The sequence below is a fragment of the Microtus oregoni genome, unplaced genomic scaffold, assembly GCF_018167655.1.
Source record: "Microtus oregoni isolate MIOR12 unplaced genomic scaffold, Mior012 000018F_ref0000195, whole genome shotgun sequence".
NCBI lineage: Eukaryota > Metazoa > Chordata > Mammalia > Rodentia > Cricetidae > Microtus > Microtus oregoni.
In genome coordinates, this window is record NW_024543077.1 from 37,001,534 (window position 1) to 37,062,045 (window position 60,512).

At 43.2% G+C, this 60,512-nt stretch overlaps 1 protein-coding gene across 1 annotated transcript; it reads right to left on the bottom strand.

Annotated features, from left to right (window-relative positions):
* Positions 1-452: 452 nt before the first annotated feature.
* On the bottom strand, positions 453-48,588 carry Sf3b1 (splicing factor 3b subunit 1). Its single transcript, XM_041668189.1, has 25 exons — positions 48,375-48,588; positions 35,679-35,845; positions 33,885-33,989; positions 33,103-33,217; positions 31,224-31,303; positions 29,205-29,375; positions 23,561-23,798; positions 22,012-22,224; positions 21,553-21,674; positions 19,309-19,506; positions 19,084-19,185; positions 17,619-17,798; positions 16,220-16,306; positions 15,860-16,130; positions 15,432-15,577; positions 15,183-15,329; positions 14,966-15,091; positions 13,304-13,525; positions 12,695-12,877; positions 12,496-12,607; positions 11,082-11,202; positions 10,274-10,405; positions 7,225-7,497; positions 4,823-5,039; positions 453-2,588 (listed from the first exon to the last, which is right to left on the bottom strand). The coding sequence occupies exons 1-25, from the start codon at positions 48,571-48,573 to the stop codon at positions 2,430-2,432; spliced, it is 4,086 nt and encodes a 1,361-aa protein (XP_041524123.1). The 5' UTR covers positions 48,574-48,588; the 3' UTR covers positions 453-2,429.
* Between the last annotated feature and the right edge of the window lie 11,924 nt (positions 48,589-60,512).

The window sequence follows — 60,512 nt, forward strand, 5'->3', positions numbered from 1 at the left end:
GGCACCTAAGTCAGAAGTTGGGGGTGTATTTATAGAGCATCCCCCCGACAAAGGACTCATCATCTGTCCTGAAATGTTAGTGCAGAGTGATTCTGGGATTGCTGTATTACATCTTTATGGATCTGTGGCTGGAAACCTGAGCCAGACTACTTAACTGACAGAGCTGGAATCTTTTTTTTTTTTTGGGGGGGGGGGGTTGTTGTGTTGGCTTTTTGGCAGGGTCTTATACGTACCCCAAACAGGTAAACGTGCAACCCCAGCCACTACCTCAAGTGCTAGGCTTCTAGGCCTGTACCACCATGCCGACGTCAGTTTCTTAGTTCCTGAAGAAAACACATCCCCTAATATTTAGCTTCACTTAGAATGGCCAGCAACATAATGAATACGGCAAACAACAGAGCGTACATAGTACAGTACCGTACAGAGTCGACTAACATTAAGAACTGTTATAGTACGACTTTAAATATAATAAATTTTATTTATCTGGTGGTACATGATGCTCACAGGGCATCGTACAGCAAATTTTAAAAATACAATATAAAAAAATCAAACAGCCAAAGAAATTAACTCCAGAGGGCAATGGCCCATGGGGGGAGGGGGAGGGGGAGGAAGAACGGGAAAGGGCCAGAGTAAAGACCTGCCCCTAAAGAACATTAATTCTTCCCGCCTAAGCTTTGCCTTAAAAAACATCAAAGTGCGAACGGTCTTCGAGAAGTTCAAACATCACGTAAACATCTTTCACAAGGGTACATCACAGAATGTTTTCCTTACTAAGAGCATCAAACAACCCAAACACCTTTGAGGATCTATTTGGTCAAAATCTTGAGGTTACAGCCTTTAGCATTTCTTTCCCTTATCCATCCTGCAATCACCTCCATCAGCAAAATGTCACTCAAGCAGACGGTCTTCTGTCAGCTCTGTTTCTAACGCAAAGCTTATTTCCCATAAATAGCAAGGAGCTACATACACAAACTTCAGCTATATTAAGTATTTTAACTGATAATTAAATCTTAACTTTGAGAATTGTATCCAATTCCCAAGATTACTAATTCCCGAGGGTTATCTGAAATCAACTATACAAAACAGCGATATTTAAAAGTGCATAGGGCCTGGCTAGAAAATTTCTAAGAACAGGAAAGTGGTCTGGGAATTTGTGTTTGATAGAAGTCAGACTACACACAAGGAAAAACAAGAAGCTATGTGCCCTGCCCGGGAACATTTAATGCTCGGTATCAATTCTATAAAAGCAGAGCAGAAGCTGTTTCTTGGTGTCCAGTGGAGAGACTTCTTGGTTAGTCAAATCCGAGTTGTTCTGAAGAGCAAAGTCATACGCTAGTCCCACTGATGGCAGAATCATTTCCCTCTAGAATCAACAGAAATACAAACAGAGGAAGACAAAACAGTGATGGGGAAAAAAGGTTAAAAAAACAAGAAATTTGGGGTATAAAACTGATTTAAACATTGAGAGCCTGAATGCTTGGCTCTTCTAGAACCAAGGGGCATGTTGGCTCACGCTGCACATGTAAACTACTGTGTTATATCTGTCTGCTACAAACAAATCAAATCCAGGCGTTTTCTTTTAACTTTCTACTTCTCCCATACAGCATCCTGATCTGTAAGGACTCTGCATATGGCCCCTTCCATTATACTGGTTCCAAAGGCAAAGCCAGGTCAGATGCACCTGTGCATCCTCAGACAGCACTGTTCCCAACAGAGAGAAGAGTTCTGAAGGAAAGAGCGAGCGTTCCCACTGTCCGCACACGGCCCACCAGGAGCTGGACACGACCTAAAATACATCCTCTCTGCCCGTCACAAAGCATTGAGACATCACGAGGTGACAGGTGCTATGTAAGTACAAATAATATTCAAGACAGCTCGGCCAAAGTGCGACTCTTCTACGGTGGAGGATGCTCACGCCACACTGAGGGGAGCGCCCCAAAGGGACTCTTCTCATCAACAATGGACTTTGACAGGGGCCACCACTGTACAGTCTGTCCTGCTAACTACGTTCTGTAGTAAACCAGGTGACAGAAAATGAAGTTAAACCACTTATTCTACACAAACCAACTTTACCAAAGTTCTTCATTTTACAAGTATATTCAAAAAACACACACAAATTAGCATTTTGTACACGAATGTTTATTTCTCAATTTAACATTCCCTTTAAACACAAGGAATGAATTCTAAATCTTCATAAAGATGAATAAAAAATGACAATCCCTCCAGTATAGTGTGTAATCACTGCGTCCTTGGTCACTACTGGCGTTTACTGTTTAACATCAAAAACAAAGTTATTTCAAAATCATGCTACTGGATTTCTACCTTCCTCTATGACCAGCTCTACACTGATCTGCAATGTTTTACAAGTTTATATCAGACAGAAGCAAGTTTAAGGTGTGAAACAGCTGTGCATTAGACACAAGATAAAATTACAAGATATAGTCAAGTTCGTAACGAATATAGGTGTTCTTATCATCGTTGTAGATCCTCGGGTAATGTGCTATGAGAGCGTCCTGGGAGCCAATGTAGATGGAGTTGTAAATCTTCCAGTACACATCTCTGACTTTCCGAGCTGGGTGAAACAGACCCTAGAATAAGCAAAACGTAGTTAATTCTATTTTCAAGACCACATATATCTAACGCGACTGCGGACTGTGAAGACAGGATTAGAAATACTTTGTTTTACAGAGAATTCTCAATAGAGGAATCTAAAGTAGCTAAAAGCTACTTCAGGAAATGCTCAGCATCCTTAGCCATCAGAGAAATGCACATCAAAAGAACCTGAGATTCCATCTTACACCTGTAAGAATGGCCAGTCAAAAACACTGATGACAGCTTATGCTGGAGAGGATGTGGGGAAAAGGGAACACTTCTGCACTGCTGGTGGGAATTCAAGCTGGTACAGCCCCTTTGGATGTCAGTGTGGCGATTTCCCAGAAAATTGGGAATCAACCTTCCTCAAGACCCAAAGGAGGTTCAATCATACCACAAGGACATGTGCTCAACTATGTTCATAGCAGCTTTGTTTGTCATAGCCAGAACCTGGAAACAACCTAAATGCCCCTCGACCGAAGAATGGATAAGAAAAATGTGGTACATTTACACAATGGAGTACTACACAGCAGAAAAAATAACAACATCTTGAAATATGCAGGCAAATGGATGGAGCTAGAAAACATATTCAGTGAGGTAACCCAGACCCAGAAAGACAAATATAATATGCACTCACTCATACGTGGCTTTTAGACATACAGCAAACCAGCCTATAATTCAAAATCCCAAAAAACCTAGACAACAATGAGGTCCCTAAGAGAGACATACATGGATCTAATCTACATGGGAAGTGGAAAAAGACAAGATCTCCTGAGTAAATTGGGAGCATGGGGATCATGGGAAAGGGAAGAGGAAGGCTGGAGAGTGGAAAAAAATATATAGTTCAATAAAAACAATTTTAAAAATTTACCAAAAAAAAAAAATTCATTTTAGCTGGCATGGTGGGACACACCTTTAATCCTAGCACTCAGGAGGCAGGAGGTAAGCTATCTAGCAGTTCAAGGCTAGCCTGACCCACATAGTGAGTTCCAAGTCAACCAGGTTTGCACCTGTTGCAACCAGAACCAGGCCCTGTCTCAAAAAACTAAGTAGTTCCTTTGAAGTACTTTGAAGTGAAGGAAAAAACCTGGAAACTGCACAAAATTGTGATGGGTAAACACAAAATCTAATTTCTATCTCAACACAAAACTGTCTCCCACATGCTAATCAGTGAAGGACACTAGCCTAGGTTCTGGCAGGAAGGTCTTGCCCAAGTCCAGCACACAAAAGTCTCCCCCCCACAGCTCATCTAATTAACATACCCAATCAAAATACACCACCTGACCTAGCTCATTCTAGCACACACCTCCCTTTTTCTCTTCTTAAAAATTACACATGCATAGCCAGGTAGTGGTGGCACACACCAGGCAGATCTGTGTGAGCTCAAGGCCAGCCTGGTCTACAAGAGTGAGTTCCAGGACAGGCCCCAAAGCTACTGAGAAACTCTGTCTCGAAAACCAAAATCAAAAAACAAAAAACAAGTTACACATGCTGGGCTGGAAAGATGCTTCAGTGAAGAGTACTGGCTACTCTTCCAGAGTTCAGTTCCTAGCAGCCACATGTCAATTCACAACTGTCTATAATTCTGGTACCAGGGCTTCTGACACCCTTACACAGACATACATGCAGGAAAAACACCAGTGAACGTAGAATACAAATTATTTTTAAAAAATTACACCTGGTGCTGGGCAGTGGCACATGGCTTTAATCCCAGCACTCGGGAGGCAGAGGCAAGTGGATCTCTGAGTTCGAGGTCAGCCTGCTCTTCAGAGTGCGTTCCAGGACAGCCAAGGCTCCACAGAGAAATCTTGTCTCTAAAAACCAAATATCCAAAAACCCCTGCAGGCACTCGGGAGGCGGAGGCAGGCGGATCTCTGTGAGTTCGAGGCCAGCCTGGTCTACAAGAGCTAGTTCCAGGACAGGAACCAAAAGCTATGGAGAAACCCTGTCTTGAAAAATCCAAAAAAAAAAAAAAAAACCCTGCAGGATCATTTGCTGCTGTTTTTCTGCCTGAGTCACAAAGCGGCCACTTGAGCTGCTTAATAAAGGATCTCTGTGAAAACAGGCATCATTTGTACCTGGCCCAGGTTTGGGAGCAAACCCCACCCACTATGCAGGGGTCTCCTTCAATTGGGTAGTGACTGACTTCAACATAATAAACTAAATCACTTTTTTGAGTGATCCTGTATAAAAACAACGAACAAAAACAAAAACCACACATTTAGCCCACCTGTAAGCAGTACTGCAACATTCTGCAGGGTCCAATAGCAACTCTCAGGCCCTCCAGAGCTCCCATGACGGCCTGGATCACGTGGGGTGATGTCTCAAACACATTCGGCCATACATAGTTCAGTAAGTGATTCAGAGAGTCTTCACAGCCAAAGCCATAGACACCAAGTGACATGTGTTGTACCACTGCGCTAGCTGTCTGCCTGTGCACAAGGTCCCTGGAGTGGAGAGAAGAGGTCTCTTTAAGTTAATCTTAATTTGTAAGAAATATTCATTTGCATTATTAGGACCTGAATTACTATTCAACATTTGACTGTAAGTCGATATCAGCATATAAATCAAAAATTTTCATTCAAAAAAGTGCTCACAGTCTGGCAAGCTATTAACAACCTTTCAAAAGCATAATAAAAAACATGAACCATATAACACCTTTAATTTATTAACTATTTAACTTTCACTATAATGAAGGAGTTCTAAGTTTTTCAACCAAGTATTATTAGTAATTCTCAATTGAGTTACTACCTCAACCTGCAAAGATAAATCTTTGTAATTTCCATTAATTCCCTGAGAATTATGTATAATGTATCTTGAACATATCAATCCCCAAAGCACATTTAAAAAATAAAGACGCAACAAATATTATGAACTCTAAAATTAAAAACATGAAAAATTTAGCCAGGCAGTGGTGGCACACGCCTTTAAACCTAGCACTTAGGAGGCAGAGGCAGGTGGATTGCCAAGTTGGAGGCCAGCCTGGTTTACAAAGTGAGTTACAGAACAACCAGGGCTACTGTCTTGGGGGGGAAAAGAAAAGAAAAAAGAAAATTCTAAGAGTTGAAATCACAAAAAAGATTGTAAAAGGCACAGCAAATTATTTTGATGTTACATGAAAATTACAAAAAATACATCTGATAGAAATCTGAAATTTATTTCAAAATGAATTTGATATAATAACTGAGAATATAAAATTTAAATATATTTGCAGTGCAATATTCAAGTGTTTTTGTTATGAACAAACAACTTTACTTATAATCAATATTTGAAGAGAAAAGTAAGTCATGTTTATTTTTCAAAAACTTCCTCTAAAATCAGAAGACAACTTTAGCCTCAGGTCACACCTCTCAATGGTTGTAAATTTTCAGGCATGCCGCATGAGAAGCAATGTGAGAGAGAAGCAAGGTGATTTGCTGCTGTGCTGTTTTGTCCCCACAGCTTCTATCTATACTTTCTGGTACAACACTAGCTCTGTGTAAGTTGACCTGTACAAAGGTCGGAGCTTGCTTCCACTTAACTACAGCCCCAGTGACATGGGAGCCCCTCTGTATGCTGTGAACATGTTTTAGTGCCACTGGTTAAAAGACACTGCTGTGGTCCATGACAGGGCAGAACATACTAAACCGAATGCAGGGAGAAAGAAGGCGGAGTCAGAGAGAGGCCATGTAGCTGCCAAAGGAGGATGCCAGAACCTTACTAGGTAAGCCAGTCTTGTGGCGATACACAGATTAATAGAAATGGGTTAATTTAAGATATAAGAGGTAGGAATAGGCCTAAGCTGTTGGCCAAATAGTGCTGTAATTAATAGTTTTTATGTGATTATTCAGGTCTGGATGGCCAAGCAACAAAAAAGCATTTTCTGTTTATACCTCACCCAATTTTCAAAACTTTGTTTTGAAACAGGGCAGTCTTATTTTGTGCATGCTGCACGGAATTTCCAATCCTCCTGTATCAGCCTCTGTAGTAGTTGAGGTTAGAGGCTCAACGTGGCCAGTTTAGTGAATAACTTTAAGCTGTACACAAAAGTAACCAGCAGAAAACTTAGCAGTCACTGAAACTGTCTGAGCCCTCCTCCTGCTTAGTGTCAGGGACAGCAAGTTCTGTGAAATGTAGGCAAACTCTCATCAAGTAACTCAGATGGAGTACTGAACTAGCGGCTGCCACTGGATCATCGGAGGCTGCAAAGGAAAGCTGGCTCCGCCAATAAAAGAGGATCTGATCTGCTGAGGATGGAGCTCACCTGGTAGATGCTGGCTTAGCATGTGTGAAGTCCTGAGTCATACACAGCCCCCAATAAAGCAAGCACGGTGGTACATACATGTCTACAACCCCAGCACCCTGGAGGTGCCACTCAGCTGCCCTGAATGATCTGAGACACTGAGAACAAAACTACAGGTTTCTGTCATGCAGATCAACTCCTGTTCGTCTTCTACCCCCTAACTGTTTTAAAAACAAGAGTGAATCAAAATCTAGCTTAAAATATGAAGAGACTAAACCCATTACAACAAATATTAAAATAAGAAATTATATGAAATAATCCATAGTAATGTTTCTTCAACAAATAGGTCAGGTACCTTAATAAACTATAAAAACAAAACGCTGGTGCCTGCTTTGGTTGTAGTCACTCACCTGTCCATTAACGCGTCCTCGAGTAAAGGCGTTACCGCGTAGATGTAGTCTTTCCCCATTTCGCCGATGTACTCAAACAAGAAGGACAGGGATTTCAGCACTCCGTTTTGGACGTTAAGTTCAGGAACTCTGTACTCATTCATTAAGGCGGGGAGCACTGTGAAGGGGGAGCATGTCTCAGCAACAATGGCGATGGCCACAGTGGTGCAAACTCTGTTCTGCCTTTCCTGAACTTTGAGGTTGTTTAAAAGCGTAGCCAATACGTCATGAGGGCTGAAAAGAAAAAAGAAACGCATCAGCAAGTTATCACACCTATTGAACCTCTTCTCAGAGAAAAGAAACCTGCAATGGAATGCGGTTATTGGTGGATATTAATGATTTCTGATAAAATGCAGTATTTTTCTCATCACGAGGATTGTGGCTTTTGACTCAAGTGCTTCATACAGGGAAGAAGGAAATGATATAACCTCAAAAAATAAAATAAAAAAGCTCATACGAATTGTCAGATTTTTCTTAATGTTAATTCAAGTGGGTTCATTTTCAAATATAAGCTTAAACTTTTTGAAATATAAAGAAATTTAAATAAGACTCCAAAGCCAGGCAGAATATGCTCACACACACCATCTCTTCCTCATCTTCCCTGCTCCATCTTCAGCTGGGTCCCCCTAGTTGGTGGCTGTCCCCACACCAAGCTTTTACATACTTTCTTTGCTAAAGCTCAGAGACACTGGGCTAATCAATTCTGCACCGTGTCTACCATAAAAGCAGAACCACCGAAGTCTCACATCTTCCTGTTGTTCTAGTTTCCTCCCTGCTCCTGTGACAAAGCCCGATGACCAAGAGAAACTCAGGGAAGAAAGGGCTTGTTTCAGCTTCCACACCAGGTCGCAGTCAGGGGAAGTCAGGGCAGGAAGTGAAGCAGGAACCGAAGCACAAACTGCAGGAATGCTGCTTACTGGCTTGCACCTAGATCATGCTCAACTTACTTTCTTATACGGCCCAAGACCACATGCTCAAATAAAGTACTACCAACAGGGGAAAGAATGGGCCCTCCCCCATAAGTCAAGAATCAAAACAATCCCTCACAGACATGGTCACCGGCCACTCTCATCTGTGAAATTCCCTGTCTCCCTATGACGACTCTGGGCTGTGTCGAGCTTATAGCTTGGAAAATGACACATTCAGTTTCATTTTCGACAACTAACTGCTTCTCTCAGCTGGGTTCTGATGAAGAAGAAATGAACCATAAGTGAATTCATAAGGCAGATGAATCTGTGGATTACCCTTAGAACAATGTGTTCTTAAAAACACATAAAGTAGCCGGGCGATGGTGGCGCACGCCTTTAATCCCAGCACTCGGGAGGCAGAGGCAGGCGGATCTCTGTGAGTTCGAGGCCAGCCTGGTCTACAAGAGCTAGGTCCAGGACAAGAACCAAAAAGCTATGGAGAAACCCTGTCTCGAAAATAAAAAAAAAAAAAAAAACATAAAGTGAATATTAAGATATGAATTACATATAAATATTGTATGTTGGGAGACCTTTAATCTCACCCTTGGAAGACAGAACAGACTAATCTTTGGAGTTAAGACCAGTCAGGAGCACACAGTTAGACTCTGTACCCCTCCCCCCTAAAAACGGTGAAATAGAATAAAAAAGGAGCTGATGGGTGGCTCGGATCAGGGTTGAGAGCACTGGCTGCCCTTCAATCTCGGTATGAGCTCCAGCATCCACATGGCAGCTAACAACCTTCTCTAACTCAAGATGCCGTGAATCTACTACTGTCTTCTGGCCCCTTGAGGGTACCAGGCATACAAGTGGCACAGGCATGTGAGCAGGCAAAGCACTTATATACATCCATATAAGTTACAACAATAAAAGATTTAAAAAAACTCCCTTAATGTCAAGAGTTTCATACCTTAACGAGTCTTGGTCACACCCACCCCTTCTCCTGTTTTTCCAATGTCTCTCTCATCTCTCCCTCCACCATTAGTCCTCCCCCATCTTATGTGCTCTTTTTATATGCCCACTGAGTCAGGGCTAGAGTCAGCTCAGCAGTAAGGGCACTAGCTGCTCTCCCAGAGAATCCAAGTTTGATTCTCAGTCCTCAAACAGTGGCTCACAACCATCCACACCTTCAGTTCTAGGAGACCCAATACCCACTTATGACCTCCACGGGCACCAGGCATGTCCATGTGTACATACATGCATATACACATAAGCAAAACACTCAATAAAAATAAAATAAAGAAAACAATGAACTCCACTAAGCCCACAAAGTACTATAGTATGTGCATGCGTGCAGACATCCTACTGAAGCAGCCTCACAGGGGCCACATTCATACCACTGACTCCCCAGCCCTCATCAGTGCCCGACAGCTCCTCAGGCAGGGGAGAGACTTGACACCCTCCCCATTGACGCCAGTGCTTTGGCTGTGATCCTGTGGTGGTCATGTAAGCTCATGCGTGCAGTGCACTGTCATATCCACACGTGTGCTCCTGCTGCAAACTCTACCCCTCTGGCACTCACAGCCTTGACGCCCCAGCTTCTTTTTATTAGTAAGAGCAATTAAAACAGAGGTCCATAACAGAGCAATGTAGAGATTAAAAAACTGGAGTACTCATCCCTTAATATTTTAAGCAATATTCTAGCCAGGCATGGGGGCACATCCTCTTAATAGTAAGACCAGAGAGACGATCTGAGTTCGAGGCCAGCCTGGTCTACATGGTGAGTTCTAGGATAGCCAGGGCTACATAGAGACCCTGTCTCAAAAAAAAAAAAAAGGGTGGGGGGGAGGAAGCAATACCTAATCTCCTAAAAAGACCAACAAAAATGTGAATGTACTTTGAAAATGGAACTATTTCCCTCTCTGAAAATGTCTATACTACAGAAGGGGAAATTTTGAAAGCATTCCATCTATTTTAGCTCAATTTAAAAGTTAAAAAAATACTTAAAATAGACAGGGGCAGGTCAGTGATTAAATGAGGTTTTTCTTCAGATGATTAACACAATGGGTTTATTATAAGCTACTAGAAATAATGCAACTACTCACCCGATGGCCTTCGCAATGTACCCGAAAGTGTTGACAGTAGCTCTTCGAATGGCCTTTTTGTGTGCTTTTAGGAGCTCTAAAAGTTCAAAGCAAATCCTCATCCACTCTCTTGCAGATACATATTCTGCTCCCCTAATTAAACAAAAAAAATTAAAATATTAACTAAATGGTTATTACTGCTTTGCTATCAAGGTGCTTTGATTTTTTGTTTTTGCGGTGCTGGGGATGAAGTCCAGAGCCTCCGTCATGCCAAATAAGGTTGCTGATCTGCACCCCTTACTCGAAGGTTACAAAGTAAATGTGCATATTCAGTTCTGAAACCACCACTAACTCATCTTAACACTAAATGAAGACTAACCTGGCTTGTTAAGTGGTGGTGTACCTGATCTATGGAGTTCCAGGTCAGTCGGGGATATAGTCAGATCTTGCCTCAAAACAAAATAAAACAGAAAGTTTGGCTCAGTTTTAAAACTACGGGGTGGCGTACACCTTTAATCCCAGCAGAGGCAAGTGGATCTGAGTTCAAGGCCAGCCTAGTCTACAGAACAAGTTCCAGAACAGCCAGGGCTACACAGGGAAACCCTGTCTCAAACATCACTACTGCTTATTACCAGCCAAAGTGAAATTTGCCTGAAAATACTAATCTTGGATAAGCTGACCATATATACTTAGGTAAGCAGCTTCAAGGAAAACTTGCTTGCTGGATACAAATACGCTAAATCTGAGAAGAAATATTGCCTAAAAGAATCTACTTAAACTAAGTAAGAGGATGTCACTACCTACAAAAATGGCAGAGTAATCTGCTCACCTGTCAGCAATGCGTCCAACGAGATCGATACAATTCTCCTGTACTTTTTCATGCCTGTTCTTTAAGATGGGGGTGAGTCTAGGCAGCAGATCTTTAATTGGTGGTGTCATCTTGTGCATACCTAGTCGACAGAAATCAAGGAACCGTTAAACCCTGAACTGCAACCTCTGCTCATTTTTCCATCTACTGTGCAATTCAAAATATAAACAAGCCACCTATGGATAAAATCCCTAGATTCTAAGTAGACTCTCATTTTTTTAAAAATTATTAATAGCTTCTAATTACATGTAAAAGTGAAAGAAATTAGTGATTTAAAAAACAACATGAATTACTTAATAACAAAAAGATTTATTTGGTTTTGAAATGCTATATGTATTTAAATATGGGGACATGCTACATTCTGGCCAAATACAACAATATAAGCAAAAGTAGATTCATAACCAAATCAGAAAAGGCCCCACATCCTTTAACTGCAAAACAAAACAGATCTCCAGTCTCCCTGAAATTCGGAGCATGTCTGGATAGTATTTAAACCTAGGAAGGAAGAAACGGGGGTTTAAAAAAAGAGGCAGCTAGCAGGGGCTCTTGTTCTAACTAGAACTGCTGGCTCTGATTTTCTGTCATTTTTCTCATGTTTCACAGGTTTACAACTCTGACAAACCAGAAACCCACGAGACAAGAAGCTAAATGACTGCTGGCGAGTCAGTCTCTACAGTACACCCAGGCTGGGCTGACCTGGGGGTCACAGCCAATAGACCTTGGCGAGTCTGTCTCTTTACAGCACACCCAGGCTGGGCTGACCTTTCACAGATCCTCACTGAGCAGGGAAAACAGTGTTATCACTGGCCGGGAATTATGAACTCTTGGCCTTTTTTCCAACCCTTTCAGCCTTAGAGGAGTTACTTTCAACACTATGTTTAAATAAGACATTTTTGGGGGCTTTCCAGGACAGGGTTTCTCTGTGTATCCCTGGCTGTTCCAGTGTTGTAGACCAGGAAGGCCTCAAACTGCAGAGATCAACCTGCCCACCAAGTGCTAGGATTAAAGTTATGCCAGCACTGCCCAACTACAATGAGATCTTAAACACAGATATGCCTTTGTTTGCTTTATCATTACTTAAAACAGAAAAGTTCTCTCTCCATAAGTTCTGCCAGGGTCCTCTCTCCCAGTAACTCACAACATCTCGAGCTGTAACTGTTACAATGCCTCCAATGTCCTAATTTCCCTTTAACATACTTAAGTAAAATGTACACGGACAACAGGAAAAGAAGACTTTGGGACACTCTGACAACCCTGAAGTGCTCAAAGTAAGAAAAGAAAACCCAACAAACTCCCAACTAGGACTTTATACTCTGCTTTCCAAATACAAAGAAAATGACAAGGCCAACTCTCACATAAGCAGGCAATGACGTACCTATAACGTTAACAATAGCCTTCAGCGCTCCGAGAATGCTCCCCAATACTTCAGGGTATTCTTCACCCAAGTATTCATACAGCACCACACCCAAGTGCCCCATCAGTTTTTCCTGTAATACAAAAAATGTTTAAACATTACTTTCTCCATTAAACTACCTGCTAACAACAATATAAAGCTGGTAGAACAGACAGATTACCTCTTGACAAGTCTTCATTACAACAGCAGTGCGGGAAATCAAGTCAGCTGCCTGTTGCCGAACCTTTGCTGATTTGTTATTTAAACGCCACAAAACAGTACCACAGATCTGAGGCAAGTACGGTTTGACTCGTTTGCCAAGAGCATTAACTACTGTGCCAAAGCCGTTCAACATTACCGAATCCTAAAAGAGAAGAGCTAAGTTACATTTTTTAAAAAACAAACAAAATCACTAAAAATACAGAATTGAGTTTTAACTGAAAGTTGATTGTTGAATAACATTCAATCTTTTCCTAACACCCAAACATACTGTTTGTTCTTAAATCAAATCCAAAAATCTGAGGTAAAAGAACATCTGTTATAGCTGAGGAAAACTAGTACTTGAAACGTCAAACCTGAATCACTTTTAAGGGGCATCTGCTTTAAACAATGGTTTTCTACGCATGCGAAAGCCAACAGCAGCTGCCACAACAGTTCGTGGTGATTGGCGGGGGCCCAGGAAACACAAGGTGGAAAACAGACCTGACCCCTGAAGCCGCCTCTAATCTCCACCCACACACATGCACACAAACTAAATTTAAACCACAAGTAAATGATCAGCTGCCATTACCTCTGTGGTCTGTTCCTGGAACGCATAGAGAATGCCATCAATCAGCTGCTCTTCGAGTTTGTGATCAATATCTGCTGCACCCAGGTTGCCCATAATTTTCTCAATTGTCTCCATCACCATCTTCCTGTACTGCTCAGCTTCATCTTTCAGATCATCCACAATCCTAGATATGATCTCTGCGGCTCCCACTTTGTTTGCCAACTCCACAGTCGTATCAACTAACTAAAAAGACAAAACAAAAACAAAACCGTTTTAAAGCTATTACTTTTCCAAGGAAATAAAGCTTACAACTAAACATTCCAAGTTAGAGCAGCACAGCACAGTGCTCCTGCCATAAACCTAGCACTCAAACAGTGAGGCACATCTTCCAAAACTGATTCTAATCTAGCTATACAGCAAGTCCAGGCAAGCCCAAGAAACATGAGATCTTATCTCCAAACCAAAAAGCATTCTAAGTAAAATTATACCTATGTTTCAGCAAGATAGAAAAAGCCTCAATTTACCAGACAAAAACGTCGACTCATAATTTAGTACTGGTGAGCTGGGAGGCTGAGGCAGAAGGACCAAAATTTTGAGACCAGCCTGGGCTACTAAGTGAGATTTTCGTATCAAAAAGAAAAGAGAAAAAGAGGGGCGCACAGAGAGGGTTCAACAGGTCACAGCCACAGCGGACACAGTGGACAATCTGAGTCTGATCCCCAAGCTCAAAAGGGGACCACCAGCTGCTCTCCCACCTCCCCAACACGCATGTGCTGGGAGCGCGCGCACACACAGATAAATGTAATTTAAACACAACCACACACGCACGCCATGTGCACAAACGGGATGTGTGTGTGTGTGTGTGTGTGCGCGCGCGCGCATGCCTTTTGTTACTAGGCTGGGGACTGAACTGAAGACTTCAGCAGTTAGGAGTATTGGTTTTTCTTCCAGAGGACCCAAGTTCAATTCCCAACACCCATAAGGTGGTTCACAAATGTCTGTAACTTCACTACCAGGAGATCCAATGACCTGGCCTCTGTAGACACGAGACACACCAAATGGTGCAGAGACAATGCACACAGGCAAAACACCCAAACATACATATGAAAAAATAAACATTTTTAAATTTTAAATGCACCAGTTTCATGGAAATTTTACATTAAATGCATTTAAAAACACACACACATAGACACAAAAGAGGCCAGGTATGGTGGAGCAGGCCTTTAATACCAGCACTTAGAAGGTAGAGGCAGAGGGGCTGGAGAGATGGCTCAGTGGTTAAGAGCACTGACTGCTCTTCCAAAGGTCCTGAGTTCAATTCCCGGCAACCACATGGTGGCTCACAACCATCTGTAATGAGGTCTGGTGCCCTCTTCTGGCCTTCAGGCATACACAGAGACAGAATATTTAAAAAAAAAAAAAAAAAAGGAAGGTAGAGGCAGGGGATCCATGAATTTAAGTAAGGTCTACATAGCAATTTCCAGGCTACACAGTAAAACCCTATCACAAAAAAAAGAAAATAAATAAATAAATAAAAGGGCTTTAAAAGTCCATCTCCTGTCACAGTCAAGAACATATAAATTTTAAGACAGCCAAAGCAAATTATAGTATGTAATATGCATTCTAAGTAGAGAAAGAGTCAGAAAGACTTTTGCGACTCAAATTTTAAAAATGAAAGGTTACCTGTCGGTAATTTCTTCTATCCAGAGCCATTCTGTGCTGCCAGAAGTGTTTGAAGAAAGGAGGGAGGATCTCTGTCTTAATGTAGTTGGCTTCCACCCCGTCCGTCCCGCAGCACTGCTTCACCACCTGCCGGGACAACACAGCACGTCTATCCCTGCGCTCTCAAGGCCTCCTTCAACCTTCAGATGCGCACCTACAACCTGAAACAACTAATTACCTTCAATACAATTTTCTTCATCTCTTCATCTGGAGACTGGAACTCTCGAATAAGGATCAACATCACTTCTCTAGTATAGTAGTTGGCATATTCTGCATCCATAAGAGGAATAAGATACCCAATAGCCTTTAAGAAAGCGGCCAAACCCTATTTAAAAATAAAATATGTAAATAGACACACAAATCAGTAAATTAACTTTAGATGGCCTTAATGGACAGCAACAAACCAGAATCTCAAGAGTGGATTTACCTTTCCTCTGTGTTGACGGATACCCTTCCATAGAGGTTTGAGTACAGAATCAAAAGATTCGATACCGTAAGGAGTTGCTGCTTCAGCCAAAGCAGCAATGGCCAAAGCACTGATGGTCCGGACTTTCTGCTGCTCATCCACAAGCCCTACACAATCAAACACAGGCGTAAGCAGGCATGGCACCCACCGCCCATTTTCACAGTGCAATCCAAACTTCAGCAATGTATCTAACCATCCCAACTGCAAGACATTCTGCAGTAGACAGAATTCTGGCAAGCGCAGTGTCTTAACAGAAAATACAGCAAACCCTTTTTCAAAGTATGACGCATTTATATGGGGAAGCCCTTCAGTTATTCCCCAGCCCCCATCAGTAACCAAACATTCAGGACAGCTGATCTTTCACAGGTGAAAGTTCTATCACCACTCACCATGTTCGATGATTTCAACTAAGCTTCTGAGATGTGGCAAGATAGCGCAGCCCATAAGAATAGCTATCTGCTGTACAATCTTAATGCCAGTGTGCCTCGCTTGCCAAGACTTCTTGCTTTTGCACACAGCTTTTAAGAAGGGCAATAGAGAAGGAATGCCCAGGGCAGAGGCTACAACAGCAAAAGCTCTAGCCGTTGTGTTTCGGACATACTCATCCATGTTATCTATGTCAGGTCTCATGGTGGAAATCATAGTAGCCAGACCAGCGGCCTACAGAGGAAAGACCAAGAGCAGCTTTAGTTACCATCCATCCCAGCCCAGCAAGACAAACTTCCTTTCTAGGAATTTAGTGTGAATACCTTTGCCAAATTAGAAATAATTTCTCTGCCTTCCACTCTAGCATAGTAATCTTCATCAATCAGCAGTGGTTCAATAACCACGAGAATCTGAAACAGAAAAAAAAAAGAAATTACATTTCCACATCAATTTACAGTTATCAAAGAACTTTGCTAATCGAGGGGTAATTTGTCAAGTCCTAGATATAGGTGAAAGCAAAAGGTAAGATAACATTTTATATTTAAAAATATATAAGAATTGTCTTAATAAAGATGATTCTTTATTCTAATACAAAATAAAATACGCATTCTCATTCTAATCTGTCAATAAAAAAAATGGAAAAAAAAAAAGAGTAGTAACTCCCAAGAGTAAAGATGGCATAAAAACTCTTATATATTGATACTTGCTTCTGGGAGGAAAACAATGCTGTCATTCTGGCAGGAAATGAGACTCTGGGAACGCCCATAGGCGACTGTCTCGCAAAGTCCCATTGCCTGGACAGGAGATCCTGGACTAGAGTTAGCACACCTGCACCATAGACAAGGCCAGCCTCAATAACATGGTGAGACACCTTTTCAAAACCCCTAAAAGAGGGGCTGGAGAGATGGCTCAGTGGATAAGAGCACTGGCTGCTCTTCCAGAGGTTCTGAGTTCAATTCCCAGCAACCACATGGTGGCTCACAATTACCTGTAAAAGATCTGGTGCCAATTTAGACTGCAGGGACACATGCAGGCAGAACATTGTATACATAATAAATAAATAAATCTTTTAAAAATAAACTCCCAAAGATCAGGACAGACTAATTCAACACTCATATCTCTGAAGAGGCTATAAAATAGTAAACTTTTCTAGTCTATGATTGTATACAATCAACTAAAGTTTTGAACTTTAAAATTTTAAGAATACAAGGAAAGGAACTGGACTGGCTCGGTAGTTAAATGGCACCAGCTGCTCTTCTTGAGGACCCAGGTTCAATACCCAGCACCCACATGGCAACTCAGAACATGTGTAACTCAGTTCAGGGGATCCAATGCCCTCTTTTGGCTTCTAAGGGCAGCAAACATGTAAGTGATGCAGGCAGGCGAACAGCCGTACCCATGAAGTAAGTCTTTATAAACATGAGGACAAACGATAAAATAAACCCGACTCTTTATATTGAAATTTATAAAAATATTAAATGGCTGGGCAGTGGTGGCAAACACCTTTAAGCCCAGAATTCAGGAGGCAAAGGCAGGTGATCTGAGGTCAGCCTGGTCTACAAGGCTACACAGAAAGACCCTGTCTCAAGCAACATGTGCCCCGCCACAACCCCTCCCCTGACCAAAAAAAAAAAAAAATAATCCGGATTCCACATAGTGGAAAATAGAATTCAACCCAAAAACTAAAAATTAAAACCATTAAACACTACTTAGAGAACCAACCTTGTGCACATACGGCCGCACTAAGTCATCAAGTTTATACAATATTCTATCAATAACTTTCACAAGTAAATGACGCTCTTGATCCTCAAGTGTAGGAGACATCAACAAAGGAAGAATCTGGTTAAACAAAGGTCCAGCCCCAAATTCTCGAGCTTTATCAGTAATCTGACGTAAGGCAGCCTAGGGAAAAGCAGAAAGAAATGAAAATATTTACTTTTGTTTATGAGCAAACATTCAGAAGAAGTGAATTTTACCAGGAATAATATTTTGACAGACAATCCACATATAGTAATAAGAATTTTGTCATAAATTGTTTTAATGTTTAATTTCACATAACCCAAGTTCAATGTTATCAACTCATCTAAAAAGGGTGATTAACTTAGTGGCTGGTGAGAAGGGAAGAAGGCAAAGGAGCTTATGCCCAATGACCCCACCCTTCAACCCCTCGGAGCTAAAAAACAGAAGGACAAACTTCCAAAAGCTGTCCTCTTGAGCTCTCTACAGGTGATACCTGGAGTATCACCTACCTGCCTGCCTGCACACATACCCACACCCAATGTACAAAAACACGCATGTATGTGTGCACTAAATAAATGAATAAATGGGCAGAAAAGAATTAGGGGTAATTTAGGGCTAAGAACATTCCTCAGAAGGTAAAAGGTACTGGCTGGACACCAAGCCTGACGATTATCTGAGCTCAATCCTCAGAACCTACAGAACAGAAGGAAAGAACTGATTCCTACAAGTTATCGCCATGTGTGCACACCTATAAATGTTATATAAAAAAAGGTAAGCATACACCATATGCCTTAGCTGAGCCTTCTACTTCAGTCACGCTGGGTGTTAATAAACAGCTCACATAATTTCCACTCATCACCCTAGTTCTGAACACTTTAAAGCTGTCAAACACAGAAAGAATTTAGCTCTCTCATATCCTGATGAGGAGAAGAATTAAACCCACTGAGCCTGGAGCGAGGACTGTAACCCCAAGCAGCCACTCTAGAAGAAGAGGATCCAAAGCTCAAGGCCTCCCTGAAGAAGCTTAAGGCCAAGCTAAGCAATTTATCAGAAACCATATAAAACGCCAAATAAGGAACCAGAACAGAGCGCCACGTCTTATTCTGTTAATTCCATCACTCAGGTGTCTGAACAAAAAGGATTGCTATCAGACTAAATTCAAACTGGGCTATGAGTTTCAGGCCAGCTTGCGATACAGTTTGAGAACCTATCTCAAAACAAACAAAAATAAATAATTTAATAAACTAGAACTAGGAGTCAGATTGATACACACCTTTATTCTCTATTATGGGTGGTATATACTTTTAACTGCCTCACTTGAGAGCCAGAGGCAGCTGGATTTCTGAAGGTTCCAGGCCAGCCTGGTCTACATAGTGAATTCCAAGGCAATCATGACTGTGCAAAGACCTTGTCTCAAAAAGCCAAAGAAATAAAAAATAGAAGTTACCTTTCTCATTGGAGGTGTACCATTCTTAATTTTCAAAAGCAACTTCATTATTTTCCTCTCCTTCTGCTCCTCTGGACTAAGTGTGGATTCGTCCACATCGACCTGCGGTGATTGAGAGGTGAGGTCAGAGGTGAGGTCAGAGGTGAGGCCAGAGGTGAGGCCAGAGGTGAGGTCAGAGGGCTGTATCCCCACCAAGAGCAACACTGCTGCTGGAGCGTCACTTACCAACAGCTTATCAAAGTACTGGATGTCGTCGGGTTTCAGAAACGGAAGGTTCCCGGACGGCTGGTCGCTCACACTCTTCATAGTCCTATCTTCCGTCTGCATGTGGAACCCAGTCATGCCGCCCAAAGGCGTGGGGGTTGCGGTCAGTTTACGAGCTGGGGTCCGGATAGGGACATAACCGGCTGGAGGGGGAAGGACCTAAGAGAGGACAACACACTTAGCAGGGCTGCCTTGGCTGTCCACACCCAGAAACAGCACAGGAACATTTACACTTACAGAGATGTTACAACTTACTAGCTAGCTAGCAGGTTTATTTACCTGAAGAAAACATATCCCACTGTTCAATGTTAATTAACAGTTAAGAAGATGTTTATGAAAAATACTTCATTTTTAATTTGTTAAATAAAATTTAAGTGAGAAAGGAATACATGAAACATTCTATAAATTCTAGTCACCTTCAAACATTAACATGCTTGAAATATCAACATGTCAAGCCAAGACGTGAAACTGAAAAACTTGAAATCTCTCAACCCTGCAAGTCAGTGGTTTCAGAGAAGGTGCTCTTAGAGCAAACATCCATAACCACTCATTCAAACAGGAATAAACTTATGCGGCTTTGTTTAAGAAATGAAAAGTCACGCATTCGTTTATTTTAGAAATACAGTAAGTGAGCATCCACATAACCCAATGCTATAAAAATGTTATTTTATGAACCAACTCTAGGGGCTAGAGAGATGGCTCATTGGTTAAGAACACTGACTGCTCTTCCATAGGTCCTGAGTTCAAGTCTCATCAATCGCATGGTGGCTCACAGCCATCTGTAATGAGATCTGGTGCCTTCTGGCCCACAGGAACACATGCAAGTAAAACACTGCATGAATGAATAAATGAATGAATGAATGAATGAATGAATGAACCAACTCTACAAAACTGACTTAAATACAGAAAAGTAAAACTAAAGAAATTGCCAAGACCCTCTGAAAGAAATAACCAACTAAACCCCCTGCAAAACCCATACAATGTCTAAAAATATGAGTTAAAAACAGCAAGATTTGGTTTTTAAAGCAATGAGACTCTTTTTTTTGTAGTGAATTACGATTTGCTGGGTAAGACAGTAAGTCTTGCGATCCCTTACTGAAAAGTAATAAAAGCCAGGTGTGGTGGGATACCGTTTAGACAGATCTCTGAGTTTAAGGTCAGCCCAGTATATCTCATAGTTACATAGAGAGACAGTCTCCAAATCTAACAGTGGTTTTAAAGCAGATACTAGAGAAAGGTCTCGGTCATCTACAACACGTGCATCTCAAGTTGTGAGACTAAAGTTCAGAACCCAGAAGCCATGTTGGGAAACTCACAACCGCCTGTAATTCCAGTGGAGGAATTGCAATGGCTTCTGCAGACACCTGAATTTACATCCAAATGATAACACAAATAATTAAAAATGAAATAATATCTTTTAAAGATTTTTAAGAATTGTATATAACCGTGTGCCTGGATTTAAGATTGTCCACTTGAGTACAGTGCCCGAGAAGGCTAACAGAAAGCACTGGGTTCTCACAGATTCACAGGTGGGTGCTGGGAAATGAACTCTAGTCCCTCAAAAGAGCAGTATATGCTCTTAACCACTGAGCCACTTCTCCAGCCCACAAAATAAAAGGGTGTTTGGTTTTTTTGTTTTTTGAGGGGACGGGAGTTAAGACAGGGTCTTAACCTTGCAACTTGTTATATAAACAAGACTGGCTTCAAAGTCAAGAGATCCACCTACCTCTAACTCCCATCAATCACTAGAATTAAAGGTAGGCACCTCCACAGGTGGCGAAATAATAAAAGCTCCATGCTACTCGTTTTCCGTTACTTTTTTTTATGTATACAATATCCTGTCTGTGTGTATGTCTGCAGGCCAGAAGAGGACACTAGACCTCATTACAGATGGTTGTGAGCCACCATGTGGTTGCTGGGAATTGAACTCAGGACCTTTGGAAGAGCAGGCAATGCTCTTAACCTCTGAGCCATCTCTCCAGCCCCCTTTCCATTACTTTTTCAACTGAAATATACTTAGTAGTACCAGAAGAAAGGAAGGGAGAGAGGGAGGGAGGAGGGAGGAGGGAGGGAGGGAGGGAGGGAGGGAGGGAGGGATTGACTAGTAGTAAATTTGGGCAATTTGCTAGGCAATTTTTTTAACCAAATGCTTAAAACTCATATCCTAAATAACAAACACATTTATCGTATACTTGTTGCTAGTACCTTGTATCCTTCTGGAAACATAGCATCTAATTCTTCATCAGAAAGTGGGCGGTTCCGCTCATCAATTTCTCTCTCCCACCGCCATGCCTGAAGCTGCTCAGGAGTCATGCTCATTATGTGACCTATCAAAACAGCAAAATTCTTAGTGAGCCACAGTGCCAGACTTGATCATTTTTAATTATTTGTTTTTCTTTTTGGTTTTGAGACAGGGTTCTCTGTGTAGCTTTGGAGCCTGTCCTGGAACTCGCTCTGTAGACCAGGCTGGCCTCCAACTCACAGAGACCCACCTGCCTCCACCTTCTAAGTGCTGAGGTTAAGGGCGTGCTCCACCACAGCCTGGCCATTTTTATATTCTGATTCTTAATAGGAAAGCTAGCATTAAAGGCAATCCAGAAAAACCAGCAAAAAAAAAAAAAAAAAGTTACAAAAGAAAGATCTTATTTCCAGTAAGAGTTTTACCTGGCGTGGGGGTAGCCATGTTCATGGCTGGCGTGCCAATTGGTGTCTTTCCTGGAGTCAGAACAGGAGTGCTTCCACCCATCTGACTAGCTGGCGTTTCATCCCAACGAGACTTTCTTTTGCTTGCTCCAGGAGTGGGTGTCTCACCGATGGAGTCTCCACCTCGGTCTGTTCGAGGCGTCTCAGCCCATCCACTTCCATGCCCAGGAGTATCTGCAAAAACAGAGGCCAGTAAGATCACACTACTAACCACCGAAATACCGTTTCCCCCACATTCAGTAGGATTACATTCAAAAGGAACGTAATCCAAAAACAAGATATACCTAAAAGTTTTGTTCAGTATTTTTAGGTTTCTGAAACTTTCCACTGACTACAAAGGCACACACAGCAACTAGTAAGAAACAAAGAGCAAATTTTTTCATCCACACAATCACTATGTAGAGCCATCCACTGTTTATCTTGAGTCAGGTTATTCTTGCTTTACAGCCAATACTCAATTGAGGCAAATTTCTGAGACAGCACATAAAACAGAGGCTAGCAGGAATCAGACGGTGGTAGAGAAAGAGACGTGTTTAAAGGATGCGGTTTCTGTTTGGGTCACTGAAAAAAGATTCAGAAATGTGTTATAATCATAATTGTGCAATACTATGAATATGTTTAAAGTCACTAAATTGTGTACTTAAAAAAAAAGTTAAGGGCTGGAGAGGTGGCTCAGAGGTTAAGAGCACTGACTGCTCTTCCAGAGGTCCTGAGTTCAATTCCCAGCAACCACATTGATTGATGGCTCACAACCATTTATAATGAGATCTGATGCCCCCTACTGGCCTATAGGATATATGTAGGCAAAATACTGTATACATAAAAAATAAATCTTAAAAAAAATTAAAGCTGGTGTATTTAAACGCACATAGAAGAGGCTGAGGCAAGAGACTCAGCAGTTGAAGCCTAGTGATATGGTTTCCAAAACATTTTTTAAAGCTAAAAAAACAAAGCACAAAATTATCTTCCATTTTTTTTAAATATAAAATTTATCTTCTATGATTCTTCCTAAAATCCCCAGCCTCTTCATAAGGGGGAAAGAACTGGACTCTCCATTTGCTGAGTTCTTATTTACTGTGTATGCTGAGGAGCACAGACCATGATGCACATACGGAGGTCCCAGGTTACTGTGGAGCTGGGGCTCTCCTTCTAGCACGTGGGCCCCAGGGAGCAAATCGCTGTCCTCAGGCTTGGTTAGTGTAAGCTCCTCTCCCACTGAGCAATGTCACCAGCCCAAAGCTGGAAGCTTATTAAGTAAGAAAAAATTTACCTACTGTATGTGTTTATGCTTGAGTACTGAGACAAACAGTAATAGAAAAGACACACAGCCTCAGTGGGTTCCGACATCTCAAGAGTCAGTCTGCTCCACCTCTGCAGGAGCTGGTTAGTTACATAGAAGTTTATACTGTATTTATATTTATACTAGAAAGTACAAACCTCAGCCTGAAACACAACACTCAAGTCAACACTTCATCCAAAGACTTGTCTACACGCCATTAAAGGTACCCACCTCTTTCTGTTTTGGGGGTCTCATCCCATCTGTTCTTACGAGCACTGGAAGTTGCACCACCGTGGCCTGGGGTTGCATGGCCTGGGGTATCGCCTCGTCCAGGAGTAGCAGCTCCCGCAGGTGTGTGACTAGGTGTAGGGTCCCATATTTTTGAACCTGGGGTTGCTCCAGGAGTTTCACTTCCTTTTGCACGACCTGGTGTCTCATCCCATCTTAAAGAAGGGGTATGTCCAGGGGTCTTAACAAAGCAAAAAAACATTGCTGGTGGGAATGCAAACTTGTGCAACCACTCTGGAAAGCAGTGTTTCGGTTTCTCAGGAAATTCGGGATCAACCTACCCCTGGATCCAGCAATACCACTCTTGGGAATATACCCAAGAGAGGCCCTATCATACAACAAAAGTATATGCTCAACTATGTTCATGGCAGCATTGTTTGTAATAGCCAGAACCTGGAAACAACCTAGATGCCCTTCAACGGAAGAATGGATGAAGAAAGTATGGAATATATACATATTAGAGTATTACTCAGCAGTAAAAAACAAGGACTTCTTGAATTTTGCATACAAATGGATGGAAATAGAAAACACTATCCTGAGTGAGGTAAGCCAGACCCAAAAAGAGGAACATGGGATGTACTCACTCATATTTGGTTTCTAGCCATAAATAAAGGACATTGAGCTTATAATTCATGTTCCTAGAGAAGCTAAATAAGAAGGTGAATCCAAAGACAAACACATAGGCATCCTCAGGAATATTAACCTTCATCAGGCGATGAAAGGAGACAGAGACAGAGACCCACACGGGAGCACCAGACAGAAATCTCAAGGTCCAAATCAGGAGCAAAAGGAGACGGAGCACGAGCAAGGAACTCAGGACCACGAGGGGTGCACCCACACACTAAGACAATGGGGATGTTCTATTGGGATCTCACCAAGGCCAGCTGGCCTAGGTCTGAAAAAACATGGGATAAATCCGGACTAGCTGAACATAGCGGACAATGAGGAATACTGAGAATTCAAGAACAATTGCAGTGGGTTTTTGATCCTACTGCACGTACTGGCTTTGTGGGAGCCTAGGCAGTTTGGATGCTCACCTTACGAGACCTGGATAGAGGTGGGCAGTCCTTGGGCTTCCCACAGGTCAGGGAACCCTGATTGCTCTTCGAGCAGATGAGGGAGGGGGAATTGATCGGGGGAGGGGGAGGGAAATGGGAAGCGGTTGTGGGGACGAGGCAGAAATCCTTAATAAATAAATAAATTTAAAAAAAAAAAAAAGAATAAACATGTCTTATAAAAAAAAATAAAATACTACTGAAGTAAAAAAAAAAAAAAAAAACAAAGCAAAAAAATCTTATTTCACATACCTCTATACCTTAAAAAAAATAACTAAAAAATTTTTCTAACAAAACCCAACCAAATAAACGCATCTTTTATTTGTTTCCTATACTCTGTTAAAAATTAGACTATCATTCTGCTTACTGTCTTACAAATGCTTATGCTCAAAACCAATGTACAGCTTTCATTCGGGATGATGAAAAGCCTGAGATTAAGCCATAAAACACAGAACTGCAAGATGGCTCAGCGCTGACTGCTCTCCCAAAGAACACAGGTTTCAATTCCCAGTGCACATGGCAGCTCACAGCTAATGTCTTTAACTCCAGTTCCAGGGGATTTAACAAACACCCTCACACAGACATACAAGCAGACAAAGCACCAACACTCATAAAAATAAATCAATCAATCATTAGGAAAAGCAAATATTCAGGATTGTCAACTTTTGTGACAGATATTGTACAGGTGATTTGCCAAGTGCTGTCTAAGTTTGTTAAATCTCATTCAGGCCCAAGCATGCTTGTCAAACTGTTTCTAAGACACACTTCCTGGGTGGAGCCGACTCCCGCTTACAATCGGAAAAAGGAAGAAGAGCAAAAGAGTCCAAGAGCAAAAGCTGTTCCTGAGAACAGCTGAGAGGTGAACTGTGTCTAGCAGATGACACCTGGGGTTTACACATGATAAACATGCCCGCACAACAGCGGGGAAGAAAAGGCATCCATGGAGAAAAAAGCTACCCCAGGAACTGAGCTAAATGCCTCACTTTCCCCAGTTGGTATCTGCTGGATGTTGGTGTGCTCTTGATCGATGATGTTACCTTTTTGTTCTCTTATTCAGACTACTCCAGCTATCTCTTCTGGATATTGTAAACCCTGAGTCAATGAAGTTTCATTTATATGCTCTACCTATTTATTTGCCATTGTTCTTTTACTTTTCTTTCAAAAAATTATTTTCATTATTAAAAAACTATTTTTATTATTTAAAAAACTTGTAAATTAAAAAAAAAGCAAAAGAGGCAAAACAAAGCGTGTTTAGCTGCTTTCACAGAGAACCTGAGCATGTTCACAGGGGCTCATAACCTCACTCCAATCCCAATGGATCCGACAGCTGCTCCTAGGAGGTCTCACAGAACTTGCACACGTGTGGTGTGCACTCACAGACATGTATGCCACTAAAGTAAATGAAGCTTTTTAAAAATTTACTCTTCTATCCAATTATAAGCACACAGCTGAGCTGTGCTAAGTAAAACAAGTTTATCTTGGCTTTTAAAAGTTAGCGCTGGGGGCTGGAGAGATGGCTCAGAGGTTAAGAGCATTGCCTGCTCTTCCAAAGGTCCTGAGTTCAATTCCCAGCAACCACATGGTGGCTCACAACCATCTGTAATGAGGTCTGGTGCCCTCTTCTGGCCTGCAGACATACACACAGACATAACATTGTATACATAATAAATAAATAAAAAGTTTAAAAAAAAAAAACTTAGCTCTGGGTGTGCATGATGGCACAAGACATTAATCTCAGCACTCAGGAAGCAAGAGAAGAATCTGAGTCTGACGCCAACTTGGTCTAAACAGCTAGCTCAAGGCTAGAAAGGGATACACAGTGAAACCTTGTCTTTAAGAGGTGATCCAAGTTCAGTGCCCAGAGCTGCAGAGGATCCAACACCCACCCTGTAGAAGCAGCAGCAGTGGAGCACTAGGAAGAGAGCCTAAGCAGAAGCACTACAGAGACTGATCATTAATGCAGCCAATGTTCTGGTAACGAGGATCGGGCAAACACGAACAAGAAACAGCAACCAGTGAGCAGAGACCGAAAAGACACTCAAGTTCAGAATCTAAGAGAAGAGGCTTGAGCCTACTAATAAGCTAGTTAACTAATGTGATCAATTAAGACAGTAACAATGAGGTCAGGCTACTACACCCAGATATTCAGACAAACATGTATGGTCAGGAGACTACTAAATAGGAGGGGACCACAAGGACAGACAATTCACTGAAAGCACTCAGAGTGAAGACAAAGTAATGGTATCTGAAGGTCAATGAACGGTTTCTCTACAAGTTTATTTTTAGGACAATGACTGGTAACATGAAGGAAACAGACGGAGAATCTTCTGTGGGAAAAGGACAGAGATGCAACACTGAAAGGATCAGGTTTCTGTCTGGTAACTGACAGCACAACAAAACTTAATCCACGGAATATAAGCTTTTAAAATGGTTAAAACGGTCAATTCTGTTACACACATTTTTGCAAATATGTTCAAGCCCTGCAGTGTTGACACATGCCCTTAACCCCAACACTCAAAAGACAGAGGCAGAGAGAAACCCTGTCTCGAAAAAAATAAAAAAGGCAGGCAGATCTCTTGTGAATTCAAGGCCAGCCTGGTCTACAGAAAGAGTTCCAGGACAGCCAGAGATACATAGAGAAACCTTGTCTCAAAAAAACAAAATTTCAAAATAAAAATAAATAAGAGTTTAAAATAAAGTCATGTAAAGATGGAAAATACACAGATAATCTGGATACTGTATATTATTGTGCTGTCTTTGAATTGTTTGACTGCTGAGGAAGGAGCAACAGCTGCTAAAAGACATTTGATTATAAGTGCTGCTGGATTAATCCAACATATGTATTTTGAAAATACCTTGACTTCAAAATTTACGTCAAAAAATATGTTACTGGGGAGGGGGAGGGAAATGGGAGGCGGTGGCGGGGAAGAGACAGAAATCTTTAATAAATAAATAAATTAAAAAAAAAAAGATATGTTACTTTGGAGAAGAGGTTTTGCTTTTGTTTCCAGAGGAAATGGGAGGCTGTGGATTTATTCTGGGTTAAGAAAAATCAGGTTTGATCAAGGAAGACCCCCCTGAGAAATCTCCAGTGGAAGTGGATGGCCCAGATGTCTGAGTTCTACATCCAGAACAGCCTCAAGACTGCTGCCTGAGATCATCAAGCCTCACACAATATTCCAGTCATGACTTGATAATTATAAATTTTCTTTAGATCCCCATAAGATTATCAGCACCCCCCAATCAGCAGGAAATAGCCTGGAAAACTACACCTGCATTCCCCCAAAAATGGATTATAGATGTTTCTTTGTTTAGTGTTGGTTACAAGTTGTTATGGCTAATGGTCAGGAAGAAAGCTAAACAAAGAAGATTATTCAGAGTTCTTGTTTTGAAAGAAAAAAGGGGGGGAGCGCTGAGGGGACAACGGTCTTGTACTTTGTAATGATTTGTCAGTTGTATTGTTTTAGTAATAATACTGACTGGCTAGTAGCCAGGCAGGAAGTATAGGTGGAACAACCAGAACAGGAGAATTCTGGGAAGAGTAAAGACTCAGTTGGCAGTTGTCAAAGAGGAAGCCAGACACAGAGGAAGTAAGATGAGAATGCCTCACTGATAAAGGGTACGAAGCCACATGGCTAACACGGACAAGAATTATGGGTTAATGTAGGATGTAAGAGTTAATAAGAAGCCTGAACTACTAGGCCAAACAGTTTATAATTATTGTAGACCTCTGAGTGTTTCTTTGGGACTTAATGGCTGCGGGACCATGCAGGACAGAAACCTTCAGTCGGGGGAGGGAGGGAGGGAGAGAGGTCAACAGAGTATAAGCTAGCCAAGAAAATAATGGTGTTACCCAATTACCAACTGTGGACAAAGGCCTATCCAAGAAGAAAATAAGGAAGACTACAATATTGTACTCAACCTCCAATATTAAACATACAATATGCTAAATAATTATTATTCCATCCCTGTGTGGTGCATGATGCACACATTTAACCCCAGCATTTGGCGGGTAAATCTCAGAGTCTGATGCTACCCTGGCCGATATAACAAGTTCCAGACTGGCCAGGGCTACAAGGCAAAACCTTGTCTCGAATGAATGAATGAATGAATGAATGAATGAGGACGGAAGGAAGGAAGGAAGGAGAGAGAGAGAGAGACAGACAGACAGACATTCCACTGAAAGAACAACAACAAACCACTCCTCAGCATAGGGATGAACAACACCCCATTCAGGTATTGAGGCTCTAACCCTGATGTGACTAGTCACATTTGGAGACTGCAGGTATTCAAGGTCAAATGAGGTCAAAAGGAATAAGAAAACAGAACCCTGTAAGAAAAGAGCTATGAGAAAACAGTGAGAAGTGCTCTCACCAGACAGCCCCCTGCTAGCTGGTGAGATCTGGACTCTGAGCCACATGAATGAGGAAATACTGCACTTGAGCTACCTAGTCAATGGTAACTTGTTTCAGAAACCCAATACACACTCTATAGAGAAAAATATAAAAATAGCAATAAAAATTAAAAGTTACCTCTGCCTGATCCCAACTTGACAGCTTTTTGGGAGTGGCACCAGGAGTCTGGTCAGCGGTTTGATCCCAGCGCCGTTTTCGTTTTGAGGGGGGCTGGGATGCTGCTGCTCCATTCACGACTTTAAGCTCCCCAGCTTTAGCTTTTTCTGCTAGTTGTTGCCTAATTTCTCTCTGAAAAGCATTAAAGAGCAGAACACTTATCTTTCACATCACTTCACAGATGGAAGGAACTCACGGGTAGCTTATGCCTACCAAGCACGCCTGCAACCCTGTTGAATGCCCAGAATCAGAAAACGGGAAGGAGAAAAATTCTTTAAGCTTTTATGCCCTAGTATACTCATTTCTACTGAGTGAGCTATTTAATATTCCCACTCTTTATTTTCTGTCCCTAGTCCTGGCCTGTTCCTTCTCTCTGCTATTATGCACCTGTAGTTCTACAGCATCGTCTTCTTTCTAAACAGCATATAAGCAACTCTAGAGGTTTAACAGCCTAAGTTTGAAGCTAGTGAAACAGATCTTACTGTAAAGTACAATCTCTAGTCCCCACTCAACAGCAGAGAAATGAAAATATGCAACTGAAAGTTTTTAAAACTCACTGACACAAAATAAGTCAGGGCAGTGGCACATGCCTGTGACCCACAGTCTAAGGCGGGAATACTGCTTTGATTCAAGATCAATGAGTGCGTTCCATGCCAGCCAGAAATACATAGCAAGATATCTCAAAACCAAAAAGGAACAAGAAAAGTAAAAATAAAACTTAAGTGTCATAAAAAATACATTTAATTTAGGCTTTCATCTTAAAATAAGATTCCAATTCTCTTTTAATTCATCTAACAAACTTTACTTAATCCTTTAATCCTCAGGAAGCTGAGGCAGGGGGATTCCGGTGAGTTAGAGACCAGCCTGTGACTGTGGAGCTACAGAATGAGTTCTAGGTTAGACTGGGCCAGAAAAAGACCCTACTTCAAAGAACAATCAGGCGGATCTCTATGAGTTCGAGGCCAGCCTGGTCTACAAGAGCTAGTTCCAGGACAGGAAGCAAAAAGCTACGGAGAAACCCTGTCTCGAAAAATAAAAAAAAATAAAAAAAATAAAAAATAAGACCAAGACCAGCACAGCAAAATGGCTCAGCTGGCAAAAGCAATTGTCACCACGCCTGTTACCTACATTTAGTTCCTGGGACTCACTTGGTAGACAGAACTGACTCCTGCCAGTCGTCCTCTGGCCTCCACAGGCATGCCATGGCATATACCAGGCAGGAACATACACAAATAAATGTAATCAAAACAAGAAACTACGAACAAACAGCTGAGGTTTGGCTTCCTAGCACTGCATCTGTGCTAACAAAGAATTATCCCTATAAGCCAAAAGAATTACTCAGAATTCTCCAACTACAATCAAACCAAATCTGCAGCAGGGATTAAGAACTAATGTGACCACTAGATTCCAGAGGTATAATAACCTTCCTCCACAGGCTTGCGCCTACAGAGACCAAACAGATCCAATAAATGAAAACATCAAGTTTTAAAGGTGATACAATTCTGGGATGATTATTTACTTAATTTTTACGACTGAATACTACAGTCCAATCATGCTTGTTGGCACCTTGCCATCACTTTAAAGGCAGAAGCAGCCAGATCCAAGTTTTAGGCCAGCCAGGGCTACACAAAACCATCTTTAAAAAATAAATGCCTGGCAATGGTTACACATGCCTTCAATCCCAGCACTCTAGCTTGTAGGAGACCAAAGTAGGCTAGGTGGATCTCCGCATCAACCCCCCCCCCCAAAAAAAATGCTTGCCGGTAGCACACACTTTTAAAACTCAGCACTCAGGAGATCAAGGCAGGCAAATTTCTGTGAGTTCAAGACCAGCCTGATCTACAGGGCGAGTTCTAATATAGCCAGGGCTATACAGAGAAACCCTGTCTCAAAAAGAAAACAAAACTTGCTATGAACAATAAAAACTAAAATATAAAATTCTTTTAAGTTTTCTTACATCATCTCTCTACCATTACATACCTCTTCCTTAGTCAAATGCTGTTCCCGCATAACATCCATGTAAGTTCTGGCATTCATTTTAGGGTCAGGGGTCTTCCCTCCTGCAGAAAAGAACAGCAACAGGAAAGAGCACAATAAATAAAAGGCATTAGGGTCAGCTGATTTCTCTGCCCTGCTCTAATATTACGTTATTCCATAATCATTTAATTTATTTTTTGGTGGAAAACTTTGATAATTATACATCTTACTTTTTATTGAGTTTGCTGATCAATTTAACCTGTTTGAACACAAACATATCTACAGCAGTTTAAAACAATTATTTTAATGCATAGATAAGCAAAATGACAGCACAGTTTAGTCTTCAGAAGTGATGGGTTCCTGGGTTGCTAATCCGGAATACGTACACTTTCGTGCCTTTGTCTCCATCAGCAGTTCTGACTTCAAGCAGCAGAATAGAAGCCTAGAAAATTATCTCTTTACCATTAGTAACACTTTGGAAAGATATTTATATTCAAAACATTACCTGTTGCAAGCTGTTAAAATCCTGACTGCAGTAACTGACTACATAAGTTCTCCATACAGTGATCTAAACAGTAGTAACTGAGAAAATCTAATATACCTACAATCTTACTCAAGTCACATTACTAAAAAGGGCTTCGTGCTTTTTAAAGATTATTTTTCTTGACCCAAAATATAATTCTATTTCTTAAAAAGTACAATTACAACTGGAAACATACTACTTCAGATATATTATTTCTACCAGTTATTACAATGAACACAAAGACAAGTGGTGTACAAAGAGATGTGTTAGTCTCTTGGTAAGTTTCAGTATTTGCTTTTCAAACTGCAAAATATCTTAAAGAAGCCCAAACAGTATATAACAAGATCAACAAAGGCACACTATGCTTCAGAAATGTGATAATTAGCTATACAAGTAGTATAGCATTAAAATTTAGGACAAAATAATAAAATGCTAAGACATCTCCTATGCTGACGATCATGCCCAATTGGTAGTGTCATTCTTTCTGACACTAGCTCTGATAAGACTTCCTTTGGAATACTTTTTCACCATAATCTAGAGAGGATGTGTTGAGCTGCACCCTTAAGAATGCAGACAGGACTGGCATATAGCAGTACTGCTGTAGGAGAGAAATTAAGGACAGTTAGTATGGGCCTGTGAATTCTGACATACATGTTTAAATCAATTACAATTATGCAAGTAAAGAAAAGAATATCCTTATTAATTCATGCAGGCTGAAAAATCTAATTTGCAAACCTGCAGCAGAATCTATTTTCACAAACAGGCACTTAGTTGGGATGGTGGGGCTCACTCACCCGAGGAAAGCTTCCATCAGGTTCACTATGCCCCTTGCACGCTACAATTAGCACAACAGACTCCAACTACACAAACACCAAAGTCTTTGTATATAACTTCTGTTTTAACTACAAACTTGCATAGAGCAAAGGAGGTGCATTTTTACTAAGCTATAACAATGAGGGGACTCTAGCGTGAGAAACAGTTTCTCAAAAGTAACAATCCAAAGCTATAGAATTTGGAATAAAAACTTGCAATAATTTGAAAGTATTTTGAGCAGAAAAATACATTTGTTCAAAGTATACCAAGAGTACCCAAAACAAAAGTAAAAGAAAAACCTTTAACCCTTTGCGTTTCTATGGCATTGGCTCATTATTTTCTTGTCCTTCTACCTGGAAAGAAAACTTGCATTATAAAGATGAAGAATATGGCATCTGTGACTTCAACCAAATCTATACAAATCTATAAGGGGGTCTTTAAAAACGAAAAGTAAATTCATAAGCATGCCAAAAAAAATCAAAGGGCTAAAGACAACTTAATGAAAATAAATTTCTGAATCCGTATGGAAGAGTGGGAAAGGATTACCATCTGCAAAGGGATCAAGACGCTCTGGGGAGATTATCATGGTCCGCCTGTGCTTCTTGTACTCATCCTCCCGGTCTGCGATCTTCGGAGGACGGTGCTCAGCAAATGGATCGTACTGGAAAAGAGCATGCTCATTTAATACCAACACCTCCCAGACACATAGCAAATAAACAAACCACTGCTTAAGAAAAAAGTGTAGAGGCTAGAGAGATAGCTCAAGCGATTACGTTAGTTGCTCTTCCAGGACTCTGGTTCAATCCCCAGCACCCACATGGCAGCTCACAACTGTAAGCTGGATCCAAGATCCAATGGATCCGACTCCCTCAAACACCAATGGACATAAAAATAAAAAGCAAAGCCAGGCAGTGATGATACACGCCTTTAATCCCAGCACTCGGGAGGCAGAGGCAAGCCTCTGAATTCAAGACCAGCCTGGTCTACAGAGCTAGTTCCAAGACAGGCTCCAAAGGTACAGAGAAACCCTGTCTCAAAAACCCAAATAAGGGAGGGAAATGGGAGGCTGGGAGGAGGTGGAAACTTGTTTTTTGTTTATGTTTTTTTTCTTCTTTTCTTAATAAAAAAATTATTAAAAAAAAAAAAACCAAATAAATAAATAAAGTGATTTACTTAAAATTTAAAAAATGAAGGAAAGAAACAAGTGCCTGTGGCTGGTCAGTCTCCTGAAGTCAGCACTTCCTGTGAGGATCACCTCTACAAAACAGTCACTGCTGGCTCCCAAGCCAGCCAGATGCTTCCACGGACACTCACTCCCTTCAACTCACCTGCTCTGTCGACTGCGGTATGTCGTTAAGCAGTGCCACGGGGGCATGGTACCCAGGCTTCTTCTGACCGAGCAGACTGGTCGAGGATGAGTAGTCATCGTCATCCTGCAATCAAAGTCACAAACCCGTCAGACAGAGCGCTACCAGGACGGCATCCGCCGTCTGGCGACTGCCACAGGCAGACTGTCAACTCCTCAGCTACTTAACCACCCGTCAACAGCGACTGCCATCAAATGCACTGGCTTCCTTCACAGTATGTCTACATGGCAATATAAACGGCTCCTTCTAGTGTGAGACGTGTGCCACACCAGGCAGTGGTGGTGTACATCTTAATCCCAGCAGACGCGGGCAGACCCCTGTGAGCTTAAGGCCAATCTGGTCTACAAAGTAAGTTCCAGGACAGCCAAATGTGAAACCCTGTCTCAAAAAACAAAAACAAAACAAAACAAAAAAAAAAAAAAAAAAAGAAGGGACTTGCTCCCTAACTTCTAGAACACAGAGCCATCACTGGATCCTAGGTAAGAGAACGTATTGAGTGCTTGGGCCAACACTTAGTTCCTAAGCCTAGCACTTGGTTCAGGCAGAAGCAGGACAATTGCGAGGTTAAGGGCAGCATGAACTAAACCTATCAGATCCCCGTCTCAGAACACACATGCACACAGAGGGTAGGGATGAGCTAACATATCAGACCCCGTCTCAGAACACACACATGCACATGGACACAGAGGGTAGGGATGAGCTAACATACCAGACCCCGTCTCAGAACACACACATGCACATGGACACAGAGGGTAGGGATGAGCTAACATACCAGACCCTGTCTCAGAACACACACATGCACATGGACACAGAGGGTAGGGATGAGCTAACATATCAGACCCCGTCTCAGAACACACACATGCACATGGATACAGAGGGTAGGGATACCCTCTGCAAACATTAGTCTCCGACCAGCTTCTAGAACCTCATCTTCGGGACAATCATATAAACACCTTTCTATAAAGGGGACAAAGTGTCAGTGACAAAAGATGTGGTTTGAATTTTATAAAAATAACCAGTCTGAGCCAGGAATGGGGTGGGGACACACATTCAATCCCAGTGTTTGGGAGGCAGGTGGATCTCTATGAATGAGACCAATCATCTATATGGTGAGTTAGAAGTCATCTAAGGTTATAATGTGAGATCCTGTCTCAAAAAAAAAAAAAAAAAAACCATCAACAAGCTTGATAATCTGTATAAATTTTGTCTAATTGCAACTATGTAATAACTGATTAAATAGCCATTTCAATAAATTTGAATGTTTGAGATGGTCAAAAGAAAAGTTATGTGGAATTTCCACAAAAAAGACTTTGTTCAGCCAAAATGGAACGTCTATACACACGTTCCTCTCAAGGTTCAGGAACTATGTCAGAAAGGGAAGGCTTTAAGAGCCAGGTGGGGAGGATGGGAGCGAAGCAGTGTCTTCTGTACAAGACGACTGCTGAATCCATCAACTCAGCAGCTGCGGCTGCCTGCACATGGTCAAGCCAGTAACACGCAGTGCATCAACTCCAGCCCCTAGCTGAGGAGCTACTACTGACAGCTGATGATGGGGGAGAGGGGGTTAAGCGTATGGCCCCTGGTAGGCTGCCATCCTCCAAAGGATGAACCTCACATGAGCATGTGAACAACACAAACCAGACTCAATCGGTAAACTCTACATAGCTTTTCTTTTGACCATGCAACTCAAACAGAAAAATCCCCTACATTTAACTAAAAAACAAAAAACAAAAAACCTTGCCTCTTACAACTTACATCTTCAAGTTCAGTTGCAGCAATTGATGTCACATATCCAGCAAATCTGCTATCACTTCCACCATAAATTTCTTGGTCATAATAACCTGTGGAATCAAGGCCCACTCCTTGGGCTTCATCAAGAGCTGCCTTCTTGCCTTGAATTTCTCGAATCTGTGCTTCAATATCTGTAAGAAAGGAATACAATTTCACATTCCAAAGAGCTCTCAATATAATGCATCCCTTTAGATCTCGTCAAAATAACCTTAAGTATAGAAAAGTTTATGTAATTTCACCGTGGAAGAGGTTAAAAGAGCTGTATATTTACACATCTGTTTCCTCTCCTTAGTTCCTTCCACAAATGACAGAACCCAAAGATCTGATTTACTATGCCATCAACTACTACTTAACCTGTTAGAATGCGTTATCAAAATTAACTGAGAAACTCTAAACCTTCCCAAATGAAAAAGTATTTATTATTGCATGTGTGGTGCATGTGCAGAGGTCAGAAAACTAGGGAAACAATTCTCTTCTACGTTTACAGAGCTCAGGGGTCAGACTGAGGTCACTAAGTTTGTCTGGAAGTGACTTGGTGAGCCATCTCTACTAGCCAGAAAAATTAAACTGTTGATGACCAGGAACCAGGGCTTTACTCACAGTTATCTAAAAATTAAAACTGTTGATGACCAGGAACCAGGCCTTACTCACAGTTATCTAAAAATTAAAACTGTTGATGACCAGGAACTAGGGCTTTACTCACAGTTATCTAAACCCGCCACGACCAGAGCTGGGCTAGAGACCCAATCAGGGGAGCATCAGTTGCTCAGCGCTGTGTAATCTCATGTCCAGATTCATGTATCACGATCGTGAGATATAAAATCAACAGGATCAATCACTTCCCTGCCTTTGGCTAAGATCAAGTATAAAACAGGACTGAACTGGGCACAGTGGGGCCAACAAAATGGCCCAGCAGGTAATGAACCTGTTGGTGAGCCACCCCCTCCCACCTCCTAGGTCAGGACCTCTCTGGTTTCTCAACTGTACAGTGGACTCCAGTAGCTGGCCCAAAACCTTCCAGGCATTTCTTTATTTTCCATCTTGCAGTGAGAGTACTAAAGTTACTTACATGCCCACTTTTGTGTATCTAACTCTTTACACATCTAGCTTTTACAAGAGTTCCAGGGATCAAATCCCTACATGCTAAGACTACACGTGTCAGTGAGCATGACCAGCACTCTACTCTCTTTTCAACACACACTACTTGGTGTACTGAAACCAAACTCCCCAGCACTGTACACACAAGTATAATAACCCCAGAAACCCAGAAGAAGAGACAGGAATTCAAGACCATCTTTAGCTACATCATAATTTTAAGACCAGCTTAGTTGGGTAGTATGGTTAGGTCTTACAGGCTATGAACAGAGACACGCTCCTTCACTAGTTACAGGAATCCCACTGACACAAGTTTATATAGTCCAAAGACTAGCTAGCTGGACCCCGGTAAGAAAGAAAGGGGTAGGCCCAAGGAAATAAAGAGGTAACAAAAGCCAGAAAGTCAGGTGGCAGAGGTGCACACCTTTAATCTCAGCATTGAGACGGCAGAGGCAAGTGGATTTCTTTGAGTTTGAGGCCAGCCTGGCCTACAGAGCAAGTTCCAGGACAGCCAAGGCTATATAAACAGAGAAACCTTGTCTCAAAAAACAAACAAGAGGCCACGAGAAGCTGGAGAGATGGCTCAGCGGTGAAGAAGACCAAGTATGGTCAAGCAACCACACTCCAGCTAAGAGCATCTGACACCCTTTTCTGGCCTCCCCGGGCACAACATGTGTTGCAGAGACATACATGCAGGCAAAACACCCATACACATAAACAAATCTTTTTAAAAAGTAAGTAATTGGTTTGCTGTCTCCATTTTTTTTTGTTTTTGCTTTACGTCTCAAAATTCTTAGCATGTATTACAGCATCATCTTCAAAGACACTACTATCCCTCTTCATTACGTCCTTTAAAACCGTACATAGCACTGTCAGAACAACCCTAATTCCAGCTACATTTTCCTGATTTTCTGCCATTATCTCTTTTAACTGTTTATGGTTTGTATTTCAAACAACTGAGCCGGAGCCGGGCGACGGTGGCGCACGCCTTTAATCCCAGCACTCGGGAGGCAGAGGCAGGCGGATCCCTGTGAGTTCGAGACCAGCCTGGTCTACAAGAGCTAGTTCCAGGACAGGCTCCAAAGCCACAGAGAAACCCTGTCTCGGGGGAAAAAAAAAAAAAAAAAAACTGAGCCGGCATAGTGATGCATGCCTTTAATTCCAGCACCTGGGGGGAAGAGAAGCAGAGGCAGCTGGAGCTCTAGTCAGTGTGGGGGCAGCAGCCAGGTCTACATAGTGAGTTCCAGGACAGCCCTAAACTTAAGGGAAGGAGGGAGGAGAAGAGAGAGGAAGACAGAAGAAAAAGAAAACGGGAAGATAGTTAAGTACAGAATGGTAGAGAATATTTTAAATTTCTTATGTCTGGCACTGTTCTATTCCTAGAGAAATACTAGGAGGCCTCTTGGTAGTTAGGAGAACTGGTTAACATGTGAGTGCTCTTTTTTGAACTATTTAAGGCTTTTCTCCCTTACAATATGCACCTAACACTTTAGTGGGGTGTTAGTTCTTGCTTCTGTGTGTATGTTTTGACACAGGTAACCCTTGGCTGACCTGGAATTCTCAATATAGACAGGCTGCTGGCCTCAACTTGCGTGTAATCCTCCCCCTTGCCTCAGGAATACTAGGGTTTCAAGCAGAACCACCAGGTTTGTTGTTGCTTTGGTTGGTGAAGGAAAGGGTTACTTTGAGGCAGGGGCTCACTATGTAGCCTTGGCTGTCCTTGAACTCAAGAGTTTGGCCTGCCTCTGCCTCATAAGTGCTAGAATCAAAGATGAGTGTGGCTCTCTCCGATTTAAGCTTTGGAAGGGATCACAACCACCACTTCCATCAGGACTCTGGAAGGAAACAGGCAGCCGAGGCCATCTGAACAGCCTGCGATGGTTCCACATCATCAGTAGAAGACCACCTCAGTCAAGATGACCTGATCACACTGGCATCGTGACGCTCACACACACAGGAACTCAGAACCTCCTTTAAGAGCTCAGGACCCGAATTATTAACCATCACTAGAAAACTTCCTCCCGGCCCCTTTACTTTTTACAGGTCAAATCCCTTGGACTAACATGTGTGGCTTTTTTTATTTCTGAGACAAAGCCTTTCAATGTTGCCCAGACTGACCTCAAACTCCTGGCAATCCTCTTGCCTCAGCCTCCTGAGAACAACATTAAAGATACGGTCCGCCATCCTTAGTTTCCAGCTCCTTTGCCCCTCTACCATCACTTTTCCCAGTTGACTGGTTTCTACTTGGAAGTAATAGTTTTCTACATGTGAAGATATTTTTCAAATGTCTAAATGCAGGATCTGCTCCAATGAAGTACAAGGAAATGGCATTCAACTGAAACCCCAATAAGATAATTTTTTTTTTTTTGGTGTGGAGAGGAATTTGATTCTTGACATACCTATTAGAAGCACATCCTTCCCAGAAATTACAAGACTGATGTTAGCAGTGTTAATGAGTCTGTGAATTATCTGGGTGACTGACATTTTTGGCATTGCTTTTTAGACAGGGTTTCTCTGTGTTGCCTGGCTGTTCTGGAACTTGCTTTGTAGACAAGGCTGGCCTGAACTCACAGAGATCCACCTGCCTCTGCCTCCTTAGTGCTGGGATTAAAGGTGTGCGCCACCACTGCCCGGCAAATTTGACAATTTACTCTAAATATACTTTGTGGATATGCCTCAGGTTTGTCTAGCATTCATGAAGCCCTGGATTCGATCCTCAGCACCAGAGAAACAAACAAGAGATGGGAAACATCAGTGCTGGCGAGATAGATGCTCACTGGTTAGGAGCACCCGCTGCTGTAGCAGAGGACCGGGGTTCAGTTCCCAGCACCCACATGACGGCTCACAACCAGTTCCAGGGAATCTGATGCTTTCTTCTGAACTCTGGGCACTGCACATACATGTTATACACATACATGTAGGCAACCACATGTACACAGAAGATAAATCTAAAAATTTTTTAAAAAGATGGGAAACATCTAACTTTCAAGCAAGAGAGGAGAGCAAACTTCCGTTACACCTAGACTGCCACAGCTGCGCGAGGCAGCTCTGTGAGCTCTTCACTGGGCTGCCCTTCCGCACTTCCCTCTTTCCTACGCCTGAAACACTGCTGACTCCAGCTGGCAGCGCACCCTCCTTGATGCCTCCTCTTCATTTTCACAAAGACAGGCCCTCAGGTGCTAATTCCACTGGCTTTTTTTTTTTTCTGAGATAGGGTTTCCCCATGTAGTTCTGGATGTCCGCTACCATAAGCTGTTCACTGACTTCTTTTGGTCTGATCTACGACAGCTATTTCCTTCCAGATGGAGGCGATTGGTAGGGCAGGAATCTCTCAACTCTGAAAAGGCACCCCAGAGAGAGCTCCTCTGTTCTGCAAACTCTACCATTTCTTTAACCAAGGTCCCAACAGATCAAGTGTACACTTTGGTGGACAGGGTGTTGCATGCCTTTATTAATCCCAGCACTCAAGAGGTAGAGGCAGGAGGATTTCTGTGAGTTCCAGGTCAACCAGAGATAGTGTCTCCCTCCCACCCCCCAAAAAAGACCCGAATTATCAATTCACACACATTCGAACACCTGATTTTTGACAAAGAAGCGAAAAATATCAAATGGAAAAAATAAAGCATATTTAATTAATGGTGCTGGCATAACTGGATAGCAACATGTAAAAGAATGAAAATAGACCCATATCTATCACCATGCACAAAACTCAAGTCCAGATGGATCAAAGACATCAACATAAAGCCAGCCACATTGAACCTTATAGAAGAGAAAGTGGGAAGTACACTTGAACGCATTGGCACAGGGAACCACTTCCTAAATATCCCAGCAGCACAGACACTGTGAGAAACAATTAATAAATGGGACCTCCTGAGACTGAAAAGCTTCTGTAAAGCAAAAGACATGGTCAACAAGACAAAACAATAGCCTACAGAATGGGAAAAGATCTTCACTAACCCCACTTCAGACAGAGGTCTGATCTCCAAAATATACAAAGAACTCAAGAAATTGGTTATCAAAAGAACACATAATCCAATTAAAAAAAAATGGTGTACAGACCTAAACAGAACTCTCAACAGAGGAATCTAAAATGGCTGAAAGACACATAAGGAAATGCTCAACAATCTTAGTCATCAGAGAAATGCAAATCAAAACAACTCTGAGAGTCCATCTTACACCTGTAAGAATGGCCAAGATCAAAAACACTGATGGCAACTTATGCTGGGGAGGTTGTGGGGAAAGGGGAACACTTCTGCATTGCTGATGTTGAGTGCAAGCTGATACAGCCCCTTTGGATGTCAGTGTGGCGATTTCTCAGAAAATTAGAAAACAACCTTCCTCAAGATCCAGTAATACCACATTTAGGTAGATATCCAAAGGATGCTCAACCGTGCCACAAGAACCATATTCATAGCAGCATTGTTTGTTATATAGCCAGAACCTGGAAACAACCTAAATGCCCTTCGACCAAAGAATGGATAAGTTAAATGTGGTACATTTACACAATGGAGTACTACACAGCAGAAAAAAAAATAATGACATCTTGAATTTTGCAGGAAAATGGATGGAACTAGAAAACATTATTTTGAGTGAGGTAACACAGACCCTGAAAGACAATTATCACATGAACTCATAGGTGGTTTTTAAACATAAAGCAAAGAAAACCAGCCTACAAATCACAATCCCAGAGAACTTAGACAACAATGTGGACACTAAGAGAGACTTACATAGATCTAATCTACATGGGAAGTAGAAAGTAGAAAAAGACGAGATCTCCTGAGTAAATTGGGAGCATGGAAAGCTTGGGGGAGGATTGAAGAGGGCAAGGGAGAGGCAGGGAAGGGAGCAGAGAAAAATGTAGAGCGCAATAAAAATCAGTAGCCGAGCGGTGGTGGCGCACGCCTTTAATCCCAGCACTTGGGAGGCAGAGGCAGGCGGATCTCTGTGAGTTCGAGGCCAGCCTGGTCTACAAGAGCTAGTTCCAGGACAGAAACCAAAAAGCTACGGAGAAACCCCATCTCGAAAATTCAAAAAAAAAAAAATAATAAAATAAAATAAAAAATAAAAACCAATAAAAAAAAGAAAAAAATTTACCTGGAGAGATGGCTCAGCAGTTAAGAGCACTGGCTGTTCTTCCATTCTATGGTTACTAACACCCACAAGGCAGCTCACAACCACCTGTAACTCCAGCACCAGGGAATCTGAAACCCTCGTCAGGCCTCCTCAGGCACTAGGCACGCAAGTGGTGCAAAGACATGCATGCATGCATGCACATTCATGCACAGGAAAAAAAATGGTACGGAGGAGGCAAGTTAGTCAGGATTTTACTATATTGCACTGGCTGTCCTCGAACTCACTATGGAGACCAAGCTGGCCTCAAATTCAGAGGTCCACCTGCTTGCCTCCCATGTGATAGGATTAAAGGTGTACACCATTATAGGGGTTAATAAAAAAAATTTAAAAGATAGTGTATTTTTTACTGAATACCAGAAGACTACTTAATCAATTCCAAAATAATTCTACAGAAAAACAAATTCAAGGGGCTGGAGAGATGGCTCAGTGGTTAAGAGCATTGCCTGCCCTTCCAAAGGTCCTGAGTTCAATTCCCAGCAACCACATGGTGGCTCACAACCATCTGTAAAGAGGTCTGGTGCCCTCTTCCGGCCTGCAGACATTCACACAGACAGAATATTGTATACATAATAAATAAATAAATATTTTAAAAAAAAAGAAAAACAAATTCAAAATCATTACACAAGTGTAACTTTTTATTTTTACTAGCAACCAAAGGAAAAATTACATTGAAGTATCTCTTTTTCAGCCATTTACTCAGACAAAACAAACGGGAAATCTTTCTCAGCTTTGTGATACTCTAACTCAAGCAATTGTTGACAGGAGCTAGACAGACGGTTCAGCAGTTAGGAGGAGGTACTGCTCCTGCAGTAGACAGACAGACATTCAGCATTCATGGCAGGAATCGCAATGCCTCTTCTCTAGCTAAGGGTAGATGACGCTGCGTCTGGCCTCCAAAGGCACTGCACTCACATCCACTAACGATAACTGCATAAAGAAACTAGAGACAGCCGTAACTCCAAACTGCTAGACAGTAAGACTGTGTCACAAGTATACATAATTTAATGCAAAAATGCCTAAAAGATCATAATTGGTGTGATTAAGTCTAGTTCTTACCTTTCAATCATGGAAAACAGAAGGCACACTGATCAATTAAGAAATAATCAGTTTGGGGACAAGAGCTAGCTCAGCAGTTAAGAACTCTTGATTAACTGCTCTTAACCAGAGTCCAGTTCCTAGCACCTATGTCAATTTGACGGAACTGGACACACTTCTTTGACTTTACGGCCACCGGAACACACGTGTGCATACACACAGAGAAAAATAACACAAGCATATAAGGAATAAAATGCCATCTTTAAAAAAAATCAGCTTGGTTAAAGAGAGATGATTCTAGCAGAAATGTTTGAAAAGCAATATGGGATACTGCTCAGTTGCCTAGCACACATGAAATCCTAGATTTCCTCTACAGCACTACATAAACCAGGCATTGTTGTTCATCCTTAGTCCCAGCACTCAGGAGACAGGCAGGTGAACCTCTATCAGTTCAAGACAAACCTGGTCTTCGTAATGAATTCCAGGTCAGCCAAGGCCACAAAAGTGAACCCATGTGACAAAAAGACACAGAAAGAAAAAGAAAATTCAAGGTCACCTTGGGCAACATTCCTCACATCTCAAAGAGACAGAAATGTTTGGGGGAAGAAAAAAAAAACAAGAAAAATCTTCAGTTTGGTTCAATAACAGGAATCAATAGCCTGAGAACAGAACCATGCAAGTGAGGCCTGATGGGAGTATCTGAGATGGCAGGCTCTTCTGAGACGGAGGAGGATCAGAAATCCAAGGACAAACTCAGCTCCAAGGCAAGTTTGTCTGAAGCCAACCTGGGCAATGAGAGAGACCCTTCAAACGGAACAGAAAAAAAGGCCAAAACAAAACAAAAAAATAAGGGGAAAACTCCCATAGAAAGAAAACATAACCATAACCTATTTCTATACAAAAACAGTGATTTACCTCCCAAGAGTCAAGTGGTAGTCATTACTTTAAAAATAAACAAAACCACTGGGCCTTTAACCGCAGTACTCAGTACTCGGGATGGTGGAGGTAGGCAGCTCACTCTTATCAAGCCCAGCCTGATCTGCAAGAGCTACTTCCAGGACAGGCTCCAAAGGTACAAAGGATAACTGTTAGACAGGGTTTTGTCTCAAAAAAATAAAATAAATAAAATAAAATAAAATAAATGGTGTGGCATGCCTTTAATCCCAGCACTGGGAAGCAGAGACAAGCAGATCTCAGGAAGATTCAAGACCAGCTTGGTCTACTAAGCAAGTTCCAGGACAGTCAGGACTACACAGAGAAACCTTGTCTCGAAAAACCAAAAACAAAATAAACAAGACACAACAAATGCTGGAGCATACAGAAACCATTATTAATGAGAAATAAATTACTCCAGTAAATTCAAATCCAAGTCCCATTCTCAATTACTCCAATAACCTAAGAATGACTGCCTATACAACGAAATTATCCAAAGACTTTGCTAAAACACAAAAATCATCTGTGAGATGGAAAGATGGCTCAGCCAATAAGAATGCTTGCAGAGGACCTAAATTCAAATCCCCAAAAGCCATGTTAAAAAGACTGGTATAGGCCGGGCGGTGGTGGCGCACGCCTTTAATCCCAGCACTCGGGAGGCAGAGGCAGGCGGATCTCTGTGAGTTGGAGGCCAGCATAGTCATGCCCCTCTGTAACTCCAGAGCAGAGAAGGAAGGGGATGCTAGGGCTTGCAGCACAGCTCCAGGCTCACACTCTGCCTCCTTTGACCTCCATGAGCGAGCATACACTTGTGTGCACAAGTGGAGGTGCCTAAGCACACACGTGTAACACATATACATACTTGCATGGATGCACATACACACATGCAAACACACACACACAGTAACCTGTTACATGGGGGAAGGAAGGTGGCACTTTATACTCACTAGGAAACCAAAATCCAATCTTGCAGCGCTGCAAGCCTATCAAATCTGACAGTAAACCAACTTTTCCTCTCAATGAAGAAGGTTCTCAAAGCAATAAGCCATTTCCTACCTAAAACTGAGTTTTAAGATGCTCCTTTTCAGAGTGAGGGGTATAAGTCAATGGCAAACACTTGTGTTTCAGAAGTTACAGAATCCTGAGGATTAATCCCTAGTTTAGAGAGAGAAGAGGGGGAGAGATATCTCAAAGACATAGTGGTACAAAATCCCATCATTCAGGAGCCAAAGAATTCCTCCAAATTTGAGGCCAGTTTAAGACACAAAGTGAGGCCAAGCCATGTCTTTATTAATGCTAGCGCTCGGAACACAGAGGAAGGCGGATCCCTGAGATGGAGGCCAGAGTTCCAGGACAGCCAGGGTTACACAAAGAAATCCTGTTTCAAAAAAACAAAAAACAAAAACAAACAAAAAAACCAAAGACTCAAAGCAAAACCCTAGCCAGCCAGCTTAGGGGTACACAATAATTTCCTTTCAAAACAAAGGAGAAGTCCTGATGCAGCAAGCCTGATGACCTGTTGGATCCCAAGACGCAGTCCTCTGACTTCACATGGTTACAGAGGCAAGAATACATAAACACACAATGAATAAATAATAGAACATTAAAATAAAAAATAAACATGATCCTGTTTATGTGTGGATTCACAAGCCTACAATCTCAGCACTTAAAAGACAGAAAATCGGGAGTCAAGGCCAGCCTCGACTACAAGAGACTTTTTTCCCCAAAAGTAATAAAATAAATCCAACATATCAAATAAATGTTGATCTAACACTTGACTACCTATTATGCACCAGATCCTAGAGCTCTCACGGGATAAATAATTCCTGTGTATTAAAGAAGAGACGCTTCAGACATTATCTGATTAAGGGTGAATGTGCTCCTGCCCCATCTGACAATAGTTCAACTGCCGGAACCTACATCACGGAAAGAGGGACAGACTTTCAGTTAGCCTCTGAACTCTGCAAAGCAAATATAAATGTAAAAAACTTTCAAAAAAACTATTCTAGCCAGGCAGAGTCAATCTCCTGGAAACCACCCTAGTCTACCATTGAGTTCTTGGATGTCCAGAACCACAGAGAAAGCAGTGATTCTAGGGGCTGGAGAGATGGCTCAGTGGTTAAGAGCATTGCCTGCTCTTCCAAAGGTCCTGAGTTCAATTCCCAGTTAGTTCAATTCCTATCTGTAATAAGGTCTGGTGCCCTCTTCTGGCCTTCGGCATACACACAGATAGACTATTGTATACATAATACACACAAAACAAAGTTCAAGGCTAGCCTGATCTATAGAGTTCCAACACAGCCAGGCTGTGGTAGTACACAACTTTGATCCCAGAACTCTGGAGGCAGAGGCAGGAGGATCTCTGAGTTCGAGGCCAGGCTGGTCTACAGAACAAGGTTAGTCAAGGCTACATAGATAAACCCTGCGTCAGCCGGGCAGTGGTGGAGCTCACCTTTAATCCCAGCCTCGGAGGCAGAGAGAAAGAAACCCTCAATCACCTTCTGATAAGCACCCAACAGTGACACACGGCACTTGTACATTTTTATAGCATCCACTTGATTTAGCGATAAAATAATCCCAAATGAAATCGCTATCTTTACTAATGAACTACAATCAACCAACAAGTTTAGCTGATCTACAAAGAAAAAGCCAAACAAAAAAGAGTGTGCTACACAGAAAACAGCAGTCAGCCACCAAAGCTACACACAAATGACATATTAGGGGTGGGACTCCATCTGTGCAGCCAAGGGGAAGCCACCGTGGACTGTGGAAACTTTCCAGAGAGGCTGGCAGCTTTGGGGTCAACCATGCTCCTTTGTCAGTAAACCCCTCCCCTTACCCTATGCTCTGTAAGCCCAATAAACGCATTGGTTCCCAGAATGAAAAAACAAAATAACTGCCTCTGACAGAACAAAAACAGAAACATTTTTAAGTTTTCTAACTATTTTGCAAACAATGTCTGAGAAAAAAAAAAGAGTAAGACCAAAAACATTTCTGGCTTTAAAGTGTCAGACTCGGCCGGCATGGTAGCAAGGGCTTTTAACCCAGGACTTGGGAAGCAGAGGCAGGTTGATAGCTCTCTTTGGAGGCCAGACTTGTCTACGTGGTAAGTTTCAGGGCAACCAAGGATGATGCACGGTGAGACCATCTCAAAAAAGAAAACGAAAACAAAAACAAAAAGGCGTTTTTGTACTTTCAGGTTTAAAGACAGAAGAGTAAGGCCGGAACATATCTGGTTTTAAAGTGTTGGTACTTTCAGTTCCTCCAATGACCCAACTCATCACCTTTTGGTCCTCCTCACTCTGGATTCACACCCGAATTCCTCCTCACATCGCCTCTTCCTACCACGGCAGCGATTCATTCACAGCCTGCACCGCTCACTCCCTGCCTGAGATAAGATGTTCCCTCAGGCTCAGACGTCCTCCCCTAATTTAAAACTGATGGATCCTTTCTAGATCAGCGCCGTGACACCGCCTCGCCAAAGTAACTAACGCACAAATTAATGGCTCCGTTACCAAGCTTCTCAGAAAGTACTGGCTTTACTTTACTTCTCTGTACGTCCGCCTTTGGTTCTCTAAGAGAATTAAGAGTCCCACATCTGACTCCCCATCCTGCTGTCAAGTTTCCGACCTCCTTAGTTGGTTACCAACACCGGACCACACACTTAGAAAGCCTGTGTTTAGCAGCTCCGAGAAGCCATGTAGAAGGCGCAAATTTTGGTTGGTAAGCCGGAACCAAGAAATACGGTTTCGGCTTCGCACACTTCAATTCCTTCCTGTCTTCCCCGCTGACTTTCTTATGGAATCCGGACTAGTTCCATGACTCTCCCAGTCGTGTTTCCACTGCGTGCCATACATAAAATGATCAACTACTCTGCAAGCTTTGGCCAACTGATAAAACCTGCCCTCTTTCTTCCGTCTGCTTCCCCGCCAATCAGTCCTCGAAGCAAAAACGCTACCCTCAAAGTGACTCCAGGGGGAAGCTACCGGGTTTTACGCCCGAATCGTTTCGGACAAGAACCACACAACCTAACCCAGGCGCCTGGAGACGCCCGGATCGCCGAGCTCCGGACTAACAGGCCTGCGTGGGAGCCGGCTCCGTTAAGAGCGGCCCGACAGCGGCCGCCGATCTCGGCTTCCCGGCTGCCGACGGCTAACGACAGAGCCCGGGGGGCGAGAGACGGCCTCCCACCGCCCGCCTCCCCCGCAGTCCTCCAGGGCGAGCCCGCGAGGGAGGCCATCGGGTCGGGGCGGGAGCCAGGGCGGAACAAAGCGCCGGTCCCGGGGAGCCAGAGGACGCCATTACGCGGGCAGCGGCCTGCGCCGAGGAGCCAAGCAGGGCCCCGCCGCGCGGGATTCGGCCCGGACCGGAGAGGCCAAGGCGAAGCCGCCGAGAGGCCGCTGGCGCCGGGCGCGGAGGGGTTGGCGAGCCGAGGCCGCGCGTGGGCAGGCAGGCGCCGCTTACCTTCGTGAGTCTTGGCGATCTTCGCCATCTTGTCCACTCGAACACACACAGACGGAACTGGCGCTCCCAGGCACTTCCGCTCGCCGCCGCGGCCCGCCCGCCGACGGAGGAGCTGCGCGCTCGACGTGCGCGCTCCGGAACGCGCGCCGCACTCTGGCACGTAAGCCGACTGCCACCTAGATAGAACCGCGAGGTGCATGACGGGAGTAGGCGGGGCCCGGCGGGAGTGGGCGGGGCCCGGCGGCTTCCTTAAACGGCCAGCGAACCCCCTGAACTGCTCCGCCCCCGCAGGGCTACTCCAGCCGGGGGACAGACGCCTAAGGACCTCAGTGAGTTCAAGGCCAGACTGGTCTGTAAGCACGAGTTCCGAGAAAGCCAGGGCTACAGAGAGAAAGCCTGTCTGGAAAAACCCCAAAAAAGAAAGAAAGACAGACAGACAGACAGAGAGACAGAGAGAGAGAGAAGAGAAGAGAAGAGAAGAGAAGAGAAGAGAAGAGAAGAGGAGAAGAAGAAACTGGATTCTACTCAGGCAGTTCACAAATGCTGGGGGGGCGGGGGGGGGGACAGGAAGATCCAGAGTTCAAGGTGAGCCTCTGCTGTGAAACCAGCTTCAAGACAGCCTGGGCTCCCAGAAACCTCCCTTAAAAAAATAAATAAATATAAATAAATAAATAAATAAATAAATAAAGCTACAAAAGCCGGTTTCCACTTGATTCTGGAAAGTTGAATGTCCGGAGAGGTCAGATCAGATTGCTGTAAATCTCGGCCCGGGCATGAACACAAGCACAGTAAATTAGCCAGGTGTAGTGGCTGGTGCACACCTTTAAATCCCAGCACTCCGTAGACAGAGACGGGCGGAACTCTAGATTTGACGTCAGCGAGTTCCAGGACTGCCAAGGTTACACTGAGAGACCCCGACTGGAGGGGGGAAGAAAGAAAAAAAAAAAACTTGCATATTGCAGACAGTGGAAAACAGAAGGGACACCATGAGAAACCTAGGGGAGGTTAGAGAGATGACCCAAAGGTTAAAGACTGTTTGCTCTTCCAGAGAATCCCAAATTCCCAGCACCCACACGGCCGCTTAACCCCAGTTCCCGGGTATCTGATGCCCTTATCTGGCTCCTGTGGGCACTGCAAGAATGTGGTGAGCGTACAAAAATGCAGTCAAAACAATTATTTTTTTTTAAAGATTTATTTATTTATTATGTATTCAGTATTCTTAGTATTCTGCATGTATGCCTGCAGGCCAGAGAGGACACCAGATCTCATTACAGAGGGTTGTGAGCCACCATGTGGTTGCTGGAATTGAACTCAGGACCTTTGGAAGAGCAGTCAGTGCTCTTAACCACTGAGCCATCTCCCCAGCCCAACAATTATGTTTTTTAAAGCAGTTAAGAGCACTGACTGCATTTGCGAGAGGACCCAGGTTCAGTTTCCAGTCGATAGGGAGCCAATGCCCTCTCTGGTTTCCATGGGCAATGGGTACACACATGACACACATATATACACGCTGGAAAGACACTCATACACATAAAATTTTATTTTTATTTTATTTTTTTATTTTATTTTTTTTGGTTTTTCGAGTCAGGGTTTCTCTGTGGTTTTGGAGCCTGTCCTGGAACTAGCTCTTGTAGACCAGGCTGGTCTCAAACTCACAGAGATCCACCTGCCTCTGCCTCCCGAGTGCTGGGATTAAAGGCGTGCGCCACCACCGCCCGGCTCACATAAAATTTTAAAAAGTGAAAGAACTGCATGATGGAGACATTTGCAACGAAGACAGTCTATAAGCACAGTAGCCCGCAAACCGGAGTTCCCTACGGAACACAAGGAAGGGTGGATAGAGGGGCGCACCATCGGTCGCCTGAGGAGTCTGAGTTTATGTGCTTTTTAATAGTGTGTTTGTAAAGGGTGGCTGTTTGTTTATGTTTGTTTCCAAGACAGGGTCTGGCTGTGTGGTCCTGATTGTCCTGGAACTTTCTCTCTCTGTACACCAGGCTGGCCTCAAACTCAGCGTCTGCCTGCCTCTGCCTCCCGAGTGCTGGGATGAAAGGCGTGAGATACGCCAGTCTGGCTGTTTCTCCTTCTTGAATTAGACTGAGTACGATGAATTTAGCTGGTAGGGTCATTTTTAATGGCAGCAATGGCTTGCCTAAAACACAGGTTGCGGAAACCTTTGAAAGTCCCCATGGAGACCAAGTCCTCAGAGCCCAACCAGCCTTGCTGTTACAGGTCCACAAGGGTCAGCCTTCTGGCAGAGGGGTACTCAGCCAAGCCCCCTCTTGGGTTATCCGTGCCCCCCCCATTCCCCGGAATTCCAGAGAAAGGTAGCCCAGTGATGGCCCAGTAAAGAATAGAGCCTGGGGCTGGAGAGATGGCTCAGAGGTTAAGAGCATTGCCTGCTCTTCCAAAGGTCCTGAGTTCAATTCCCAGCAACCACATGGTGGCTCACAACCATCTGTAATGGGGTCTGGTGCCCTCTTCTGGCCTTTGGGCATACACACAGACAGACTATTATATACATAATAAATAAATAAATATTTTTAAAAAAAAAGAAAGAAAAGAGCCTGGAAGACCAGGCGGTGGTGGCGCACGCCTTTAATCCCAGCACTCAAGAGGCAGAGGCAGGCGGATCTCTGTGAGTTCGAGGCCAGCCTGGTCTACAAGAGCTAGTTCCAGGACAGGAACCAAAAGCTACGGAGAAACCCTGTCTCAAAAATCCCCCCCCCCAAAAAAAAGAAAGAAAGAAAGAAAGAAAGAGAAAAGAGCCTGGGTAAGGAGGGAGCTTCTTTGGGACAAGAGAATGGGAGTAAACCCTCTAAGTAGAGGCGCTCAGAGCTCAAGCTGTTGGGTCCCATCCAGGGCCTCTCTCCCTACCTATCTACCCATTAAGAATTAACTATTTCAGCCAGGCATAGTGGCGCACGCCTTTAATCCCAGCACCCAGGAGGCAGAGGCAGGCGGATCTCTGTGAATTCCAGGCCAGCCTGGTCTACAAGAGCTAGTTCTAGGACAGGCACCAAAGCCACAGAGAAACCCTGTCTCAAAAAACAATGGTCTTGGTGGTCATAAAGGAGGAAGAGCAGACAGAAGCTGGCCTCCTGGCAATGTAGTCTGCTCTAGAGCATGGGCTCCCATAGAATGGGATAACCTGAGAATCACAGATGCCTCTGGGCAGGCATAGCATTGTCCTCAGGTTTCTCTAATGATTTAGTTATTCTTTTAGAGCCGAGTAACCTGTGGAGGGGCCGTCATTTATGATCTTATCTACTGTTTGTTGGGGGGGGGGGGGGAACAAGAGGTCTTCCCTGGAAGCAAGCAGAAGCTTTTACTAAAACTTTCTGATTTAGCCAGGTTCTGCCAGCAGCGATGGGGCACACTGAGAGAGTAAAGGCAACAAAGAGAGACCCTGTCTTGAAAAAACAAAGACGTCAAGTGCTTTGTGATTGGTTCAATAAAGACTTTGAAAAGAAAAAAACAAGCAAAATTTTAAGTGCTGATATAATTAGTTACAGGAATAAGCCTTATTTAGTTCCCTGTTTATGTTTTCGAAGTCAAAGGAAAAGCAGACCTGGCTGGCATGATGGTTTAGTGCAAGACAGTGGGGTTTGTTTGTTTGTTTGTTTGTTTGTTTGTTTATAGGGGAATGGTTGCGTTTTTCTTTTTGTGTGTGTGTGTGGTTTTAGGTTTGTTGTTTTGTTTTTATTTGTTGAGGATTTTTTTTTTGTCCTGGGTCTCTCTTTGTAGCCCAGGTTTTCCTGGTACTAGCCTCTGCCTCCCTAGTTATGGAATTCAAGGCATGTGCCACCACACCCAGCAAAATGGGGGTTTCAAAGTCCCTGGTGGAAAGAGAAATCCCTGTCCCTTTGTCCTATAGGCTGGGACTTTAGCGATTCATACTAGCATAACCCCCGCCCCAGACTATGGGTTAGGAAGAGAGCCTTAAATAATGACTACAGAGGCGGGAGAGTAGTTGGGGGGACAGTTAACAGCTCTTAGGAGAGAGTGTAAGGTTCTCTGTAACTGTTAACTATGAGATCACTGAAAACGGAATTGGCCTCCAACACAGAGTTCCATCTGCCTCTGCCTCTGGAGTGCTGGGATTGAGGACCACGCCACCACTCCCAGGTAACAATTTATATTTAGGCGGTGGCCATGATGAACTCTTAGGTCTCTGGAAATGTAAACCAGAATAAACTGTTTCACGAACTGCCTAGGTGAAGGCATTTTATCACCACGGCAGCCAAAAAATCGCTAGTACAGCCCTCCTAGAAGCCAGGTGTGGTGATCTGGATGAGAATGACCTCCGCAGCTCACAGATTTGAATGTCTGGTCACCAGGGAATGGCACCATGGAAACGTTTAGGTTTAGGAGGTGTGGCTTTGAAGGAGGTATGTCTCTGAGGGTGGGCTTTCAGGCTTAAAAAAACACAGGCAGTTCCTGGCGTCTCTGTCTTCCTGCTGCCTGTGGATCCAGACGTAGAACTCTCAGCTGCTTCTTCAGCATCACGTCGGCCTTCATGCCGCCACGCTGCGACGAGAGTGGACTAGACCTCTGAAACTATAAACCTGCCCCAGTTAAATGCCTTCTTTTTTTAGAGCTGCTGTGTTCCTAGTCTCTTCACAGCGATAGGACATTGACTAAGACACCAGGGGTACTGCTCAACATCCTACATCAGCCCCTAACAATGGTCTGGCCTACATTGCCAAAAGGGCCACTGTAAAGGAAACACTTCTGAAAGCGTCATGAATATAATAGCACTTCAATTGTCACTGCGTTTATGAGCACGATTAAATGCCATGGACTAGTAACACAGTGACATTTGTTGACTAATAAGGATTTGTGGTATCATAAGGTCTCTTATGAGAGAACGATACCAGCTCTCAAAGTCAGAGGCAGATAGATCTGTTCAAGTTCAAGGCTAGCCTATTCTACGTAGTGAGTTCCTGGACAGCCAGAGCTATGTAGCAAGATCCTGTCTCACAAAGAGAGATAGAGAGAGAGAGAGAGAGAGAGAGAGAGAGAGAGAGAGAGAAGGAAGGTGACTATAATAATTGTTATGATAGGTTTGTTAATGGGAGAATTAACAGTTTTTTTTCTTTCAAGACGGTTTCTCTGTGTGTAGCTCTAGCTCTCTTGGAACTCTCTCTTGTAGACCACACTGACTTCAAACTCACAGAGATCCACCTGCCTCTGCCACCCAAGGGCTGGGAATAAAGGTGTGCGCGACCACCACCCAACCTAAGAGTTTGCAGCTCTTAGAAACTAAAATATAAGGCTGGGCGATGGTGGTGCACACCTTTAATCCCAGCACTCGGGAGGCAGAGGCAGGCAGATCTCTGTGAGTTCAAGACCAGCCTGGTCTACAGAGCTAGTTCCAGGACAGGCTCCAAAGCCACAGAGAAACCCTGTCTCGAAAAAAAAACAAAAAACAAAAAAAAAAAAGAAAGAAAAAGAAATTAAAATATAGGAGCTGAAGAGGTGACCCAGTGACTAAGATCCCTGGCTACTTTCCTGGGGGAATCTGGGTTCCATTTCCCAGCACCCACATGGCAGCTCCGTAAGTCAGTTCCTATGAAGAAACCAGGCACATACATGTGGTGCCCAGATATACGTGCAGGGATAATACCTATTCACATAAAATAAAAAAAAAAGAGCCTGGAGATGATGAGGGAGTCCCCTCTATATGCTGTAATTACCATTAATGAATAAAGAAACTGCTTTGGATCTATAGCAGGGCAGAATTTAGGTAGGTGGGGAAAACTAAGGTGAATGCTGGGAGAGAGAAGTCAGAGAGAAGCCATGGAGCTGCTGCTGGGGACAGACGCTGGAAATTTTACCCGGTAAGTTACAGCCACGTGGCAATATACAGATTAATAGAAATGGGTTAAATTAATATGTAAGCGTTAGCCAGTAAGAAGATAGGGATAATGGGCCAAGCAATATTTAATTAATAGTTTCTCTTTGATTATTTTGGGGCTAAGCAGCTGGGAGCTAACTAGCAGCCTTCTTCCTACATGGAGAGATGACTCAGTAGTTAAGAGCACTTGGCTAGAGCCGGGCGGTGGTGGCGCACGCCTTTAATCCCAGCACTCGGGAGGCAGAGGCAGGCGGATCTCTGTGAGTTCGAGGCCAGCCTGGTCTACAAGAGCTAATTCCAGGACAGGCTCCAAAGCTACAGAGAAACCCTGTCTCAAAAAACCAAAAAAAAAAAAAAAAAAAAAAAAAAAAAAGAGCACTTGGCTACTTTTCCAGATGCCCTAATTTCGATTCCCAGCACCCACATGGTGGCTCACAACTGTCTGATACCCAAGTACAGGGAACCTCTTCTGGCCTCCTTAGGCACTGGGCATGCATATGGTACACAGATATACATGAAGACAAAACAACCATACAAACAAAATTTGACAGTCTTAAAAGTCAAGCTACGTGATATTCTATCTGAAAAAAAAAATGAGAAAAGAAAATACAATAATAACATGTATTCTGTTATTCAGTTCAAGAGAATGTGCACAGTAAACTTAAATCCTCACTATTGAAAATGGGAATGAACTCTAGCCAGGCCTTAGTGGCACCTGGGAAGCAGAAAGCAGCCTTGCTTACATATTAAGTCTGAGACCAGCCTGGATCGCGTGAAATCCTGTCTCAAAGCAAACAAACAAACAAACAAATCACAAAAACAGAAGGACTCTTCACAGGACAGCTAAGGACCATGTATTCGAGGTCATATTAATCTGCTCTAGATATCATATCTGGCACAGGGGACACCACCTGAGTGAGCCTGGGATTGCTCACCACGCTCCTCTGTGAAGGCTAAGGAAACTACATCTTATGCTGGGCATCATCTTGGTACCCATTTGTAGTAGGACATTCTTGACGGACTTTCTTTGGACCGTCAATCCACAAAGAATGACAGAGACTTTTTATTAATTATGAAACCTCTCTGAGCTGGCAGGTTTTCATAGCTTTTGAGTCTCCAGTTTTATTTATAAATAGGATGATAGAGATTGAGTGAAAGCTACCTCTAGCAGCAGCAACAGAGCTGATGCCTGTGCAAACGGAATTCCCACCAGTCTATAGCCTGAGCGGCCAGCCTACTGCCAGAGAAGCAGATTGGTAACCCTGGAGTTGCAATGGCTGGCTGCAATTGCAGTAGATTAAGGTGAAGTCACCATGCCAAAGATAAAACATTTGACACTCCAGTGCATGGTACAACTGCATGGACAGAGAACTTACACTAGCCAGCTCGGCTACGATTGCTACCTGGGCCTCTTTAAGCAAGCACTCAGAGCAGTCAGCGGCTACTCCCGGGACTCTGGAAAGCAGGCCTGAGCTTGGAAATTGCAGGAGAGGCTTGAGTCTGCCGCCAACACCTCAGATAAACTGAGAAGTCAGGAGATTTGGTGAGACACCTGGGAAATCCTTTAGGAATTAAAAAATATTTCTCGTGTTAAGAATGGGGAACTGTTGGCGGAGGCTGCTCATTCGTTCCCAGTCACCCAGACCCAAATAATCACAATGAAACTATATTGATTGCAACACCATTTGGCCAATAGCTTAAGTGTATTGCTAGTTAGCTCTTATATCTTAAATTGACCCATTTTTTATTACTCTGTGTATCACCACATGGTTGTGGCTTACCAGCAAGGTTCCTGCATATCTGTCTCCTGTGTCAGCTACACAGCATCTCACTGACTCCGCCTTCTTTTTCCCAGCATTCAGTTTAGTTTTCCTGCCTAGCTCTGTTCTGCCCTATCACAGTCAATAAAAGCAACACATATACAGAAGGTCTTCCCACACCAGGGAACATCACAATGCAGGGTACTTGGACCCTGTATAGTCCTACAATGGATGGTTTGAAAATGGAAAATTTCCCGGGCGGTGGGGTGGTGATGCACACCTTTAATCCCAGCACTTGGGAGGCAGAGACAGGTGGATCTCTGTGAGTTCGAGACCAGCCTGGTCTACAAGAGCTAGTTCCAGGACAGGCTCCAAAACCACAGAGAAACCCTGTCTCGAAAAACAAAACAAAACAAAACAAAAAAAAGAAAATGGAAAATTTAAGTGAGGGGATAAATGACTTAGCTGGGATTGACATAATGTCAATTATAATTACTTTCAGTTTAGTAATTAATATTTTATCCTTAAAAAGTGGTTTGATGGCCGGGTGGTGGTGGCGCGCGCCTTTAATCCCAGCGCTCGGGAGGCAGAGGCAGGCGGATCTCTGTGAGTTCAAGACCAGCCTGGTCTACAGAGCTAGTTCCAGAACAGGCACCAAAGCCACCGAGAAACCCTGTCTCGAAAAACCAAAATAAATAAATAAATAAAACTAAAGAAGAATGGCGTAAGGTTACTAGAAAGCCAACCTTAATTTATACTGTTACCATACCCGAATGATCAGCAGATGATAGACACCCCCACGGCTATGTAGAAATTAATTGAAATCCTGTAGAAATGTTGCTCTGGTGCCCAGCGCGGAAGTAAGGGGAGTTTCTGAATGGGACACTCGTCTTAGGAGACAGAGGTTCCTGCATCCTCACGCAAAGGAGGAAAACACAAGATTTCTCACAAAGAGGATTCGCCCACTTCCACTGGTCCAGAGAATGTGGGGCCTCGGCTGTTCATGTCCTTTTCCAGGACGACAATGCGTGTAATAGCTGAGCTGGAAACTTCCCCGTTCCGAAGCTATGCTACTCAAACCCTAGACCTCATCATCAGCCTTCTCTCGTCTCGGGTGCCGGAAATGAGACTTTTTGAGCTGCCAGGGATGCCCCCCAGCTTCTCCACTTTAGCTTTAATTAGCGGTTAGTCACATCCAACCTTTCAAGTGCCTCTCCAGGATCTCCGTAGAAGCTATTAGTGCTTCACCCGCCATTGCCAGCTAGACGGTAAATGGCCAGACCTAAAAATTGCATTTTAAGCCGGGCGATGGTGGCGCACGCCTTTAATCCCAGCACTCGGGAGGCAGAGGCAGGCGGATCTCTGTGAGTTCGAGACCAGCCTGGTCTACAGAGCTAGTTCCAGGACAGGCTCCAAAGCCACAGAGAAACCCTGTCTCGAAAAACCAAAAAAAAAAAAAATTGCATTTTAAGCAGGTGCGGTGGCACAGGCCTCGTGATCCCAGCACTTGGTAGATGGGATGCTTGGTAGATGGGATGCAGGAAGACCAGGACAATGAAGAGCTTCACGACCTAGCCCAGTGGTCCTCAACCTTCCTAATACTGGAGCCCTTGAACACAGTTCCTCATGTTGTGGTGACCCCCAACCATAACATTATTTCATTGCTATTTCTTAACTGTGATTTTGCTGCTGTTAGGAATTGGCCTCTTGCCTCCTGCATGCAGGGATTAGAGGGGGTGCCACGATGCCTGGCCCATCTTCAGACTTTGTGTAACCATTGTAACTATCACTCCAAACTATGACCACTGACATTTAAATTTTTACTTCTTGGGCTGGAGAGATGGCTCAGAGGTTAAGAGCATTGCCTGCTCTTCCAAAGGTCCTGAGTTCAATTCCCAGCAACCACATGGTGGCTCACAACCATCTGTAATGCCCTCTTCTGGCCATACACACACACACACAGAATATTGTATACATAATAAATAAATAAACTTAAAAAAAAATGTTTTTTTAAATTTTTACTTCTTTTGTGTTTGTGGGTACGTGCGTATGGCTATGTGCCATGGCACGCCCTTGGGAGTCACAGGACAGCTGTGCGGACTTGATTCTCTTCTCCCACTACGGAGGGAAAGGGGTTTGAACTTGGGTTGTCAGGCTTGGTTAGCAAGCACCTTCACCTGCTGAGTCACTGCACCGGCTCCCCTGAAAAGCAACCAACCAAACAAGTCGAGTCTTGAACACCTAACCCACCTGCTCTACCTCCCCAAAGGCCGGGGAGGTAGAGTAGGTTATGGTGGGTTACTGGGCTAGTGATGTTGACTAGCATGCAAGAGGTCCTGAGCTCGGCCGATCTCTGTGAGTTCGAGGCCAGCCTGGTCTACAGAGTGAGCTCCAGGACAGCCAGAGATACACAGAGAAACCCTGTCTCAAAAAAAAAAAAAAAAAAAGAAAAGAAAGAAAGAAAGAGAGCGGGGGAGTCCTGAGTTCAATCCAGCACAATATAAACCCGGTATGTGGTAGTTGATGCCTGAAATCCCAGAATTTAAGATATAAGGGAAGATAAAGGATTCAGGTCATAGTCACACACTCAAAAGGGGAGACAGCTCCATTGATAAAAGCTTTTGGTTCACAGGCATGAGGAACTAAGCTACACTCCCAGAATTCACATTTTGTTTCTTAAAGCCAGGCACGGTAGCCTTCTAATCCCTGTGCTGAGGAAGAAGGTGTAGGTGGATTCCTGGGGCATCACTGGCCAGCCTAGATTCCTTGGAAAACTCCAAGTCAGTAAGAGAATTTATTTTAGAACAAAAAGCAAAAACAAAGCTGGAGACGTGGCTCATAGGTTAAGAGCACTGGCTGCTCTTCCACAGGACCAGGTTCAACTCCCAGCACCCATGTGGGATTACATGTGGGACAGCTCACAACTGTCTGTAACTCCAGTTCCAGGGGATCCGAAGCCTTTTTCTGGCCTCTAAAGACACTGCACATAGGTGGTGTACAGACACAGATGTAGACAACACACCCACAAATAATATAAAGCAATAAAAAAAAATAAACAAAACCAAAACAGGGTATATGGCTTCAGAGGGATGATTCCTGAGGTTGTCCTTTGGCCTCTACAGGCAACATTCATATATCCATGAAAAACACCCACAAAATAAAACCAGTAAAATAAAAAAATAAAAAGCCTGACCTAACCCAGGTATTGAAGTTAATGTTCTATTGTTATGATGAGACACCATGGCCAAACATTTAACTGCTTGCAGTTTTAGCTCAGTCCAGCAGCAGGCAGGTAGGAGCAGTAGCCAAGAGTTTATATCTTGTCACTCTGACCCAAAAGTAAAAGGGGTTGGGCGGTGGTGGCGCACGCCTTTAATCCCAGCACTCGGGAGGCAGAGGCAGGCGGATCTCTGTGAGTTCGAGACCAGCCTGGTCTACAAGAGCTAGTTCCAGGACAGGCTCCAAAACCACAGAGAAACCCTGTCTCGAAAAACCGAAAGTAAAAAGGGGAGGGGGGATGACACAGACACACTAACTGTACCGGTGTAGGCTTTTGAAACTTCAAAGCCCAGATCTAAGGACAAAGCCACACCTCTTAATCCTTACAGAAGGTTTTCACCAACTATGGACAGGGCTCATTCAAACCTATGACCCTCCAGGGGTCATTCTCATTCCAACCACACCTGACTTCCTGCTTCTCTTACCACGTGACAGCCCTCTCTGCACGCGCCAGCTTCTCCACGTAGGTGCCAGCTGCCACAAAGAAGCAGATAAATCTCTTGCCTTCATAAATCCCCTAGTCTCAGACGTTTTTTGGAGGGAAAGGGACAGGATGCACCCCTGACAAGTACTTTACCACTGATTTCAATCCCCGGTCCAGGCATTCTGTTATGACAACACAACAGACGACCAGAGAAGCCTATCACGGGGTCAGTTTTACAGGACAGAAGGCTTAGGTGAAAGGATTAGAGACGGGGAGAGCATAGAAACTGGACCGCCTAGGAAAAAGAGGACAAGGAATCGAGTACATGTATTTGTTTGTGTATATTTGTGTACACACGCACCACACGCGTATGTGTATGATTGTATTCAGTATCACTCTGTCAAGGGTCACACCTTGTTGGCTAGTCACTCCAGCCGGGCAGCAGGAGGGCTTGGCCTGCGTGATCACAGACTCCTTCTGAGTCCACTCACTGAGTTCAATCCAGCCCGGAGTGCCTTTTCTTTTGGTCTCTCCAGGGCCAGGATTATAGGCACGTGCCATTATGCCCTACTCCCTATTTTATTTTATTTTTTTATTCTACACGATCTGATATTGTATTATATATTAAGATCCCTCTTCTGCTTTGAAATATAAACTGTCTGAGGAGGCAGACTCATTCCCTTCTCCAGCAGCTAGTAAGTTCTTCAAAAACATTCGTTGCCTATGTGTAACTGACAATCTCGTTTATTCCTCAAAAATCTATTAACCAAATTGTTTCCCCAGAACCCACACGAAGATGGAGGGAGAAAGGGGACTCC

What these genes read in the sequence shown, in the direction of transcription:
- Sf3b1 (XM_041668189.1), bottom strand. Translation starts at nt 48,573, where the DNA reads ATGCACCTCGCGGTTCTATCTAGGTGGCAGTCGGCTTACGTGCCAGAG. An exon ending in GATCGCCAAGACTCACGAAG is followed by an intron (nt 35,846 to 48,374) that starts GTAAGCGGCGCC and finishes CCTTTCTTACAG; the next exon opens with ATATTGAAGCACAGATTCGA. An exon ending in TGCGGCCGTATGTGCACAAG is followed by an intron (nt 16,307 to 17,618) that starts GTTGGTTCTCTA and finishes TTTCTGTTTCAG; the next exon opens with ATTCTCGTGGTTATTGAACC.